Source organism: Melospiza georgiana, chromosome 8, assembly GCF_028018845.1.
Source record: "Melospiza georgiana isolate bMelGeo1 chromosome 8, bMelGeo1.pri, whole genome shotgun sequence".
Lineage (NCBI taxonomy): Eukaryota > Metazoa > Chordata > Aves > Passeriformes > Passerellidae > Melospiza > Melospiza georgiana.
Genome location: NC_080437.1, coordinates 31,225,025 through 31,297,113, shown reverse-complemented (window position 1 = coordinate 31,297,113; position 72,089 = coordinate 31,225,025). Strand labels below are relative to the sequence as shown.

Genomic DNA, 72,089 nt, shown 5'->3' with positions numbered 1-72,089 from the left:
AAAGAGCCAGGGGAGTTTTTAATTTCTGTTCATGCTTTAATTACTGAAAATGATAGGAGCACTTTGCCATTTAAAAAAAAATGGTTAAGTTTTAAAATGTCTGGGGTTGGTTGCTTGTTTGTTTCTTTTGGGAATGCCTTACAATAACCAAGAGATATAAATCAAGCCATGGTTTTGCTTTTCTTTTCTTCTGCAGCCACAGCTTAAACAACCAAACAGCAGGGCAGCTTCTCAGCAGCCTGGCTCCACCCTGAGTGCTCTGGGAAGGCAGGAGTGGGGCTGGCAGCGCTGCTCTGCTCAGCCCAGGGCCAGCTTTGCCCTGATGGAGATCTCTCACAACATTCATGCCCTCCTTGTTGGGGTGCCCGCAGAGCCTCCTAAGGACGCTGATTTCTCTTTGCTAAACTTTTGAGACCTTTCTTGCTTCGTTTCACAAAAATGAGGGGTGGAAATGGAAGGACAGCCCAGTTTTTGTGATTATTCTGGGTGAAATGCTTACTTTAACTTAACTCTCTAAGACTTAGCTAAAAAATGTATCAGGTCATGCACACAAATCTTTTTCCACTTTCATATTTCTCTGCGCCTTCCCTCTCCCACTTCTCCTATTCCATATAAGCATCAGATTTTTATCTGCTTCTCTCTCTTTTGGGGTGTGAACCCACAGGTTCCCAGGTCCCCAAGGAAGCCCATGGAGCCATCCCAAACCTTCCCAAAGCCTCGGGTGGTGCAGCTGTGCTGGGTGGGAGGCTGGTGTGGGCCAGATGCTTCAGGGACACTTAGGTGGAGTTTGGGACGAAATCCTCTAGGATTTCTCCAATTTCTAGCCTCTGCTGTTCACAGGAACTGTCTGCCTCGTTTCTCTCAAGGACCCTCAAAAATGGCTTTGCTCCAACTACCAGGCACAGAGAACCAACAAACTGTCAGGTGGGAACATCCAATCATCCCCCAAGGACCAGTGAAGAAGAGGGCCAAAGCCATGGAACCTGTCACTGGACTCTTCCTTCATTCCTTTCTTTTTAAAATATTCCCTCCATGGGCAAACAACCCCCTGGCATTGCTAGGCAGTGGCATGTGGCACTGCACGCCACAGAGCCCTGTGCTTTATGCCATGGGGCAAAGGGAAATGGCCAGAGGAAGCCAAGGCAGGAGCGGGTCACGGCTCCTGCAGGAACCTCCTGCTGTTGTGTTTGCAGGTCAGCCTGCCTGCTCTCTCCTCCAGTGCTTCAGCTCTCTGCTTTGCAGAACTGCAGATTTTCTGTAGAATGCAAAGAGTAGCTCCTCCGTGTCTCACAGGCATATTGTGAGGATAAATGTATTAAAGATGTGCAGAAGTCAGAGTCGACATCAGGGCAAAAAAAAAATCTTAGGGAAGATAAATACGCCTGTAGACACCAAGTAGTCTCTCTCTTTGATGCTTTCGTGCTTTTATGGTCAATAAAGAAACCCTGAGTTTCACAAAGGCTGTCTGACAGTTCTAATATTAGCATCCTCACCACATCCTTGACGATGCCTGTTTGTATCTCTGTGTGATGCTGATGTTGTTGGTAACATTTTCATGTACGATAAACCAAACTACAAACCTGGTTTGTGCTTGACAGTGAATTGGTTTGCAAAAATGGAGCAAAGCACAGCTCAATCATTTGAAAATGTGAGGAGAGGATGATTACATTAATATTTCTGTATTACATGAAAAGATGTCTAAGTTGTTTCTTCGTAGGAAGAATAATAACTTAGCAAAGGAGTAAATGTACTTCAGCAGAAACAGCAGTGGATATTTGCATTTCCCTTGGCTTTAGTTCAACCAAGTCAAGAGCTTTTTGTGATAAATTCACTGAAGAGAGAGAGACCAAGCTGTGCCAGTAGCTGCAGTCCCAAGGCAGCTCCTGCTGGGAGCTGCTCCCACCCCATCACACAAGGGAGCAGGAGCACAGCCCGGACCTGACAGAGGTTACACACCCTCAGCGTGGCCAAATCCATCTATACTGGAGCAGCAGAGACTGTGCCATCAATCACCTGCACCAGGGATGAAGTTAAGCTGCCTGTACAACTTCCCTTTTTTTTGCTGGTGGAGTTTTACCCACTCAATCGCAGCTGCCTCAAAGGAAGTTTTGTGTGGGTTCTTTTTTTATTTTTTTTTTTTCTTCCCTGGAACATTTGACTAAATCACATTTGCAGATATTTCAAATGTTTCATTCACGTGACACCTGAGCTTTATTTACTTTTGAAATAAGTCATCTCATTAACAGAATTCATTATCCATTATTACTGTCATGTCATTCTCCTAATAAAAGGAATGACTGTAGAAGCATTCAGTGGCTTAGCTGGTAGCATAGTGAGCTATTATGCAGCAAACCTGCATTCACGCTGTACATTGGTATGCCAAGGCTGGCAGAGACTAGGAGCATCAATGAGGTAATAGTCTTAATCTCTGAGGGGAGGATTATGTTGTGCTGCACTGCAAATACCTCCTACTGTTAGCAGGATAATACTTCAGATGGAGCTATAAATTGTTCAACAAATAAGGACAGGTGCTGGGAAGAGGGTGAAAAAAACCCTGCAATGTTCCACCATTATCTCCAGATAAGAGGTGGAAAAACTGTTGTTCTCACTGCTAAACTATTATCACTCTTTCTCCATTTAAATTACCAGCGTGGCATGGCCAGCCACTCAAAAGTGAAGTGCACTGACAGTGGTTGGGTCTCTTCTTCCCCGGAATGCTGTTTGCTTTTGTGACTGCACAAATGCTGGTTGTGGATCCGTGTGGCACGAAGTGATCACGGGCAGGGTGCCCCAGAAACACTGCCCCACTTTCCCATGTGAGTTCCCTTTTCCAGACAGTCCTACGGCACCTCTGAGCCTGGACACACCTGCTCTTCACTCTTTCCCTGCTCAGAGGAGCAGTTAGGATTCATTATTGTCCATGGCATCACAGTTTGTGGCTGTTCTCTTTATAGAACCATGGTTTATACACCTGATAGTCTGGTTTCACCTTAACTGACCCTTAACAGCAAGCCTTAGAACGAGAAAGGGATTTCTCATTTATTAGTGGCAATAAAAAAGTTGGCACAATTTTCAGACCATCTTTTGCAAGAGGAACTCAGTGAATATCACAAAGCTGGGCAAATTGTATTATTCCCACTTTACAGAGGATAGATTTGAGATAAACACCAAAAAGTATTTAACCTGTGCTTTTGCTGGGGTAAACTTGGTCCAGTGGTCCCTGGAAAATGCTGCTCTGTCACAGGATAGCACAAGAGCATTTAATGGCAATGTACAGATCAGCAGTTCAGGCTAAAATATAAGCAGAGCTTTGCCCCTAAACAAATGTTGCCTTTCACAGGTAGCAGTGATTTACCCTGGGCCCAGCACTTGTCTCTACTCTTATCCTGCTGTTCTTCCCACTGCTAGAATTTCCTCTTGATCCAAAGCCTCACCCAGCCACACAGCAAACCAGAGGAGGGTTCTGAGTGGGAAGCAATGCTTTCAGTCTCCTAGGTTAGCTCCGAGTCCAGCTGAGAAGCTTTGCTTTGGACCAAGGCAGCATTAATTTCATTTGCCTGGCTCACCTCTCAAGGAACAGAAATTGATTTCCCTGCTTACCCAGCTGTGACTCAGGGACCTGCTCTTTGCCCAGACCACATCTCATATGATGCAGTGAGGACCTTTTCACTCACCACATGAAACATTACCTTTTGATTAGAAATTCCCAGAGAAACATTTCCAGGCCCTTGAATCAATAATAATAATTTTTAAATGGTTTTGCTCATGGAAAATTTCAGCGTTTGCAAACATTGTCCTGTTTTAGGATTACAGCAAATGAGGGAATACTGACCTTGCCCACCAGCTTGAAATTACTTTAAAAATTTTATCCAAACTCAAATATGTTCAGCCCTGAGAAGGGGGAAGAGAGACCTCCTTTGGGCAAATTCTTAGCAACACCTGATTTAAAAGATGTTCAGATTGTGGGTCCAACTCATTTCCCAGCCATGCACATGGAGGTATTCAGTAATTCCCCCCATATTAGTGGTCTTTCCTGCCTGTGGAACCAGCACAGGTTAGTGGAGAATCAAGGACACAAAGTGGCTGATGATATAACTAAACAGATTTGTCATCCAGAATCAATGAAACAAATGAAAATCTCTGTGCACTTGTTTAATTTTTTAATTTTGAGTCGATCCTTCTCCTGCAGGAAGCACATGCAAGGGGCTCCTGCTTTTCCTTGCGGAAGGGCTGACCTGCTGCTCGCTGCAAAAGGACTTCATCCTCTCCATGTCTCTCAAAAAATATTAATTTTTTAGCTCTCAGTTCTTTTCACCCTTCCTCACAGAAATGCCTGGTTTCATTTGCTAGAAAGTTAACCAGTTCTCACAGTTACAAAGACTGGGGTAAAATAGTCTGTCCCCCTCTAAACTCTTCATCTGAAGCTTTGCTTTAACACCTACTCACCCAGTCACAGCAGCTTGTGTGTCACACACGACTCAAACCCAAGTGTTTTCTTCAAGAGGCAGCTTCAGCTGGAGATTTTGTGACTTTGTGCCCAAGCACAGCCACCCCAGCATGGATCTGACCCCACAATTCCTGCAGGAACTGGAGTCTTTTCTGACACAAAAGGGATTTTTCCTGGTCAGGACTGCACCCTATTTGCATTTACACCAGATTAACCACTGCTGAAAGTGGTGTAAAGGGTTTTTATGGTGATTGTAAACCCAAAGCCACCTTGGCAGAAGTGAGATTGAGATTTGTAAATATATCAGCAGAACAGCTTGTCTCTGGCTCCCCTGCAGCCAGGTATGAGAGATGCTCATGGAAAAGCATGAGACACTTCAACAATGCATTAGCACAAGAAAATCCCAATATCAAAGTGCAAACACACACTGCTTTACCAGCACTGCAACCCAGTGAATCCCAGTCTTTTCGTTGGTTTTCAGCAGTCTTTGGAAGAGTTGTTATCTTTCTGATTTAAGATACGGTGTTACTTAAAACCCCTTAACAGCAAACCAAATGTCAAAAGATGAAAAAAAAAATTTCCATCACCCTCTGCTTTTTATAAAAATATATCAATTTAATAACTTGGTTTAAAGAAAAACAGAATGATCATGTTAAAATACTGCCAAATTTATAAGCTTTGACAGTCCCACATACTGAGATGAACAGGCAAATTTATTTAATAAGAAATAAAATACATTTTCTCCCTGCGTTCACTGAAATAATAAGACAGACACATCTGTCCCAAATTTCTTTTAAGGAACAGAATGGCTGCTGCTAACTAGAAAATAGTGCCTTTCTGCTGGCTTACCTCAAGATAAATTTACAGCTTCACTGTAACAGTATCAGAATTCAAAATGTAATAAGTTCAAGTAGAATGAGATCAAACATTTCTGTCCACATTAACTCTTTGATGCCACAATTCAATATCTCACAATGAAAGATGGGGATGTAAAATGCAGGAAAGTTTATGCAACTTCTCGCTGCTCTCAAAGCCAAAATATCTGCAGGGTCTGTTCTGTGGGGTTTGCACATTCCTGTAGGAATGTGTGGTGGGCATGGTGGAAGGCTGCACTGCCACAGGAGCCACAGATTTATGTGATTTTTGGGACATGAAGATCTTTTTGTTGGCACAGACCTCAGGGCCTCATAGTCCAGCAGCTGTTTAGGGACCCAGACCATCATCTCAGAGACAAAAATTGTCCCAGGCCCACTTCAGTGCAAGATCTCTGCGCAGATAGTGTGCTAACCCATTCCAAAAGGATTTCAGAAAAAGGGATGGTTCCTCTGCCATCTGATCTCAGAGGAGGGATAGGCCATTCTCACCCCCAAACAGTGCAGAAAATGGAAAACAGTAACTGCAGCCACACAAAAGAAAAATGGTACATTTGTCAAGACAGAGAAGAGTTGTCCTTCTCTATGACAACAGGTAGAGTTATTACCCCTAAATGTGTCCCTAAATCTCCACAACAAGGGATTTATGCAATGTCCCATACCAAATGGACAGCCCTCCTTTATGAATTTCTGCTGTCCTCCCAGACCAGACATTTCTTCTTGATCTAAAGCCTTCTGTTTCCTTTGTTTCCTTCAGTTTCCTTTATTTCCTTCTGTTTCCTTTGTTTCCTTCCGTTTCCTTTGCGCTTCTCAGACGGCACCAAGAGGATACCAAGAAAAGCCAGCAAGGAACTTCTTTATTTAACTTAGAATCTGATCATGCAAGCCAAACAGCCTCTTTAGCAGCTGTTTAGTTTCATGTGGCACTCCCAATAAATTGTTGCAATATTCTGGGAAACTGAATTTTGGGAAAAGTGTTACCAGCAGAACACAGGCAAGGTGCGCCAATAACCAGCTACGATGGTGAACCTTCCCAGTGAGAACAAATAAAGGGTTTGCTGGGGGTAAATGAGAGTCAGCTACAGAGGCTGTAGCTCCCCACCAGTGCTGCCTGATGAAGTCCTTGTTTGTGGGTTGATATGACACCACTGCAGCTGTGCCCTGGCGCACACTCAGCTTGTGCTGGCCACAGAGCGCTTTCCTGGTCCAGCCTGAAACGGTTCTGCAAACAAGGCAAGCTGTATGAGCAAAAATCACTTGATGCCAGTATAAGCTGGGTTTCCCCGAAAGCTTTTGCCAGTGTGAAGTGTTCTTAAAAACTGTAAAAATAAAAAACAAAAAATGTCACACCCTTGGCTGGCATTGGCTTGTGTGCAGGCGTTTTAAAGATATGTTTGGCTCAGGTTTGCTTTTGCTGGATAAGACTGCACCAATGTAATTGAAGAATGTTATGATAATAATAATAAATGTCACGTTTATTAACATATTTAACTGCATTAATAAATGGGAAACTGTCAAACTGGTGTTACCCTGAGCAAAGACCATAATAACATTAAGTGGTAACTCTTGGGGACTATGTGAAAACATGAATATTTCTTCTGATGGAGTTGTAAAGCCTGTAACTGAAAACTAAAGCAATATCTCTCCTACCTTCTTGAAGAGCAACTTTTAGATGGGGAAGTCACTTAGCAGGGTCCAGATTACACAATGAAAGCAGGAAAGGAAAAAGAAATGAGCTTGTACTATGGCAGGTCAAGGTCTCTGGATTCCCAAAGGCCATTCCTTTGCCAACAAAAGTGTTTTGCTGTCTAAGAAACAGATTGTGAACATCCTTGTCTAGGAGTATCTAAATCTAAAGTGATTTAACCTGCCACAGTGAAATGAAACCTTCCATCAGAGGGTCCAAGAGGAAAAATTAGTTGCCCTGAATACACTTGGGACAAACCACGTGTCCTCCAAGGGACAGACAAGTCAGACCTTACATCCGCCCAAGAAGTCTGAATAAAAATCCTTGAAAACTAAAATTAAAAAGTAATTACCTCAATAAGGCTCACAGAATTCATTACTTCGTAGACAGGACTTATTAGAACAAGACAGACATGACAAGTATGACCTGCCATAAACCAACCAAACCACAACTGCATGTAAGAATGTACCATTTTGTCTGCCTGGTTTTCAGATCATTGTTAGCACTGGAGAATAGCTCTGCTCAATGGCAAACAAGTGGTGGCCACACCTTGTGCAGAGCTGGCACACAATGGGAGCTGTAAACTGGGGAGACTAAACAGCTGGGAGGTTTGACATATATTTTTGCACATTTTTTCCTATTCAATCAGCACTTTTCCCATAAATGTTTGCGGGTCAGAAGGACTTTTGGACCCTGACCAGACAAAGCTCTTGACTGCTTGCAGGTAAAGAGCTTGGAAGTCAATAGAATTACTGACCAATTTGAGAGCTCAAAGGAGCAAGAGAGGCAAGGTTTGTAGGGAGAGGTGATGTATTTCATGAGGAAAAACAGTATCACTGGAAAAAATGGACAAACTGTCATGGACACAATTTTTAAGTGCAAGCCATGTCAAAGGTTTTAGTTTCTGCTGCAGATGAATTATTTGGTTTACCCCTTCTGTTGCTTTGAAACACCTCAGGGCCAGTTTCCTCCCATTCCATTCCCAGCCACTTGGCTGCGGTGCCTTTTCCCACAGCCTCGTCCATGAGATCTGAGTTGCTCTCTAGGTGTACCTTTCTTTTTTCACAGGGCACCTGAGGCACCTCCTGAATTATATGCCTATAATTCAAGGGGATTTAGGACACCTGACGTGTCGTGTAATGCTACACAATTACATCTCAGATCCTAGCTTTCAACATCTAAAATCCAGCAAGCCTAAATGAGATGATTTCAGTCTGAGTCTCTTTGTGGTTCCATTATGGAATTTTTATTTTTTTTTCTTTTTGGACAAAGATTAGCTGTAGCATAAAGCAAATCTAAAAAGAAAAAAAAAAATAAAAAATGTGGCTCTGGATTCTTTATATACTCAATCCTCTAATCCACCCTCACATAACCTGTTCTGTCACACAGCCCTTGGTGTAGGTGTGTAATGGGATCTGATGACTGAGCCCCATTGTGTGAACACCCACTCAGCACAAGCAGACGGAGCTGTTTGCTGCAGCTCTTCCTCCAGCACAGCAGCGAGCTCCACCATCCTTCCTCCCTCTCATCCCCTCTGTGCTCCCTCCTTTACCACACCCCAGTGCCAGGGAACTGCTTTCTGCAGGCCAGACCATGGCCTGAGCTCCACTCCCTGCTCTGAATCTGCTCCAGAGATGGAAAAAGGTCCTCACGTGTCCCTGACACCACCAGAGCTGCAGGATCCCAGCTCTGCAGGTGAGAGTGGAAAATGTGATGGGATCTGCTTCTTACTGCACAAACCCATGAGCTGACAGTTATTTTGAAGATGAGCAAAAGAAGAGGATGGGGATAAAGATTTCAACTGCATGTTCCCCAAATATTCCCCTGCATTTGACATACAAGGTCTTCATTTATTTCAGCTCATGCTGGGGCTATTGAAACCCTACTGGAATATATATTATTTCTTCCAGTGCTGCAACTTTGCAATCAAATTACCCCCTATACTGATTTTATATTTCTCAGCCTTCACAATATGTGCCAGAAATGCAGAATCTCTGAAAAACAGAGGACTGGTCAACAAGGGTTACTGCCTGCTAATAAGATAAATTGTGCTACAGAAACATAACAGGTTGTGTGTTGAATGTTTGAAGAAAAAGCAACAAAACAATTTCCACCCACCCAAATACTAACTGAATAAGTTGGCCAAAAGCCCCATCTTCTTACACAAATCTACTTTATTATAAAGAAAAGATGTACAAAGAAAGATTCAACTCCTAGCAGGATGCAGCTTAAGAAATGGAGAGGTAGCAAAAGGGAGATTAGAAAAAGCAATGAGGCACAGGTCAATGCCAATATATCCCTTATATTTGTCTAAAGCAAACCTAATTGGAAATTTAACTAAAAATTGTTGCCAAATATCCCATTAGCTGATTCCAAAACCTGTTTCAACAGCTCAAACCTTTTCCATATCACTGGGACTGCACAGGTGCCTACAAAGGTATAATTTGAATTTGTTTCTTATAAAACAGCTCATAAGTAGAAAATACCCTGGTTTAGCCATTATCAGGCATATTTTTCTAGGTGCCCATAATGGCAAAAGCAGCACAAGCCATTCACATCGTTAAAGCTTTGGGAGCTGACCAGGCTCAGCACACGGGCTCTGTGAGACCATAAAGAAAATGTCTGCGAGCAAATTCCTATCAAGAATGAATCAGAACTCTGTGTAAGAGGTAATTTCAGCATCTCTGGCCCAGCAAAGTAATGCCAATTTAGGTATTTAAGATAGGCATATATACCTATATAAGATACGAGGCCAAAGTCTTTCTACTCAGACAACATTTCCAACCAGAAAAAAATAAAAAATAAAGAAATGTTGTAGGAAACCTAGGTGGGTATTAGCCCTTTTTGTGCTTTGTTTTTTAACAAAAACTAATAACACACCCTCATTCTAAAATTCACAGTCACATCATTTAATGGTTGCAGTTCATGCCAGCTCTCTGGATTAGTAAATCACAATAATGAAATTGTGAAATATCTTCCTACCATCAAGAAAAGAAAAAAAAAATTAGTTTTAGGGCTTTCCCAAGCATTTCCAGTGATGATCTTGCCAATCAATTCGTGTTGTGTTGTGAGCAGAAAAGAACTAATTATATGACTTTTTTTTTTTAATTTCAGAACAAAGAACATATAATAATTATTGGTCCTGGAAACTTAAATAGAATATGCTGTAATCCTGAGTTCATTATGACTTGAGGGACTGGTAATAATAATAAGGCATTACACAGCCCTAAGGAGCTTCATATCTAGAAGGTAAATACTTAAAAGCCTTGGTACATCAGCAATCCAGAGGCAGGAGGAGAGATTATTATGGTTTTAGGTGAGGGTGCATTATAATTCTTGTTTTTAAATCAGCTTTAAATCTGATGGCAGAAGAGCTGGATTTCAAAAAAGGGCTTTGGTGTGCAAGAACATGGGAAGGGCCTGTATTTTGCTTTCTGTCCTTGTTTGTTGGTGCTCTGGGGTAGAAAAAGGGCCTGAAAATCATTAAGAATTGAACAAACTGAAGTTAAAAGCTTTGATCATGGAGTGGAAACAGGAAGCCGGTAAGTGTGTTGAGTTTTCCTTCATTGTTTTGCCCTTAGACATGACATTTGAAATTTAAAGTCATTGTTTGCCCATTTTTTTGTTTGTTTACACTTTCCGTGGATGTTTTGATCAGCTCAGTTCACTTTGTCATACAGAAGGACTCTCGCTGCAAAACAGCAACTACAAAGCTGCCCTTGTTTTTGACAGGCTGAAACACCTGTGTGATTAAAGCTATCAAATGACCTCCCTACCCTTAAAGCACCGAACAGCACCCAAGCCATAACTCAGCAATTACAGATGATCTATATAATACTCCTCCAGTTATAGAGTCTGTAACTCTGCAACCCTGATAAATATAACATTGGTAATTAATGAAGGGTTGCGCTGGGGTGTTCTGTCTCCTGAAGGATGCCTGTGCTTTGCTTTGGCCCTGAGTAACACAAACCTTGTGGAGAGAAAGGACAGGAGAAATCACCCTTGGAGCACTCTTGGAAGTGTCAGCCATTTATTCACAGCCCTGCTCCAAATAAAACACAGGATTTCACACATGGGCTGGTTACATGTGCCAGTCACTGGACTGCAGGAGAGGGCACTGGGGGAAGAGTTGATGTCTGAAATAGAAGCTTTGGTTGGAAATGAATCTTTGAGAGCTGATGTTCCTCTGAGTTGTGCTTCTGAAGGGCTGCTCTGGCTCCTCTCACCAGGATGCCAGCTCTCCACAAACACCTGGAGGTGACAGAACCCACCAGGCAGCATAAATATTCTGTTTCCATTATTCCTAATGGACACTTCTAATCCTTGCAATCCAATCCTGCTCTTGGATTCAGCACTGACAAGTGACCAGGACTGACAGGACAGCTTACAGAAATGAGACTGCTCCTGCAGCGAGGGGCTCTTGGAGAAACACTCTGCGAAGTTAAGGGTGGAAAAGTCAAGAGGATGAGGAAAGCATCCCGAAGAAGCCCATGAATTGAGGGAAAGGTAACAGCTGGATTAATGTTCAACTGCTTCATCTTGGGGTTTGCCATGAATAATTAAGTGTAATTAATAAATAGTGCCCTGAAGATAGGATCAAACAGACTTTGGGTGTGGTGCTTAATCCTTCCTGAGTTGGAGAGCAAGGCCAGCAGCCCATAATGGATTTAACTAATTCTCTTAATTGCAGCTTCATTTGCCTGATCTTTCTAAATGGTATTAATCTAGATTTGCAGAATAAGCACTTGGAAAAGATTTACCAAAATCACGGTAGGATCTCAAAGATACATTTCTCTTCTTAGGTTTTCTTCAGTGGGAGAAGAGATTTCATTGTCAATGCAAATTCTATTAATTTGGCTAAGCATCCACAGTCTTTGTTGGCATAAAATAAGAATTTAAAATGTCATTAACAAATTCAACCCTTAGAATCAACATTGGAAATGACAAATTCTGCAAGACTGCTAATTAGTTATTTACAGATTAAATACTTCTAAAAGGCAAAACTGCAGCATTTGACTCTTGTTTCTGCACTGGGTATTGAAGCACTGCACAGATTTTTGTGTCTCACAGAAGGAAACACATCCCACGTGCTGACAACCACACTGGGAGACAAGATAATCACATTTCTTTATCACCCTTTGCCTGGACAACAACAAATCTGCATGAGAGGTCCTTAGCTCTGAGCAAATTCCAGCCAAAAGAAGTTTTTGTTATAGATCAAATCCTCAGGTTTTCCAGATCTGATCTGCACTCTGCTCCCACCACACTCCACCACTCAGGTGTTCAGCTCCCTTCTCTACAGAGCTCATTAAGGTGATTAAAACAATTAACAAAATCTAGAGATGCAAACTGCCAACAGTTTGTCTCCTTGGGCGCAACAGATTTTTTTTTTCTCTGACAGTGTTTTGTTGGAGAAAAAGGAATAAATTGCAGCTCATATGGAAAAATGTGAAGTTGTATGAATGGCTTTGACTTGCCAGAGGTGACCAGCTGTGCCAGTTTTGGCTCCTGACCCATTTTGAGTTTGATTTCCTACCTAAGTCCTGCAGAGGTAACTGCTGTCCTGCTTGCCCAAAATCAAGACCATCATTGGTCATACCAACCATGAAAATAAATGCCAAAATTCCCACTGGCTCTGTGGTGCAACATCTGCCAACTGAGTCCAGTTCTGCTCATGGCAAGGATTCTTCTATCTTTTAATTACAGACTGAATAAAATATACATATAACTAAATCAAACACGAGCAACATGGGCTGTCCAGCCACACACAACACTGCGCTGGCTTAATGCAGGTTCACACCACTCATCTTTTCCCTTCCTATGGTTTTCTGCCTCCATTGCTGTGTTTTGCCTTAAGCTGGGCTGTAAATTATTAGGAAAAATCTGTTTGTTTATTTCCCCTGTTTTTGTGCAGCATTGAACACTGAGAATCCAAGGGCCTGTCACCCCACTGTACTGCTAATAATTGAGATCAGTAATTATTTTATTCTCATTATCAAATAAAAGAAATAACGCTGCTTCAAAGCTACACATGTTGCAAGTAGCAAAGTGCATGTGATATCCATGGCCCTTTTGCTGCTCTTAGCTAGCCACTAACTCACTTAATTTTGTGTAGTTTAGCACATTACAAGATTGTTCAGGAGTGCCATAAATGATGTCAGGCACCATCAGAAACCACTTCAGAAAATCATTGCCTGTAGCCAGATCAAAAGGTGAACACCTGGAAACTTGCAGTTCTGGGAAAGCAGAATAAATCTTTTTTTCTTTCCCCCTTTTTTTCTCTTTTTTTCCTTTCTCTTCCTCTTGGAGATTTGTTTCTTTTTGCCTTAAAGAATTTGAAAGGTTTATTTACAGCTTTTCAAATGACCCCTAATCTATTTAGAAAAACACAGCACGGCAAATTCATCTCGGGTGTAACTCCATTTGTTGACTTAAGCAGAGTTGTGCCAGAAGGGAGCCTGGCCCAGGACTTTCTCTGCAGAGAAAAACAAAGCATTTGAATACAACACTTAATTGGCTCCTTGAGTCTCCCATCACAGGCTGTCCTGGAATATATTTATTAAAGGCAATTCTTTTATTGTGGTAAGATTCTATCAGTAACTGAAAGTCGTGGTATTAGTTTTAAACCTTGCCTTGCTCCTTAGGCTTCCCTGCTTGAGGCTGATAATTTTCACAGCACCTGACAATGTTTAGAGAGACATTGTATTATGCAGCTGAGTGAAATCTAAGGCCATGAATAACTGGGAAAGTTGCTTATTTTGTCAGATATCAGCAATATAATTAATTGCAATCCAGCAGGGTCAGCTTTCAGGAAGTAATATAAAAAGTTGTTTAATGGTGGAGCTGTGGAATTTAGAGATGTGCTGGGAGCCTCTTGCAAAGACACACAGAGTCCATAAGTAATATTAAAATTATGCCTGCTATATAATTAAAAGCTAATTGATTTGTTTAATCCTAAAAATTTCTAGCATTCTTCTCTCGACCAGGTTTTTATATCGATTCACTATTTTTACATGAATTTGTTATTTTTCTCAGCAAGTCCTGAAAAATTAATTCTTTTATGAACACATCAACCCCAGAAAAAGAATCTGGGGTACAAAAAGTCTATCAAAAACAGTAGCTGCTGATTTTCTTGCACTAAGGATAGAGCATGAATCTGCCTATAAGAGCTCTCTCCATATGTTGTATATAGAGCAGGGGAAAGGGGGAGAGTGGAAGGACACTAAAGGGAAAGGATTGGCAAAAAGGATAAGGAAAAGAGAGCAAGGAGAGAGCAGGGAGAACATTTGTGAGGGGCAAATATTGAAATATTCTGAAAGCAGAAATCAGAAAGTCATTGAGACAAAGCGTGAACAGACAACTGATCCTCTTCCCTGCTTGGCTGGTGACTGGATATAATGTCCATGTGGCATTAATCCTCCCTGTCCTGCCCCAAGCAGCAATCCTTAAAAGATCCAGTGATGAAGCCAGCAGAAAACTGGTGGACAATTAGTGTACATTCTGGATGAATCAGTTGCTTTGCTTTCATTTGGATGCTAATGATGTTGTGATTGTGTTAGAGTAAGCTGGGTTTGGGTTTTCTCAAGTACACAAAAAATCTGCACAGTTTTAATTAGTTTGCTATGAACAAGCTCACTTTAAAGAGTAGCATTTAGTAGACTGTAGAAGATTTTCGTCCCTTTTTTCTGACTTTAATATACCAATTAAGAGTTGTGCTTGTTGCACTGTTTTGGCCTTACACTGTGATTTTGGTCATACAGTTTAACAGTTTATAAGAAAATCCTGAGGCCACAGAGCATTTGCAAACACATACCAAGCTGAACTGATGGGGAGAGCACTGAGAGGGAAATTTGCTTCAAAAAAATATGACCTTCCATGTGCAAAAAACCTCATTTATAGGAAAAGGACTAATAAAACAGAGCCTTTTAATGAGGCACCCAAACAATATTTTTACAAACCAACTTCTTGCTAAAGAAGCTGTCTCTGGGTGTATGCATGTGCATTGCTGCTAAAACCAATTACTTTACTACATATGCTAATAATACATATGTATGATTAGCAAATACATATGCTAATAATTCAGCCAGGGTAAAAATGTTAAAGGAAAAAAAAGAAGAGTAGCATTTTGTAGAATCCTGGTTTTATTTAATCACGCAACTTGAATTTATACACCACAAGGAAGAAAATGTTTTCTTTTTCACATATGAAACAACAGCAGGTAATTTAAAAGCAACAAATATAAACAGTGCCAATCCCAAGCAATTATTTGAGATAAGAATAAATTAAATGCCCAAATTATTTCTATATACCTATATATCATCCAGCATCACTGGGATTTTTAAAATGGCTTCATGAGAGGAAGGTCAAGCTCTGTAGCAACAAGGGCATTCTAGACATTATTAAGATATAGAATTACCAAGTCAGATAACTTTTGGTTTTGCTCTCCTCTGAGAAACATGCTTACAATCCTTTCTGCAGTTCCAGGTTACAAATGGCAAACTTAATTTGAAGAGAAACATTTATATATTTGATGCTAACTGCAATAACAGATCTATTCAGTTAGAGCTTTTAAACCTTTTAATAAAGCAGATACTTGACACAAAGTTTTTATTTTATTTTTATAATAGATATATCCCCCAAAAGCTTGAAGTAATAAATCTGACTATAGAGGAATATTTCTCAGTATTTGCCACATAGTTTGTACGTATTAGTGTTGCATAATAAATAGATGTTTAAAATATTTGCTCATAGAGGTCTTTCCTTGAACTTAAGCGTAAGTTATCTAAACAGTTGAAAAAAGATTTATAGTTATGAAGAGGCCTATATGTCAAGCAAAGTTTTATGATATGCTCCATAATAAATTAGCAATAAATGGATACAGGTGACTGTGGAATTTATGGCCTTTAATGTTTTAATGCTTCACTAAAGAAAAACCTATTATTAAGGTCCTAAAGGGTAATACAGGAATACCATCTACAAATTGTCAAATTAAATAGTTGTTGCCAGGTATTTGAACAGTGGAACGTTTCTGCTTGTCCAGCAGCAGGGGTGGATAGCAAAGAAAGCAGGAAAAGACCAGATAATTTCTGAAGCACCGCTGAAGGTTTCACCCTGCAAACCCTATTCACTGGACATGATGGGTCTGATCCTAAACCACCTCACATTTGAAAAACCTGTAATTATCCAGGTAATCTAAGTCTGCTTGAAGGGCTCCAAACCACTCACACAGGTAAAGGCTGAAGGATTCATCCCAGCTTAATGGAAGGCTAAAAGGCAGTGGTAGAGACTTTTTAAAACATGAAAACTATTGCTCGAATTTAAGAAATAACACACTGTGGAAAAGAAATGGATTTCACTGTCCTAACTCTGTGACCTCAGACAATACTGGAAAGTGCCCGAAAACACAAATGCCAATTTGCTGCTGCAGTCACTTGTGAACCTCTCTTAAGTGTTTAGACCCCCATCAAAGGATAAAAATATGGGTAAAAACTGATGAGAACCCAATCAGAAAATAAACAAAACCTTTGAGTCAAAACCAGGGATGGATCTTGGTGCGGTAAAGGGAGAGAGATTTATCTTTGAAGGGAAGTCAGACCAGTAAGGAGTTAAGATCCCAAAACCACTTGGCAGTGCTGCCCACTCTCGGGAAACAGCCCCCCCAGGGATGCAGCAGAGAGCAACCCCGTCCTCAAAATTGCTTTTTAAGATTAAGCATATCCAAGCTATTAGCAGGATGTCTGCACGTTAACACATCAGCACAGAGATAGGGCCAGGGGGAGGGGGAAAGAGTTATGCAAAAGTGCTCTGCGACTGCCATTGGGGCAGTTCATCCCTAAAGGGAAACACATGTTAGACAATCCTCCGCCTAATAGGGTTGGACAGTAATTAAAAAATATCTTTTATTTGGAGAGCTGGCTCTTGAAACCACCAGCTCGCACCATTAATCTTTTTGATGTACTGCAAAGATCTGCAGCAAAGGTCAGCGGGCAGCAGCTCTGCCGTTTGTAGGGGGACGAGCTCCCTGATGGGACAGTGAACTGCAGAGCAGATAAAGCCATTACACCCGGCTATCAGTTAACTGTGGCTCACAAAGGGACCACAGGGTGACCAGGACCTGATCGCATCCCCATCTGCTCTCATACCGCCAGGCCATTGGTAAATCACCTTGAAAAATACCAGCAGCTCCTCGGAAATAAAATTCAGGTGAGGCAACTGCACAAGGAAATGATTTAAATGGAATGGAAAGCAGGAAGAGGGCTCATTGCTCTCAGGATGCCTTGGCCTGCTCCTCAGAGATGGCAGAGCCAAACCTACTGCGAAATGAGGTGTCTGAGATCCAAGTTATACCTCGCTGACTGTGCCACAGCAGTTAAAGCAGCAAACCCAAAGCTGCACTCAGCACTAACAGCGTTCTGCCCCACCAAATGTTTCCAGCAGTCCCATTCACTCCAGCTGGGGAATCTTCTGCTCTGAAGAACCTTGATGCCCTCTGCCAGCAAAACCAAATCCCCTGGTTATATTGGCAGTACACTGGCAGTATCCCCTGGTTATACAGGCACCAAATAACAGTGCCACAGCAGAGGCTGGAGGGCAGTAGCCCGCCTCTGGATATTCCTCTGTTTTAGCCAGCCTCTGACACTGTCTCCGAGCATGTGCCAGATTAAGCCCTGTTGTCATTCAAACCATCTCCAGCCAGAGCTATCCACTGCAGATAGGGACAATCGCTAATTAATCCATCAGTCTTGTTCACTTCACAGCTCCTTTCCCTTCTGTGCTCTACTGTCGTGACACCACGAGATGTTTTTCCTTATTTTGACATGGCTAAGAACCTCAGCTCGGGGCTTTTTTTAGAATTTGGGGTGCTTTAAAAGAGAATTTGATGAACACCTGTGATTTCATCTGGAAGCTGTTTTTATCCCCATGCTGTGAGGAGCTAACTTCCAGATCACCCTCCCGTCCATGTGTCTATCAGATGTGTTCATCTGGGCAGGGTGGTTGGAGGTTTTTTTCCACTATGAACTATGAGCTTATCTGACCCTTAACAACACAACACAGAGTGCTGCAGGTGGGTTGTAAAGCTATCTGCTGCTCAGATAAAACACAGATACTATCTACAGGTATAGCCTCTGTTTCCAGGAGCCTTCTGCTGTGCTCTGTCCAGAGGGCCAATAGTTATTGCTTGCCAAGGAATGCTCCTCCATCCCCAGGGTGAAGCTTCTGCAGAGTCTAATACTATGTAAACTCTCAATTGTTGCTGTTTCCTTGTGTTTTTTTTTTTTTTTTTTTTTTTTTTTTTGCCATTCATAATTTGCCCTAAAAATTCTGTATCACTGCAAAAGGCAGATTAACAAATAAAGATAACAAATAAAGATCCCATGATTATTTTTTTTTTGAATGCAGTTGTCTCCCTCAGGACAGAACAAACTGAGATGATTGTGAAGGATTAATTTAGCTTGGTAAGTGTCCCCAGATCTGGCTCTAGGGCGTAATATCACCTCTCTATTTTCTCTGTATCCTTTTCCACTCAGAAAATGGGGGAGAAGGACATCCTCTGATATGTTTTTTTCCTCCTTGGACAGCAGAAGTTAGCAAACTTAGACCTCTCTATTCCTTTTAGGTCAACAGCATATTTTATGCCATGAGCCCACATACAGAAATATTCTAGAAAGATCAGTTCACAAGAACACTCAGCTTCTGGGGACAGGACAAGTAAAACAACTCTTGTGCAGACAGATGATATCTTCTAAATAAAAAGGTAACAAAAAAATAGGACATATTTCTGATTCAAAACAATATTTATTTAATTTACATATTTAGCTGGCATATTTGTGCAAATGAGAGAAAAAACTGCACTACTATTTCACCACAGATAAGGCTCTTCATTATAACTACATGCTTCTAAATAATGATTTTCAGGTTTTTCTGCCTCTATCCACTACTGCAACACGACAAATCTTTAAACATATTATAGAGATATGTTTTTTGAGGTTTCTAATGTATGAGTATTTTAATGGTATCTACAGTAGTGTTCGAATGAGGATAAAAAAATAAAATTTATGGATTTCAGATGCCTCTTCATTTAAAGCAGACTGAAAAAACAAGGAAGTGGGGAAGCGATAGGTGTAATGCACCACAATTGCTTTGCATCTGGGATTTTCAAACATGTTTAAACCACTGGAATCTCTTCATGCATTTAGACACATTTCAAAGAGCTTTGAAGGGTCTTCCTTCATACAAATGTGGTGCATTGGGAATGGGTGTGATCCAAAGCCCCACTCTGGATATTCCTCTGCCAGTCTGTGGCTCTGCATCCCCACGTGGATTTTGCAGCTGAGCTATTGCCCTGTTATGTCCAGGACTGAATATTCTTGTAACCCTTGTAAGGGACTATATCAAGTACCAAAATTATATCAGTGAACCTCTGAGAGCTGCAGCAGGGGAAGAAGGGGCTGCCAGCCTTCAGCTTTCAGGCTGGTTCTTGGAGATTGGGCTGCAGGGGCAGATGATGCTTCCACCATCTTCCAGTGGAAACTGCAGCATTGCTTGTCATGCACCACAAAATGGGATTGCTCTTGGCTTGAGAAGTCTGTACTGAGCCAAAACCCAGCAAAAAAGCCAGAGTAGAAATGCAGGAGGCACGTGGTTTTCATGCCCAGGCTGCTGCAGCAACTGGGACCAGAGGGAAAGGGCAGCACTGTCTGTTGTAAACACAAAGGTAAAAAGAGCTGGGGGAAAGCAGGAGCTGTTCTGTCAGAGGGAATGGAGAAAGTGATGGAACGAGCACCAGACAGAACAACATTCAAGTGGAGGTGAAGAAATTCAGATGGGGATTTTTCTTCTAGGCACAAGACAGGACTGTACAAAATCAGAAAAAGCGAGAAGAGGTTAAGCTCACTGGAGGGACAGGGTTGCTGTTGACAATATGAGATCAGTGTTTGAAAGAGTAGCTACAAAAGATGGCATAGATACCATGCTGCTGAAAAATAAATAAAATAAAAAAAAGGCTTTTCAGTTATTTAGACATTTCATGGGTTGCTGTAGAGTCTGTATGGAACAAAACAAAAAAAGAAGGACACAGCTTTTAAACAAAAGAAAAAGAAACCAAGACAGAAAAGTGAATGAATAAACCTCAATCTGTGAAACTGGTGATACTTTCCACACACCCAGAAGGGGCTTTCTAAAAAATAGAATTTCTTTTGATTTTGAAAGATAAATACAAAAGAAAAGCACCAGTGGCTATGACTGTATATCCAAAAAATGTAAAGGTCCATTTGCACATACACCTTCAATATAAAGTGATAGTCTAAGACACCTGGGTACCTGTGTGATTTCCTGGGTTAATTGATTTATAGTCTTTTGTTTCACAGTAAGTATTTCCATAATGGAAATGATGGAGTGTGACATTTGGGGTTTTTTCTTCCCAAAGGTATGCAGCAAGCTGAGTTTTGTACCCAAATATATATGTCTCATTTGATATTGTCTTGATGGCTACTTTCCCAAACACAACAATGCCTGGCTCAACAGCATTTCTACTGTGATTTATGTAACAGCCAAGTTCAGGAACATTGCTTTCTTTTTCTTTTGTTTTTTCTTTCTCTGATAGTATCTTCTTTTTTTTCTTAATTTCAACTCGAGATATGCTTGTATCTTTTAAAGATACAAGCAAAATCTTTAGTTAACATGCTTATTGCAAATTCAGGCACGCAGGATCAAAATTCAAAATTATTCTCACTTTCAAAAATAAAATCAATATTTAAAAATCTCTAAATCAGAGAGCACCACACCTTGAAATCAATCGCCTAATTCATATATAAAGCTGAAATTCCACCACTAAAGGTCCTGTGTGGTGAATCTAGCCCAAGCTGTTTTCTGTAAATTCATTTTACCAAACATCCCAACCTGGGAAGTGGGAGATTGAAGCAATAGCAGAAACTCACCTCTGCAGGAACCAACCTGACTGCAACTTGTCTGGTGTTGAGTGTCTGGTTCTGGTTTTACTCCTGTAAGACTGAAGTCAAACTATATATTCTTGCCCTCTGTCATCTGACAGAGGAATGTACTCAGCCCCCTAACATTTGCACTGCTTGTCTTGCTGCCATCATTAAAAGAACCTCCTGCCTTGTAAAAATGTAACTACACGTGTTTCATAAAAATCGATATAAAAATAACAACACCGGGGTACTTACATCTTTCTGGAACAACTGAATTCTGAAACAAGCATCTTGGTTCTTCCTCCTGCAAATGGATCAAATTACATTTCACTAGGTAATAAAGTGTGGTACAATAGCCTGCCCAATCTGTTTTCATCTTGTCTGGTACAAAGTTTCAGATATACTCACTCATTATTCAACCTAATGGGCCGGGTTTGGCATATATTGAATGTTAGCGCTCTCCCTGGAAGCTGCAGAGGTTAACTGCTCCTAACAGCCCCTTTCCTTCCTTTCTGGGCATGTTTTCCCCGTGAATATTTGAAACAACAGAACTAAATCTCATAATACCCTACAACGAAGGTGCTGGTACAGACAAGAGTGATGAAATAATGGCAGCAATTTTTTTTTGTTCTAATCCTTGGTCACCCCAGCGGAACCTGGTCCATACCTGGAAATATTTTGAAATGTATCAGGGAAGCAATCTGCTCTTGCCAAAATGCTTGCAGAATTGAAGGTCCACATTATTAAGCATTATTATTGTCCTTTATTCACTTTATTGGTAGTGTTTGCTGGATTGTGGCTGTCCATGAGAAAAAATAACTGAACTGGAGATGTTACACCCTTCGTTCAATTATCATTTCAGAGGGGGAAGAAAAATCTTTCTAAACACAAATGACTTAATTTAATGTTAATTATGAGTTAAATAATGGTCATTGTAATCCTGTAAGTAGTCCTGCTGCAGGAAGTTAAAAACAAAGTTACTTCTAAAAGCAGAAGCTTGAAAAACCCATGTATATCATTTCTAGGCTCTGCAGCAAGGAATTACACAAATTGCTAATCAGGCACTAAAATGAATATACTGTTGATACAGTTGAAATGTTTTCTTTGCTCTCCTGTCGTGCTATAATATTTTTCTAGTCCCTGCACTCAAAGTAGATACATCACATTTTGATGTAGTTAGGCTCTTTTCAAGGTGTGAAATTGGTAAGTACCAACACCAAAGGAAAGAAATTCTTTTAATACTGCGCTGTGCCACTTGAAGCTGTATTACCCTTTGGCTCCGAGCCAGCAAACTCCAGTGAGAACTATTTTATAGCACATGACTATAATAAAAGATATTTAAACATGGCCTAACAATGGATTAAACTAGTAAGACATAGTTTGTGTTAGATCCCAAGGATGAATATCAAAAATAGAGGCAATAGTTTTGAAAAAACAGCCAGCAGTGAAAAGTTTACTTCTAATACAAACCAGACAGTCCCCAAAATAATTTGTGGTTTATTTAATTCTTACCGTTCATCTTGTGTTCTTTTGAGTAAGCTAAAGTAAGACACCCGCGTAAAAGCACCAGCTGGTTTAGATTTTGATTCTGGATCTCTAGTGAGCTGAAAAACTCTAATCTGCATCTGCAAGGGTGGGGAGTCATTTTTGTAAACAAGGAGAAAAAAAAAAGGATTTGCTGCAGGGGGAAGGGCAGCTTAGAAGAAGGTGCATTTTGGGAGAAGAGAGAAAAAACAACCTCGTTAATATATTATAATAAATTACTGTTTTGTCATTATCTGGTTATATTTGCACAAACATCAATTGCATGTGAGCCCTGAAAAAAGAATGTTTCATTGCCTTTAATACGCACTGCAGTGTGCACCCATACAAAATCATTACTGTAACAAAACCAGCTGCATGTAATAGAAAGCAAATGATTTACAATGTTACTATAAGAAACTACTTTATTTCATATTATCATAAAAAGAACAGCACTGAAAATTTGCATGACAAACACAAGAATCCAGGAAATTCCAAATCTAATTCATTTTTAGGTTTTAATAGGTATTAACTTACGGAGGTGAATTGTTAAGAACATTTCTTGCAGAATATTTCCAGAGAGTTTAGCTGCAATATTGGAACATATATTTAGTGAAATGTGAACTAGCCCAGCAGATGAAGGAAATGCATAAGCTTTAAATTCACTTCTGGACCTAAAAAAAGCACATTTATTTTTATCACCATGCTGTGGCAGAAGGTTTGGGTCTACCAAGGATCTCTCAAGCCAATGGGTTTTGTTCAGTCCTTGAACAAAGACTGTTGGATTTAGGGCTGTTCTAAAATTTCACTTCTGTTACCAACCTTCACAGTGACTGTTCTAAACTGCTGTGAAATTTTAACAAATAAACGTGAGCAATTTCAAACCCACATTCTGCCTGGTTGTATGGAGGGGTTGGGATACTCTGCTGATTTAGCAGATTATGAAGGACCAAATCCCAGGTCTGTCTCACACAGGTCATGAAACCAGTTCCTGTTGTGTCCTGGAAGGTAAGCCTATTGTACTCAGCCAGAAAAAGAGATAACAGCTGTTACCAAAAAGGTGGCAGGCATGTAAAACAAAAACTGAAGTCTTGAACAAATGAAGCTTTATAAGACCCAGGCAGAACTCAAACAAATGTTCAATGAAAGTCACTTTTATGGCTGTACTTTGGTTTATCGCAAGGCAGTAATAAATGTGTCTCATTAAAAGCCAGTAAAAGAACACCACCTACACCACCAATTGCTGTAACTGCAGATATAGCAGATCTGGAATAGTTACCTAAAGACCCTCATTTCCTAGCATTTAATGCTTCCCTGTCCATATAAACTAGCTTTCTATGGATTTAAAGACTGTTGGATGCTAAAAGCAGCAGCTGTTGCTGGGAAAACGACACTTTCAAAGCCCTGTTTCTTTCTCAAGGTGAAGTTAGAGGAAGGCTGAATGAACATGGAACACTCCTCAGTGAAAAAAAAATTGCCAGAGGAGAACATGCCAACAGAAAAACAAGCAATTCCCCCATCCTGGCTGGAGTGTGAGTGCTTTGCCTCAGCTTTATTGCTCAGCGGGTCAAATTCATTCCTGGTGAAATGGCAGTTCCCATGGTGAAGCTGCAGGAAAATTCTGAAACATTCTGGCACCTGTCAAGAAATGGGGATGTGAAAGTGGGGGGAGGAACTGGCATGTAGAAGCTGGGATTAAGGGTGGGAGCCACCACATAAAAGGTTATTCTTGTTCTAGTTGTAAGAACTTTTTTATTGCGTAGAATTTACATACATGCTTATTAAGTGGTTTAAAAAAGAAGCCTGACAGATATTAAACAGCATGCCACACTCTTTATGCTGCTGCCATACAGATGTGTCCAAAGCATAAACAGACTTACAGTCAGCACTTGATTGCTCTATGGGAGAGTATCTCTGCAGTAAACTTCTCCAAACTTTTCAGGACAATTAACTTGAGAATTGGAATTTTTTTTTTTCTCTCCCCGCAGATTTGATCCATTGCTTGATCTCTCACTGCTTTCCAATTATGCAGGGAAAATATATAGCAAGTGTTTTAATACCCTAGATTGAATTTCCTAAACCTAAGCTAGCAGCAGAGTTACTGGGCCAGGGATTCTGGCACAAGAAGTACAGCTGTGTGTGAGCTGGTGGGAAAACTACTGGAATATCATGACTAGTCTTGGTGTTCACACTTCAAAGAAGCCATGGAAAATTGAAAATAGATCAGAAAAGAATGATTTCAAGATCTGGAATATCTGTCTTGCAGGGATAGATGTTTGCAGCTTAATCTGTTTATCAGAAAAAAGGTTAAAAGACTTGATCAATATATTAATACCTACATGTGGAGAAAATGTGTAATGGTGTCATAATTTAAAATACAAAAATGAATCAAGACATAGAAGCTGGAAATGACCAAATTCTGATTATAGATATAACATATAGGATTATTAACAGTGAGGTTAGTTAGTTCTCAGGTTAACTTTTACAAAGGGGTTGTGAGTGTTTCACCCCAGAAGCTTTTCAGAGAGGAAGGATCTGTGACCAAGGAGAGCTGGGAAGTGGGCTGGGTGCAGGTTTCCCAGGTGAGGCATTCTGAGCAGGAGAAATATGTTAACCCTGATGGTCCCTGTGACCCAGGATGTGCTGGGGCAGGTCAGACTTCTTCAGATGAACTGGCAACGCCAACATCAGCATATGAACAAAGGTAAAACCTTCCTGAAGAGTTCCCTCTTCGCAGCAGCGCTGATGCCCTGGGAAACCATGTCACCTGTGCTTGGCTTGGTGAACTGCCCCTTCCTTCCATCCTGATTCCCTCCCTGTCTGTGCTTTCCTGCAGAAAACAGAACAAGGGACCCAGGTAATCTGCTTTGTGCAGTCCCCCTGGCGCCATGCACAAGCCAAGTGCTCTAACCTCTCTTTTACCTCTTTTTTTCTCGCACTTAAAATTTCAGGCTTGCCATTGGATAAAAGTCTTCTTTGGGAACATATGGTGGATACTTAAATGTTGAAGCAAATCTCTGTTTCTGCAATATAAGTAATTCCAGGGATGACCCTGAGAAGTCATATCTTGTCTGGGATGATATTTAAGTTAGTATTTACAACTGCCCGTGAGTTTTGCTGAGTAAAGGTTATTTGCACAGTAATATATGTGGCTCTTTACTCAGCACTGTCCAGCCTTTACCATGCTGCTCAAACTCAGCAGTTGTGCAATTATCAGCTTCTGTGACATCTTGATACTGTCACTAGCAATGGAAGGACTCAGGCAGTGGCAGGACGCTGCACAAAAGACCCTTCAATAAATAAACACCAAGAATATCTGATTGCCAAAGTGAAGCATTTAATCACAAAGGCTTTTCTATCACTGGAAATGAAGGCAGACATGATGTTACAGTAATATGGGGAGAGAAAAAATTAGATTGAGCAGCAGCAGTAAAGAAACAAAGGAGAAGCTGAAGGAAAACAAAATATGGAGATGATTTAAAATCACTTATGAGACCTGTGCCTGCTAATGCATTTTTTCAAATGATTATGACTTACAGAAAATACATTCAGACATCTTCTTCTCATTAGAAACACTGAGTTGAAAAAGATATAACCAGTATCCCAGTGTGCTCCCCTAACATGAGCTTTTGAACCACAGCTACGAAGTTGCATCCAACACTGGTATGCCTTAATATCATATGTTGCTGCATGATGAGACATCTGTGCTCTTATATGGACAATCCCACTACCCCAGCACCAGCAAGAGTGTTTCTAGAGAACAATTGCTGTTGTGTTAACATGGTTTCTATCTTTCTGTTGAGACTGGTATGCTCCATCTTTGACTTCATCATTTTCTAGCTGATGGGAATTTCAAAAGAGCTGCTGTAGAAAGCTTTTACTGTTTCTCATTGCTTTTCCAGTGATTGATAGGCAATGCTGTCAAACACCAGCAGAAAATGAGGATGCATCATTGGTTCAAACTGTGAAGAACCAGTGAAAACTCTGAGGTAATGGCAAATTTTGCTAAAACACCTTCTAAAGTGGTGGTGAAGAGGCTCAGAGTGATGTCTATGTCCTAACATAGTTAGTGGTGACTTTTTTAGTGAGAAAGAACTCTGGTTGCAAACTTTAGGAAGCAAAGACAAAGGAATATGAAGAGCAAAGCAACAAGAGATTTTAACACCGGGCAACTGTTCTCATTTTTATTTACTCAGACTCCAAAACCAGCTAACTCTGCCTGTGTCAGTTTGTTTTCACATGCAGGTACACTTTCTGAGCATAATTCTAAAGTGAGAGTGGAAAAAGTGACAAAAGAGCCTCAGTAGTTTCCTAGTGTAGGGGAAAAGCCTTCAGAGCTGCAAATAATAACCAGAGTCTAAATTCTGCTCTCTGTCACACTGGAGAAAATTCAAAGTAATTACCCCACTGACTTCAGTGTAGTGATCCTAGATTTATATTACTGTAAATGACAGCAAAAATTGGACCCAATATAGAAATAATTTATCTAAGGCCCTAAGTATAGTTAGTTGCACAATTCAATCTGTAAATAATGCCTCTAATGCACATATGGCTAATTTACATCCAGACTATGAGAACATATCCAGTGCTGATTTCCAGGATGCTTAAAGCACTAGGCAGTGCCAAAATAAATCTGCAGTATTCCCAGAGCCCTCACAATCCTTCCAACTTCTGGGGTTGGAAAGAAGATGCACTACACACATTTTGGAAAAGTGAAATTCTATCTGCTATATACTAGTTATTGGATAATTCTTACCAAAAGGGCATAGAAGGCTGTTAAGCAGCACTCCATCTCTACTTCCAAGCGCTCTGCAAGCTCTCTCCTCTCAAGAAGTTGTTTTTATCTAATTTGTCTCTTACTGGGAGCAGAATTCTAGGAGCAGCTTGAGTTTTCTAAGAATAAACCACATTTGAAAGATATAAGGGTTTTAAGTAACATTGGAGGAGAGTGCTTGGAGTACATACATTTAACATACATAAAAATTAACTACAGTAATTTAAGTTAGATTCCTTCTCTAATCACATATTTATGTTAAGACCTTGCTGAAGCAAAATTGAAATTGATATTTGTAGGAGGAAAGATGATATAAAAATCTGAATCATTCACCAGCTCGGCAAGGGAAAAAAAACTCAGCCAAAATACCAAGTATTGTTCTGGGCTTTGTATGAGCACTGCAATGTGGCGGGTGAAGAGTGAGAAAATCCATGTCCTGCTGTACCTTGGATGTCAGAGGAGATATGTTAAACCTAAGTGTAACAAACACAACCTTCCTTCCTTCCTTCCTTCCTTCCTTCCTTCCTTCCTTCCTTCCTTCCTTCCTTCCTTCCTTCCTTCCTTCCTTCCTTCCTTCCTTCCTTCCTTCCTTCCTTCCTTCCTTCCTTCCTTCCTTCCTTCCTTCCTTCCTTCCTTCCTTCCTTCCGACACTTCCTTCCGACACTTCCTTCCGACACTTCCTTCCGACACTTCCTTCCGACACTTCCTTCCGACACTTCCTTCCTTCCTTCCTTCCTTCCTTCCTTCCTTCCTTCCTTCCTTCCTTCCTTCCTTCCTTCCTTCCTTCCTTCCTTCCTTCCTTCCTTCCTTCCTTCCTTCCTTCCTTCCTTCCTTCCGACACTTCCTTCCTTCCGACACTTCCTTCCTTCCGACACTTCCTTCCTTCCGACACTTCCTTCCTTCCGACACTTCCTTCCTTCCGACACTTCCTTCCGACACTTCCTTCCTTCCTTCCTTCCTTCCTTCCTTCCTTCCTTCCTTCCTTCCTTCCTTCCTTCCTTCCTTCCTTCCTTCCTTCCTTCCTTCCTTCCTTCCTTCCTTCCTTCCTTCCTTCCTTCCTTCCTTCCGACACTTCCTTCCGACACTTCCTTCCTTCCTTCCTTCCTTCCTTCCTTCCTTCCTTCCTTCCTTCCTTCCTTCCTTCCTTCCTTCCTTCCTTCCTTCCTTCCTTCCTTCCTTCCTTCCTTCCGACACTTCCTTCCTTCCTTCCTTCCGACACTTCCTTCCGACACTTCCTTCCTTCCTTCCTTCCTTCCTTCCTTCCTTCCTTCCTTCCTTCCTTCCTTCCTTCCTTCCTTCCTTCCTTCCTTCCTTCCTTCCTTCCTTCCTTCCTTCCTTCCGACACTTCCTTCCTTCCTTCCTTCCTTCCTTCCTTCCTTCCTTCCTTCCTTCCTTCCTTCCTTCCTTCCTTCCTTCCTTCCTTCCTTCCTTCCTTCCTTCCTTCCTTCCTTCCTTCCTTCCTTCCTTCCGACACTTCCTTCCTTCCTTCCTTCCTTCCTTCCGACACTTCCTTCCGACACTTCCTTCCGACACTTCCTTCCGACACTTCCTTCCTTCCTTCCTTCCTTCCTTCCTTCCTTCCTTCCTTCCTTCCTTCCTTCCTTCCTTCCTTCCTTCCTTCCTTCCTTCCTTCCTTCCTTCCGACACTTCCTTCCGACACTTCCTTCCTTCCGACACTTCCTTCCTTCCGACACTTCCTTCCTTCCGACACTTCCTTCCGACACTTCCTTCCTTCCGACACTTCCTTCCTTCCTTCCGACACTTCCTTCCGACACTTCCTTCCGACACTTCCTTCCTTCCTTCCGACACTTCCTTCCGACACTTCCTTCCGACACTTCCTTCCTTCCTTCCTTCCATCTTATGTTATTTAATTTTTTGGTTGGTTGATTGGGGTGTGGTTTTTTAGTACCATCAGGGAGGAAGAACTCTCCTGTTATGAACTCGCAGGAAGTGTTGAGACCCTGTGGTTAAATGCAGATTAATCACGGCTGCCTCAGCGCTGCAGGGGCATTCCATTACACCCTTCAACAACAGAAGAGACACAGGATAGTCCTCTGGTAGAACAAAATCCCTGGGAAGAGATTTTGGGGGCAGCTAAGCCTGGGAAAAAGTCTTGGGGATGAGCAGGAAGTTTAAGTGTGTTTGGTTAAGACCATACTTCAATGAGCATTCATTTACTCACTCATTTAAAGGAGCACACCATGCTTGAAGGTGGGTGGGTGTTTGACACACTTGATGTGACTGCTACCTTGGTGCACAAATACATGATGTAAATATAACAATTTAATCTTTGTACAAATAATTCCATTTAGTCTGTCCTCACATGAGAGCCTAATGATGTTGAATGTGTGGGTCCTAGAAAGCCATTTGAGGTCTTAGAGAGGGAAAACAATTAGAGAAGTTCAGAACTAACCTCATAAAGGACTCTTTTTAGAAGAAAATTTTCTGGTATTTGCCAATATTTTCCTTAAGGAAGTTGATAACTTTGGAGAATTTGTGAGGTAATGGTCTCTCAGATCATTGGAGACCCATAAAGAATAAATAACCTAGAGAATAAATGCAGGAGTTATTTAAACACAGGAAAAGTACCTCTGAAGAAGCCTCATACTCAAACAATGATAAAAAATTTTCTTTTTTTTTTCCCCTGGTTCATTAAGAAACCAGAAAGGTCATAATTTTGAAGTTGTTTTTTTCTACTTTAATGTTTCTTAGGTTTAAGTCAAGCACAAAAAAATATTATTCTCTGCAAAGATTACAAAATTATCATTGATTCTCCCTGTATTACTTATTTCTATTTCCAAAGCATAAAAGTTCTTTAAGATGTTCAGTCATTAGACATGTACCAAAACCAAGAAAAAATGTTTATATTTAAGACTAAAAATAGATGCCATATAGACAATTTCCATCTCTAATTTAACTATTCGTTTTGAGCCTCAGTTTGTGTTTCTGTGATTTTTGAACAGGTACTTCTCCAATGGTCAGTTTGGAGGTTTCCATGAAGTTTAGGTGAGCCAAGTGCAAATCTGAATTTGGCATTTAGAGGTTAGTTTTGAAAGAGTTTTGTGTCCCTGGTGCTGTCCCCTGTGGAGGTATTGCTGATGACATTCTGAATTCTACCAGGTGTGGGGCAGGATGTACCCCACGGCCATGTCAGGTTGGAAGTGCTGGAGTTTGCATGACGGGGAAGCTTTGACAGAAGAGCACAATGGTTTGTGCAGAAGCTGCTGAGAACGAGGTGTTTTCATGTTTTTAAAAGGCTGAACTGAAATCTAACGCAGACAGCTGAATAACATCTTGAGACACAGGCAGTTTGGGTCAAACCTGGGTGACTGGCAAGTTTAATTATAGTATTTGATGACTGCTTTACAGCATTTAAGCCTCTTTGAACTTCACAATGGATGAGAGTGTTGAAAGGCTGTGAAACATGTTCAGCTAAAAATGAACAAAAAAGGATGACGCTTCCAACACTCTTAGTGGTACCTGGCATTTATTTGAAGTCTGATATTGCACACAGGACTTCCATATCCATGCCTCCAGATTTCCGGTGGAAAGTACTGGATTTCTATCAGAACAATGGACAATTCTGTGGTATTTGCCTGATTTCAAGCCCCCACTCCCCTTTTCAGAGACACATTTCCTTTGCTGGTTCTTGTATCATCCCATTCCTTGCATTAATGCAAGAAAGAGAGGTGAAGAGTGAGGCAGGGCAGACACAAACTGCATCCCAAGCAGATAAACCCACAGATGGCTGGAGAGAAGAAATGGCAGTGGCAGCACCTGAGAGCTGAGGACCACTGAGGTCTCTGTAGGGCTTTCAAAACCTACCAGAGAAAATTCAGCCCTAGTATTCATTCTTGTGAGATGTTCCACACGAGTGAATGTAAAAGGTAAAAGAAATCACTCAGAGCAGGACAGTGGCCAACTGACCTAGCCTCAGCAAACCTTGAACATTTTGGGTTGCAAAATTTGGGACCAGAATAGAAAATCCATTAATATTCTTCTAGATTTCAATAATTACATCAAAATACTTCCAGCATAATTAATTCTTCTCAAACCAAGGGAGCAGACAAAACCAGTAGCTTGACAAAAACTTTCCAATTCACAGCAGTTTGAGCCCAGCTATTTGATTTCTGCAGTCAATTAATTCTAGTGAATTCCTGAAGAAGTCACTAATTGAAAAAATAACGACAGCTAAGATAAAGCTAACAGGCAACAATGTTCAGTCTCAAAAATTGCACAGTCTTTCCAGAAAACATTCTGGACAGTTGCAACAGCTACTGAAAGTTATTCAGCAAGGCAGGAAGCAGAAGCTTGTCACATGTCAAGACAAAACCAGCCTGTTCCTCACAGCAATGTAACGTTCAAAGCAAACACAACGCCTGCAATCTGCCAACTAAGAATTATTCAGCAAATAATTTCAAAGAGGAGATAGCATTTTCATAAGAAAAAAACAACAAAATGTTTCCTACTTCATAAACAGAAATCAGGGAGAAATTAAATCACCAAATTACCTGCTACAGTTTACCAGTGTAAACACAACTGCTCTGATCCTCTTTAGCAAGTACACAACTGGAAATAAGAAGCAGAATATGGAATTGTCACAGTGGCACAGGCAAAAATATTTTCTTGCATTTCCTTTTGAAAGGTCAGCCAGAATATCAAGGCTCATGTTTAATCAGATGTACTGTAGGCTCAGGAGGGAGAAATGAGAGGGAATTACAAATTACTGACATAGAAAAAATCCACCATATTTCTTGGGATTCCCTCTTAAAAAAAAAAAAAAAAAAAAAAAAAAAAAAAAAACAAAAAAAAAAAAAAAACAAAAAACACCAAAAAACAACAGTGTTGATGTTAGAGATAGATGGCACAGATGAGCTTTAGGTAGGGGAGGTCTGTATTAAATATACCATGGATATCCACTGCTGTTCTGTGATTAACAATTGATTTTTAAACTCACTCTCATCGCTGTCTACAAGGAGATGGGCTGTTGGAGTATCCACCAGGAACACAGGATATCTATTTCAAATTAGAAATGCAGAAACAATTTTCTGAGGCCACATATTCCAGCTTTGATGGCTTTTTCTTCGTCAGCAAGAATTCTGGGCTTGCTTTTCTCATCTTTCTCCAAAGCTACACAGAGGGTGGCAGAAGAGGGAAAAGGGGCAGGGCACAGAACACGACAGGAACCACCTACCATCCACAGGGAGAAATCCCTTTTACCACAGTGTAGTACAAAGGAGCTACATTTGACGGCAAGCTCCAAATACAATATTTTGAGCTCAAAATCCTCTAAACTAAACGAAGGACTAGAAATTCATGATGAGACATCCTCAGAGTGAGTGGATTTGGACAGAAAGCATGATAAAGCAGTGACAGTGAGTGTAAAAGATTATTAGTACAGAATAACAGTGGATATCTATGGTGCACTGAAGGAATGGTACAGTTCTGTAACCAAAATGGTGCATAGGAAATAAAATGGATTTTCTAATGTAATGTTCACTAAATCATGGACAGTGACAAGCAAAACCTACAGTGCATACAGGCACTGAGCAGTTGAGGTGGCTCAGTGAATGAAAATCTGAGTCACTTTTGGATTAATGCTCTAACATAGTGCCAGGGGACACTGTGCTGCTGGAGATATCATTATTTCTCTGAGATATTTTGTCATTTATATCCCATGCTACATTCCAGAAGATGACAATTACCCTATTCCAAAGAGGACAAAATCAAAAGGCCAGCTTTCAGCTTGACCCCAGAGGGGTGTAAGAGGGAATAAAATATATCTGGTGCACCTTTGAGCAGAATTCTCTTCAAGCACAGGGGTGGAGGAGTTGAGGGGGCATCTCCCCAGTGCCTGCTCCACCAGCTGAGCAGAGAGGAGAAACATGAGAAAGGGGAAAGGTTCACACTCCTCTTCTCACATGCCAGATTGCACATAAGGAGTAGAGGACTAATAATCTGTTTATTTTTGAAAGCAGGAAAGGCAGATTGGGTATTGCATTGATATATGGTCTGCAGCAGTACAAAAGTTCTTCCACCTTCCCCTGTTCAGCTGTGTGCACATGTATTCCAGTCAGCTCCTGCTAAGAAAGAGACAATAACAAGAAATTAGAGAATGCCAATAAAAGGCAAGGAAAACGCACAAAACTTGCCTCTTGTAAAAACTCACTAAAGTTTTCCTAAGACGCAGCATGCAGGACATAATGTTTGACTTAAATTTCTATTAAATAAATACATTCTGCCTACCTAAAATTCATTTCTTGTTTTGATTTGATGAGTTCATCATGCTTGGTTTTTACTTACTGCAATGAAGATTATTCTACTAAAAGAGAATTTGTATGTGGTAAAATTAATTTCAGAAATATTCTGATGTACATGAGTCTCTCTGGTTTCCAAGAAGAACCCCGTGGCTTTCCCCCATGGCCTAAATCTCCTGCTGAGCACTGGCACCATAATTGCTTCTGGCTCTTCCAGCCCAAAATACTGCAACTCTCCCCAAGCACAGCAGCTCATCCTGGGAGCTTCACTGTGGAACTTTTGGGAAAGATACTGAAGGATGTGGAAGAATGACAGCTGCAGAGTAGGGGAAGGGGTTTTCAAGTGAGAGGATGGTGATTTATCCCAAATAAATATAAATAAATATAAATATATATTCTTTATAGAATATAAATATAAATATTCATATATATTCATAAATATATAAACATTTATTTATAATTAAATAAAAATAAATATTCATATATTTATATTTGACCTGCAGCCTTAATTGACCATTAGTATCTCAGCATCACAAAGCAAGGCAGACAACCATAGCATTTGTAATGCTTTCAGAAACTACTATTTAAATGATCCATTTATACATTTTTGCCTAAATATATGCTCCCAGGACATGTATTGAAGTTACCATTTCCAACTGGACCATCTATTTTCCTATCAAGAAAAATCAGATACAATGTGGAAGAGAAAAGAAGTGCCAGCACTATGTTAACTATCACAGCATGCAGACAGCTATCATTGCCAGCCAAAAACTGAGCATCAATGAAATATTTATTAAAATTGTGTATAGAGATGGCATGAGCTGGGCTCAGGCTAATGACTGGGTGTACACTGGTGATCCCGCCTTAGAAAGAGACAATAACAAGATGGAAAATAACTTGCTTGGCATTAGGTATTTTTGGGTAGCATCATACTTTACTCTCCCTAATGGCCTTAAGTGTTAAGTTTTTAATTTCCAGAAGGTCTCAGTGGTATAGGAACATCTCCCAAGGTTTCTTTGCTCAGTAACTTGTGAGCCATGGACCGGGGACTCATGAGTGAGGGATGGTGGGTGAAGTATTATCTGACCTGGCTGCTGGTTTCCCTGCTTTTTATGGCTTGCAGGGATGGGATACAACTTGCAACTCTGATTTTTTTAATTTTTTTTTTTTGGTAGAAACAACGTTAATACCCATGACTTCACTTACAGGTGCGCATGCAAACACGTACAGTCTCCAGGTGTACCATAAGCAAAATTATGTGTCCTCAAACCATCTTGTATAATATTTTTATTAATATTTTTCTATTTTGTAATATTCACTCTCTCATTTAATTCCAACAGATTTTCCAGGGCGGGTGGATGGGGCTGAAAAATAAAGACGTTTCCGAAGCGCTGGGCAGCAGGATGGGTTCCAGAGCAGCACCACTCCCGGCTGGCTCCGTGGCCACCCCCGAGCCCCTAATACTGAATAAAAATAACAACAATAGACGCCTTTAGCCAAGTACCCTCCTCTCCACAGCTCCTGCAGAGCTCTCTGCCCGCTCCAGAAACAAAAATAGCGCAGAATTAATTAACGGGCCGGGGCTCCCAGCCGGGAGGCGGCCCCGGGAGCCCAGCGCTCCGTCACGCCCGGGGCAGCCGCGGCCTCTCCGGCCCTGCCCGCGGGCAGCGGGGGTGCTCGGGGCGCCGGGCAGCGCTGCCCGGGCGGCCGGGAACGGCGGCGAGGGGAGGAGAGGGAGGGGGCGAACCCTGCCCTCTGCCCTCTGCCCGCCGCCGCCCGCAGCATGGGGAAGGCGGAAGCGGCGGAGCCGGCCCGTCAGGCCGGGCGGCGGCGGGGGGGCAGCGCGGCGAGAGGCTGAGGCGGCCGCGGCGGGGACGGGCGGACTGACGGAGGCAGGGAGGGCAGCCCGGCACCGAGCCCCCCGCCGGCACCGAACCGCCGCCGGCAGCGAGCCGGGACGGGCAGGGGGAGGCCGCCGCCGGCCTGCGGGGCCCCGCGGCGGAGCGGCCCTGCCCGGGGGATGCCCTGGGGGCGGCGCGGGGCCGGGCCGGCGGCAGCGGCGGGCAGGGCCAGGCCGGGCGCGGGAGGGCGGCGGGGCCGGGGCTGCGGCGGGACCTGCAGCCCTCGGCCATGGAGCCGCAGGTGGGGCTGCCGGGGAAGGGGGGGACCCGCGGGCTGGTGAGGGCCACCCGCGGCCAGCAGCGCTAGGGGAAGGACCAGCCGAGCCCCTGACAGGTGTCTCCGCCGTAAGTGCCCTTACGCAGTCCCTCGAGGACTGACAGACTTTGCGTTTGTTGTTATTGCTGCTGCTGCGATCCTCAGAGATGATGTTGGCGGAGCAAGCCCAAAAGTGGTTCCCAACTCACGTGCAAGTTACGGTCCTTCAAGCCAAAGGTCTGAAGCCAAAAGGTAAAAATGGCAGCAACGATGCCTACACCATCATCCAGCTGGGCAAGGAGAAGTACTCCACCTCGGTGGCTGAGAAGACTCTGGATCCCATCTGGAAAGAAGAGGCCTCCTTCGAGCTCCCTGGACTACTCATGCAGGAGAATCCCGAAAAATACATCCTGTACCTGATTGTCATGCACAGGTCGCTGGTGGGGCTGGACAGGTTTTTGGGACAGGTAGCCATAAGTCTGAATGATATATTTGAAGACAAGCAAAGGCGGAAAACAGAGTAAGTGATGGTTGGTTTTTTTCATTATTATTTGTATTCCTTGGACAGTAGTGCTTGGGGAGGGTGGGAAATAGTGGCCTTACTATGAACGTAAGTACTTCGGAATGAAATTAGTACATTTCTGTCATTGATTCTGTGTTCAAATCTCTTAACCTATACAGTTATGTCATTGTGGCCTGACCTCTTCCAGAGAAGTTTACTGTAATCAAAGTGCTTACTGTGCACAGGGAAGGACTGTCAATAACATTAACTTTTCTGACAAACTCTTGTGTGTAACATGAACTCATTACAGACTGTTTATCTAAGCATTTTTCTTTGTTGTGCACAGGGCCATACCCCCATTCATCTCCTACCTCAGTTTGAACCATGCGTGAGACTCAGATGCCCTGAAACCTGGTGTGGTTCTCTTTAAAATTGTTTTCCTTCAGTTGCTTTACCCACATGTCTTTAAATATTTTATATTTATGTTTTAGTGATCAATGAACTGTGACTTAATGAAGGCTTACCACAACAGCACAGTGCTTTGCTGGTCCTGATTAATCTTAGGCCATGATCCCACAGGCTGCACTGTACAGCAGGCCTCAGCTGAGAGGACTGAAGAGAAATTTCAGCTCTTTTGGTAGCTTCCATCACTACCTACATAAGCCTTTGTCAAATAAAATAGTGTTTGCCCAGAAGTTCAGGCACTGGAATGCAAAAAATGGAATTAAAAAAAAAAAAAGGTATCATAGCAATTTATGAAGTTGAACTGTACTTATCTAATTCTATGAGTTTTTCAATTAAATGTGTAAAGTTGTTGTAATTCCTAGGCAGGACATGGTTGCACAAAGGTGTTTGGCACCAGTGTAATTTGTCCTCCATATGTGTGTGTAACTCAGACTGTAGGTATGAGAGTGGGCATGCCTGTGACTCCATGCTTTGGGTTTGGTGTGGATATGCTTGTCCCACAGAAATTGAACCAGAACAGCTCGGAGACCTCCAAGTGAGCTCTGTGTTGGCAGTGACATGGACGCTGACAGGTCTGTCTGCAGCGGTTAAAAAGTTCCTGCTCCAGGTGCCTTTCCTCCTCTGGTGTCTCTTCAGAAGAGTACAAAGGCTCCTGTGCCCAAATCTCAGCTGTTGAAGTTAAAGTCTGGTATCCATAGTGATGGTGGCTCTGTGGTGAGGTGCTGGGCTTGGCATCCAAGCCACTAAAGACTGGTGTTGCTTGTCTGTCTGTGACTGTGCCAGGGTTGGACCTCCAGCAGCATTGGCAGTTGGAAATGGAAATCCTTAAGCAGGGCTTCTTGGTCAGACAACTGCTTCTGCTGAAACCACCTCAAAACCTGGTCCTACTTAAATGCATGGCTGAGGTTGAAGAGCACCAAAGACAAGTCCAAGTCTCTTTGCCCTGGTGTTTGTTTATGTAAACTGAATTTTTTGCAAGACAGTATGTTCACAAACCATATGACAGGAAAGAAGTCTGTGCAGAATCTTTTTGTGGGTTCATTGCCTGGAGTATTACACTTTTTAATTCCTTACCTTTTTATGGATAAACCAGTTATCTTGATGCAATACATGGTGATGCCTGTAGCCTTAGGGTCTTAATTTCTGTTAACACTTGATTCAAGAAGTTTCACTGCTCTTTAGACATGTATCTTAAAAATTCTTGACTCATTAGTTGTAATTATCTTGCAAGTCAGTAGTCAGCTGCCTTAGTTGCAACACCTAGCAACAAGGTGAAAAACAAGGTGAATGAATGAGGGAGGAACGCTACAAAAAGTAAAGACTGTAAATCTAGATAGAAATATGTGTCCAGAAGCTGGAGTAAAAGATGTAAATTATTCCATTATTACTGTGAGTAACAAAGAAGAGGAAACATAGGCTCCTGCACCAGGTTTAGCAAAAGTAGTACTGGGGTCAGTCTTGCAAAATTATTCCAGAAATTTTTAAGTGGGCTAAGTAACACAGTCCTTGTGATAGTTAAACAAACATTCAGATCTGCAGTGTTTTTATAGGAAGCTATGCTTAGCAGGGCTCCATAGGTGCTCTTTAATTTATCATTTCTTCCTCTGAAGTGGGAGAGAGGCACTCCTGCTATGTGGCTGTGGAGCAGTTCCTCCTTCAGAGCAGCGCTGAAGTCACCGGGAGCTCTGCTGCGCGAGACGGGGGCCTGTGGGGGAAGCTTTGCAAACAGCCCAAGTCCTTTCTTCACAAGTTGCTTGAGCATTTAAGATTGCAAATCTTATTAAAAGTTGATGGGTGTTAGGCTTCTAGGGCCGAGCAGCCCCACTTGTAAAAGTCTTATGTAAGTGTAAAAGCGCGGCTGGGCGGCAAGTGGGACTTTTGGCCGCATGTTCTCGCGTAACGCTGATTTAAATTCTTACAAGGAAGGAGCCACTGAAAAGTCCAGTTTTCCCTTTGGTGTCTTTACCTAAAGAAACCTCAAAAATGTCCTTTCTAAAACTCACTTCCAAAAAAAAAAGTAACTTAATTCTTAAGTTTAGATGTTTTTGAGAAGTTCTTGTGGTTGTGTGCCCTCGTGCCATGTGGGTGGATCGTGGCTGTCTGCTTGAAGCACTCACTGGAGATGTGGATGCAATATTTGTATGTGTGTGTGGGACAAGGGCAAACTTTCAAGGATAGATTTACGAATGCAATCTCAAACAAAATGCTCTTTTCCCCCCTCTTTATTAAATCCTTTTTGATAGAAAATATTCCTATTCCTGTGTTGGCAGTAAACTAAGGGTAATATATTTGGACCTGAAGACCTTCTAACTGTGAGTGTGGTGTGGGGACTGAGACACCCAGCACCTTTCAAAACCAAGTCCAATGTCTTTGTTACATTCTGATGGTTGAAAGCTATATTCATTGTTTCAGAAACACTAATCTGTTTTATTAAGCAATGTTTTTACTTTCAAATATGTTCAACAGGCTTGTGCTGTTATTAAATCCAGAGTTATTTTCTTATGTTGATGTAACCTTAACATTTCTTGCTTTGTTTGGGGATGAATGAGATCCAGTTATTTGATGAAGTGTCTATTGGTAATATTTCTACTTTTTAATATATTTAATAGCTTCCTCTTTCCAACACAGCTGTACATATGGTGCTGTAAGAGACAGACTCAAGAGTCACCAGGGTATTGCAAAAAAGATATTTAATATTCTGCACAATGCTGAACCCTGTCAGCAATTCCCTAGTGCTTTTTTCGTAAGGAGGTATGAGAAGTGAAGGCTACCAGCTGATTCTGAATTCTTAGGAAGACCATGGGGTGTGTGACATTTGGCTTTTTACATATTTTTTTAATTTAATGTTTTATAATTTGGAAGAAATAAATTTCAAAAATCATTGCAGACTCAGGAACATTATGTTAGGGAAAAATAATTTTTTTTTTTCTGTGGAGCTTTTTATGTTACTTGTCACATCTTAAGACAAATACTCCCTGCAGTAAAGTTTTCAGGCAGAGGCCTCATGATGGGATTTGTCTTGTGTTCTAAGAAACTTGCTCTGGCTCAAGAATTAATGAAACAATGTAGTCTCTTTACTACAACTTGATAGGGAAAATTTTGTACACAACATCTTAGATGTCCTTTTGCTTTCTGAAACTGACGATTTTTCAAATTCTTAAAAGTAAAAATTGCTGGAACAGTTAGGTCCAGATGCAGCTCAGATGGTCCCTCTCTAGATCTCTTCCAGAGACTTCATCCAAAGCATCTGCAGGATCCCAGTCCATTTTCTTTCTTTCCTGGTGCAGAAATGCCCATTGTACTGTGAAAGTTGGTAAATTTGTGTCTCTGCCATCTCTGCTGTAGTTGGAAATGGACTGGGACTTTTTACTTCTGCTCTTTTTTCCAGAGCTGAAAACTAGGCTGCAGATGCTGAAAGATTTTACTGAGGTTTTTTAGCACTTCAAAAAGCTTTGGAAAAACTTTAATAGAAGTGTATTTAGCATAAGTTTTCAAATGTTACATTTCTGACATGGCTTTTATTTTTTGCAATAACATCACACGGGGTTTTTTAATTCATCCTAAGAAGTACATGGCAATTGTTTCTGTCTGCTCTTGCAAAATAAATATACCTCTTCTACTCTTCCATTGAAATGTAAATTATGATCAATGAACATATTTTTAAAGCATATATGCTTTTTTGTAATAATTTCCATTCAGTTATAATTCACAGTTGCCTTAATGCTGCTCGCAATCTGATTGCATAGCATCAAAACAAATTTTTGAGTTACCATGAAATAAAAAAATACTAATTTTCTGACATGTCTTAATTTACTGAATTATTTTTCAGTTGCTTTTTTACAGTGACTCTTAACTTTCCCAGTGTTATTTATTTCCTCTGCTTTTGCTTCATCTTTGTTACTCTCTAATTCAACTCTGTTTATTGTCTATTCCTTCATGAGCTTTCCTGGACGTCTCATTTTATTGTATGTTTGTCTGATTTAAGATGTAACACTTGTTTGGAACACTATAAATTTGAGAAGGCAGGTGATGTAGAGTTGTTATTTCTTATGGACATGGTGGAGGAGACATCTTTTATTTGTGATTTAGTTCTTCTTCTCCCTGGGGTCTATCATACCTCAACATCACTCCCCTCCACTCACACACAAATTGCAGCACTGTTTAAAAAAATGCTTGCTTGAGCATAATACAGTGAAGGAATTTGGCCTTTTCCAAAGATACTTCACAACTTCTATTGATAATAAAAAAGAGTCAAAACCAGCTTCTCAGCAAGCAAACAAAAAGAGCTCATGGTTGACCATGATCAGTACCCCTGTGTGGTAGGCTCTGACATTAGTGCTGCTGAGCTTCCTGGAAGATATGCAAATGGAGTGACTTTTTCCAAATTAATGTGAATTCTTTCTTGGCAGCTTCTGTCTTGGATATAAACTCTCTTCAACTGCCTCTGCTCTGTCCTCTCTCATCTGTAGCAGCATAACAAGAGGGAGGCTTCAAATACATCTGGAATTATGAACAAGCAGACAATTAGTGAATAGATAATATATGGGCTCAGTGCTTGTTAATGAGTGGCAACCATTTTAATAATACTTCTACAAATCATAACACACTATTATTTACTCATGTTTAGTCTTAAATTTAGTTTAAACAAGAAAAATGAAGGGATGAGCTTCAGTAGTGGTGGAAATGGCAGGGTGTAACAGAAAATGGCTTTATTGGGGTTAAAGCAAGAGAAAAATCTTGTTCCACTCAAAGCAAAAGTGGGAAGAGTAGTAACTTAGAAATTTGTTAAAGGCACAGAAATAAAGAGCAGCCTGGAGATTCTGTATGGGTTGTCTTGTGGTACCACTCATGAAATGAAATAAGAACATAAGGAATGCCAGTAGTGAGGAACAAAAGAGAAAGATGGTTATGGGAGAAAACAAAGCTTTGCCCAGTTGTAGCTTTATGGACTTACAGTGATATTTTCAAATTATTTAATTATATTCCCAGCATTTACATTTTGATAATAAATCCATGCACATCCTCTCAATAAGTCATAACTCTGAGTCAGAGTGTGCCATCTGGATTGAAATGCTTCTCCATTTTCTGTGCACACATACTCAAATAACTGGCCTTAATTCTCGTACCTTCAGTTAGTTTGTTTCTAACACAGAAGTATTCACATATAGCCTTTAGCCAAAATAAAAAGTAAACTGAGACCACTTTAATGACTTTGATTCCAGTTGATGGTAGCAAACCCCATAGTGAGGGTATTGTGATAGCTGTCAGTTCCCATATGTTTTGTGGTGTTACAGTGTCACTCTGTAGTCTTTATTTTAAACTGCTTTCAATATCTCATTTCAGTTGGCTTCCAGAAAGTGTTCATCTTTGTGAGTGTCATCACTTATTTTAATAAATAATTTGTTTTCTTCTTAATTTCCCTTCATCCACAGTGTAGTCTGTGCTCAGCCCCTTGCCTTAATTTTCCTACTTGCTGAGTTTTGGGGCAGCCTCTTAGTATGGTATTGGAATGATTTATCACAAAACATACTTCTGCATTTTTCAAAGTGCATACGCTGCTAAATGGAAATGTCAGACAGTTCTGGGCTTTTGTGAAGCAAGTTTCTTCAGTGTATCTAGCTTAACAGTACACATCAACTTTGTTTTTGTGACAGCTGATGGACATGTTCTGTCATTGAGATTCTGATGGTCTTTTATAGGGGTAAACGTAGAAGTATCTGCCTGTATAGAAAATTGTCGTTAAATGTGTAGCAGATCAGGATGCTGATTTTTGCCTGTAAAATCAAGGTCAGAAGCTTTGGTGAATGCTGTGATGATTATGTGGCTTTTTGCAAAATTTCTTCAGTAATTTGTGAATTGAAATAAAGATTTTGTAAAATTCTTTGGGTTTTTCAGCAAAGCAAAACTAGATCAGCTCAACTGGTAGACTGAAGGCAGAGGGGTGGATTTGAGAAGCAGAAAGATGGGAAAATTCCTTCAATACTTTCCATCTTTGGCACTGTCCAGAAGACAGAGTTGGGAGATCATCTGTCATGCACAGGATGAATGTGCTGGCTGGAACACTTAATTCCTGTTGAAACTGGTAGATAAGTTACCCAGTGGTTTTGGAGGCTGTCAAAGTGTATAATTAAAATGTAATTGAAATTAGGTAGTGCTTTTTCTTACCCATGCTGTCAGCCCATCCTGCTCACTGTTACATGGTGAGCAGAACAGGCTGAGTGATGCTTCTTCAAAGGAGAGAGAGGGATAAGACTTGGAAGTGTCACATTCTGAGGCAGATTTGGAGGACAGATAAAATCAGAAAAGGTAAGGACAAAACCAGCTGAAAGTCTGTAAATCACTAGTTATTTAAATTAAATAGACAGGCCAGGGTTTTGTAACTTCCTCATTTATAGTAGCTTATTTCAGTTTTCTCCTTCACCCTTCCTGTGTGTCTTCCCCCAGGTGAGGGTTCATTACTGGTAGGACTGCTCCAGTTAGGAGAGTTTGCTTTTTCCACCCCTAGTTGTAGGTGTGGCCAGAATAAACTGATCTTGTCACGGGTAGAAAGTAGGCATGCTGCTTCATAGGGGTTTAGCTTTCCAGGGCTGCCTGGTCAGCAGGATTTTTCTTATTTAGCCTTGCACCTTGAGCTTCTCTTTGCACATTCAAGAAAATTGTCAGCATGCAGAGGGGCAATTTATAGAATACTTAAAAGTAAAAATTAGCAGAAATCTGTGTAAGACAGGCAAAGCCCTGAAAAACAGGTGAGAGAAAGAAGCAAGGGTTGTTCTGATGGAAGCCATCGGGAAAAAGTTGAAATTAGAGGGTGTATGGAGGACATTGCCCTACAGAACATTTGAAGGTGAGAGCAAGAAGAATGAATGTGATTCCAAAGGCAACAGGGCTTCCTTTGAAGTTGGGAAAATTTGCCAGACTTTGTACAAGGTCTGTTTAAATAAAGACTGTCTGCAAGACTGGATGTAATATTTGGTTATTAAGTAAAAGGGCATCTGCTCTCATAAAAGCCACCCTGTTTTGTTCATGTATGTTATTGGCTATTTTCCTACTTTGTACAGGCTTTCTATAGAATAAGCTCATGGCAGCCTGACAAATGGAGCATTTATTGTGGCTAAAAGTACTGTAAACAAAACCAAAATAGCAAGTTTTATTGGCTTTTATAATACATTTCAATTTTTTAAATTGGCAGTAGTATAGTGGAATTTAGTGTTTTAGGACCCAAATGTTGTTATCTGAAAACAGTGGACTTCATTTCCCCATTCTTTTTTCTCTCCTCTCTAGAGCTGTTTTTTCTATTTGCTGCTCACGCCCATGTGTTGTCGAAACAGATTCTAATAAGAAACATTTATGGTCTTAGTTGCTCATTCACGTGCAGCTCCCCATAAATGCATTGCCTGCATTTGTTCTCATCTGTTTAAAAAAGTAATTAGTTGCCTTTGAATTTTGAAGAAAATCATGATTTGAGTCTGCTTCTCATATTGTCTTGTTATGAGCTGAAGCATATGGAACCTTCATTATAAGTAAAACAAGATAAACTCTCCAAGGTAACAAAGAAACCTCCTTGAAATGCCTATGAAAATTAAATATCTGTCTTTTATACAGAGATTTGATCCAGCAATCATTATTCAAATAGAAATTCCATTGAAGACCAGAGGAAATTTGCTGGAGCAAAAGAGTTTATGATTGAATTCTGTTGGAATCAGTAGCAGTGTTGAACCTGGTTCCAGCAGGACCTGCTGTTGTCTTCCTAGGGAAAGGAGAGTTTCTTTGTTTTCCCACCTGAACTTATTTTTAATGTCAAGTTCTTCCAGATATACTTTGAGAAGAAATGTAGAAGCTATGAAGGCAAGGTCTTAGTTGTGGGCTTCTTTTTAAGAAGAGGTAAATGTCAAAATAGTTCATTTGCCCTTAGCAGGTGAGTGCTGGTAATGACACAGCATTGTTGATTGGTGATAAGAACAGCAATAATTGTTAAATAAATTTTTAAAATAAAATACCTTCTTTCCCATAGCAAAAGATTAAGAATTTATGTCATGTACTTGTTCAAAAACAAGTTAGGTGTCATGGATAAATTTAAGGTTTTGATCATTTGGAAGCAGAAGCATAGAAAAATTCACCAGTTTTATCAGAGATATAGTGTTAATGTTTGAACCCTGTGAGGAGAGGGAAAAAGGGAATGTTTTGTTACAGTGTAGGCTGGGATATTAAATTTAAATGTCCAAAAGTGAAGTCCTTTCTGCCTCCTACATTTCTCAAACCACTCATGAGCCTTATTTTTGCTGGTGTGTATATTTAGTGTGTGGCTGAGGAGCTGTGGGAGGACTCTCTCAGGTCCAGGATGGTTTTTGTTTGCGTTTTTTATCTGCACAGGAGCTGTCTGAGGCTTACTCATTATGGCTGTGTACTGTTTCTATTTTTTAAGGGAATATGTGAACATATTTACTTTTAAAGAAGAGTTTTAATGAAAGTAGGCTATCCTGTCTTCCAGTTTTTGCAACATTATGTTAGCACAAAGACAATTGACTTTTGGTTCTGTTTTTGTTTTCTGTAACAACTCTATAGAAGACTTAAAGTGTTTCTGGAATCAGTTACCAAAGAATTGAAGCATTATTAGCTAAAAGGAAAAACAATCCATCTTCTTCAGACACATATTCCAGGTTTTGTATTTCATTTAAAGTATATAAATGAAGTTACCTCACAAGAGAAGAAAAGCTATTTTCCTAATGATTTAATTATCTTTCACCTGGTTTGAGCTTCTGAGTCTACTGGTCTGGATTTATATTGTTCATTGCAAGAACAGAGGAGGTCTGATGAATTATTTTGCTTGGTATGAAGTATAAAATCTTGTGAATATCACAAAGCAACATAAAAAAGGGGCATGATAATACTCCTTATCCTTTTGTTATGTCACTTTTGGAAGTATTTTCTCAACTGAAAACATGTGATCTCTGCCTGAAAACTTGATTACAGCAGTCACCTTTAAAATATATTTATGAAATGTGAAAATAAATTGAGGGTTATTTTTCTGCTTTCCTGACCTTTTTTTTGTATATTTGACAGGATTGAATAATGTATGTATAACTGTATAATCCATTTTGTGTCTGTGTTAATAGGCAATTTAATTTCTTAGTCTCTCCAATTCAAAAGTTACTGGTGGTCAGGCACTGTTGTTGTGTTAGTCTGTGTGCATGGATTTCTCCTGAAAATGGGTTTTAAAGCACTTCTTTGGAGCTGGTGGATCTGAAATATGCCCTTGTGACCTTTTGAAATAGGGAAAGACTCTTGGTGATGGTTGTGGAGAAGGGATTGTGTGTTGGTCATTCATTTAGGTGAAGCTGTGGAGGGAAGATTGAGCCATAATTCTGCAGATGCTTCCATGGGACAATGGAGCACAATAGGGAAGGAATAAGACACTTGGATAATGATAAAGCTTTTGCTGGACCTGGCAAAGAAGCACACTTGGCTTTTTGAAACAGATGATCACACCTTTGATCTCTTTTCAAGGAGTGGGGATTTATGTCATGGTTCCAAAGGAAATATTTCTGAAGTTAATCCTGCTGGTGACCTGCAAAAGAGAGGATGCTGTTGGAGACACCTGCGTGCTCACTTGTGCCTGTGCAGTTTCTGTCAGCGTCCAGAGGGGAGGCAGTTGCAGAATTGAAATGGTGGCTGACTGCTCAAGGCTCTCAGATATTTCTTAGCCAGCATTGCTGCAGTTGTCATAAATCTTAACCAGTGCTTAGAAGGAAGGAAAGAGGGGAAAATGTTTGCTAGTGTGTAAACCTGAGCAAAATCTAAGGAGAAAAGGTTACTAGATCAAGTAGGTGCCGCGTAGAATACATTAATATACATCACTACTAAAGGACACTTGAAGGCTATAAAAAAAAAAAGAAAATGTATCTGTATTTATAATTAAGTACAAATTCTCCTTCATAAGCAGATGGAAGCCCTTAACTTTGGTGATGTTTTGTCAGCTTCCAGAGTTGATTTTGATTTTGAAACAGGTGATCACTTTAAAGACCTTCCTCTTGCTTGGTTATTTAGTTTTGAAACAAATATAAACTAAGAAGTTTTTGCTGAAAACAAATATAAGCAAAGAAGTTGTCTTTGAAAACAAATATAAACGAAGTTTTTCAGTGCAGGAATGGTTGAATCTTTGATATAGGATTTGGGTTTTCATTCTTTAAATTGTTCTAACCAGATGCATTAACCAGCTAACAGGAGTGTAATGATAGAAAAACACAAGTTAATTTGCTCTCTTTCTCCTTTAAGGTGGTTTCCCCTAGAATCCAGACAAGGGAAGAGAACAAAAGACAGAGGAGAAATCAATGTCAACATTCAGTTTATGAGGAATAACATGACAGCAAGTATGTTTGATTTGTCAGTGAAGGACAAAACCAAATCCCCATTTGCTAAACTAAAAGACAAAATGAAGGGTCGGAAGAACGATGGGACGTTTTCAGATACATCCTCTGCAATCATCCCAAGCACTCACACACCTGATGCAAATCTAGAGGTGTGTAGTGGTGAAGTGCAAATGAAATCAAAACCAAAAAAACCTTTCCTCTTGGGCCCTCAGAGGCTGTCCTCAGCTCACTCCATGTCAGACCTGACAGGACCCCAAGTCTCCTCAGAGAAGATGAAATCCAGCACCGTTGGCTACACCCATCTTTTCAGGCGTCAGCTGGAGTCCTTTGGCTCTGTTGATGAAGGGGGTAAGTAACACTCCTGACCATTAAAATTACAGCTCACTGCTGTTAGAGCATTCACAATCTGTTGCTTCAGTTTATGAAGCACTCACAAGGCCAAAATGTTAAGAAATATCGCTGGCCTATTTTTTTCTTTAATTGCTGGTAACTCATAATTTTTATTTCTGAGCATAACAAATAACTTACATCGCTCATGATGTATGAAAGTTTAGCATTGTCTCTTATTTTGTCCTCATCTGAGAGTATATTGCATTCCAGAGGGGACTCTAGGCAAAATAGCATCTCGTGAGAAATAAGTCCAATTAAAAAGTCAAAAACTATCACCAAATTTTTAACCTGATTTATACAAAGAGCTGAAAATACTTTGAATTGCTTGAAGTTATTATGCAACATCATGCTATTGTCTCTAGACTGGCACACCAGTCATAGCTGTCTTCTCTGTAGAACTTCATTTTCATGCAGGAAGCAAAAATTTCCTGCAGTGCCTATCCATAAACATTTCTGAAACATGAAATCAAGGCCACAGCTGTTATTTTTTTTAATAGCTTAGTTAATCACCAGTGTTTTGAACTGAGGCTCAATTGCAAAGCTTCTAGATCTAAGCTAAAATGGGTTTTCTGCATGTCACAAACTGTGATATAGTGTCTCATTGATAATATACTAATGACAGATTGTTTGCAGGGAGTCTAAAATCTCCACACAGAAGGACATTAAGTGTTGATACTTCTAAAATGAGCCAACTTGACAGCACAGTTGATGAAACTGCACTTGAAGCACAAAATGACCCATTTAATGTGAGTGCTTCATTACCCCAAAAATTTGCTACACTGCCAAGACAGAAGAATCCATTTGAAGAAAGCCCAGCAACGTGGGATCAAAACATAAGTCTGTTCTCCAAACCTGTCGAGATCAGAAAAGAAATTAAAAAAGAGAAAAAAGAGAAAGTTAGCCTTTTTGAAAGAGTGACTGGAAAAAAAGATAGCAAGAGGTCAGATAAACTTAGCAATGGGGGATCAGAGAGTTCTAGTGACTTGAAATCACCGAGTGCGTTTGGGGAAGCTCCTCAGGAGAGTTTTGATTATGATTCCACTAATCCGTTCATGGCAAACTTCAAGCCTACAAGCATGTTGCCATCTTCAAGGTAGGTTTTTGCTGTATTTCAATCTGATATCTTGAACATGTTATATAAATGAAAATGTGGAGTATTGAGGAACACAATCTTTGTGCTTTATACATGTTTATATCAGTGCTTTTCTGCTTCTATGTTACAAACTTTTTATATCATTTGATCGTTTCCTGCTTTGTTTGGAAGTGACTTTTATTACTAATATGTGCTGTGAAGGTTTTTGGGTGTTTGTGGAAGACCTTGTTTGTGCTTCAGAATGGGCTCTCCCTGAAGTCTTCTGCTTTGCCTGAACATTTGTTGCTAATTTATTACATTGCCCTAAGTCAGGTTTGGAGAGGGAAAGTTTTCAAGTGTAAGGGGAAGAGAAAACTGACTAAATAAAAGTGGTGCAAATGGGATTAGTGAAAAGAAATCCTGTGGATGTCACTATTTGGGGGGGAAAAACAAAGGAGTATTTAGGTTCTATATGTTAGAGTACAAGAATTAAAGAACATTCTGTTTCTAAATGGGAGCACCCACATGAACTCTTATCTCACCTGAATTCATTTGGCTCACTGCAGCTTTGCTGGGTTCTATGCATTGAAATTGCTGCACGAGGCAGCAGTTTATGTCTTGAGCAGAATGAATTAAGTTACAGGACTGATAAGGAACTTTGATTTAAATAATCCATTTTAATCTTTGTTTGTCTATCAATGCTTTACTTGTTTTCCTTAAGAAAAAGTGTAACTCACTTTTAGTTTCCTTCCTGGGTTCTGATACTAGTGAGAAAGATAATCTTGGCTGCCTGTCTCTCTTTATACATGCATAAATATATATATGTATATATTTATCTACACTGCCACCCACATACACTGTTCACAATAGATAAATGTTTAAGAAGTTAATTAACTTTCATTCCTTTGCATTCTTTATTTTTTTTGTATATAAATGACAGGAATTAGCAGTCCTTGCTTTTTCAAGGTAATCATTCATTTCTGTGTAATGACTTAAATTTGGTAGAAAATGCATTTGAAATTAAAATGCTTCAAACTGGAATCTAAAGGCTGTAAAATCAATCACTGTTTTAAATGGAAAACGTAGTTCTAGAAGATTCACCTTTTCCTGTGTATTAATTCCTTAATTAATGACATGAGTAGTTTCTTAAAAGAAAAAAAAGGTTTTTGTTGTCTTGTTCTCTTAGAAGAGAGGGATTTTATTGTGTCCCATGGGTTAGAATGCGTGCACTCCAGATTTAAACTTAGAATCATTTTCTTAACAAAACTAATCATGGATGTGAATTAGGGAAATGAACTGAGATGGAACTGCTGTAGAAAATAATTTGTTGCTAGAAGCTCATCTGAGCTCAACAAATTATCTGCTTAGAGCCTTCTATGAGTCCAGTCAGTTCCTAGTGTCTTAAATACACAGTCTTAGAATATTTTTTATTTAATGAAGTATTTCTCTGGATTAGCATAAGGTTATGTTGTAGCTTGGTTTGTCAGAAGTTAAACTTTCATTCTAGTAAGTTCCTTTAAATAGAAATAATTCAAATAACAAGTAAAATTGCATAGCATTTAATTTTTTTAAATGAAACGGTGTATTCAGGGAGATGCTAGATATAACTAGTGAAATCTTTTGAAGTTCTTGAATGCAGCAGATCTTGATAAATATAAAACTTAATGGTAATCATGATGGACTTGTTTTCTTTGTTTTGTAATTAAAAAGCTCATCACAGTGCCCATTCAGAAGGACTCTAGTCATTTGTTTCTGTCTTTGTATGACAGTCCCTTTTACTGGTTCTTGACTTTTATGTAAACATAAACTTTTGATAAGACAGATATTATTTTATTTTCAAAAAGCCAAAAACAGTAAACATTCTGACCTTTTTTTGTGAAACAGCAATTATGGCATAATATCTAGCATGCACTAAGTTAAGTTAGAAGCTCTTTTTTTTTCTATGTTCTATTATGATGTTCTGTGTGAACCTTTTAGACTTAGTTTACTTTCTTCCAAATGTATCTTATAGAATTATTTTCTTTTGAAGTAGAAACTAATACAAAATGTGCATATTTAATAAGTTTACAGTTTAAGTTTACCTTTTATCTGTGGAGGATTGCTCGGATGGAATCCATTTTTAATTTTTTGAACTAGTGATACTGAAGAAAGAATTTGTATGAATATGTGCCCAAAATAAATGAAGCTGGGTAACAAATTCAGTATGCAGAAAGTGTAGGCAGGGAATTTAGTCTTTGGGTTGTTTCTTATTTACTCACTGTGCTATTAAGCTCTTTTGGATGAATCCCATTTGTGCAAGTAAACCAGACAGTACATTTTTATTAGGGTGTGTCCAAAATTAGTGTTCTGTTGTGGACCAGGTGTCTGCTTTGCAGGTGAATCTCCCATTTAACCCCACTTGGCTAAGCCTTGGTTTGGGTGATGGAGCATCCTGAGCTGAGGAAATCCCACTGGAGGATGTATTCTAGGAGCACACTGGAGCCATAAAACACCCAGTCTGTGCGACCAGGCTGGACACAAGGAAAAATGGAAGGAAAAAACCCAACCTATAGCATTGCTCCCTCAAAAAAATCCACCAAACCCAGCTCCTTCATGTTTGTGGTGTGACTGGCACATTCTCAGTGCTGGTGCAGCCACATCTGTAACCTTAGGGGGAAGCTTTCCAGTAACTTTGGTGAACTTTGGGTCAGGCTTAAGTCCATCCTAATTAATTGTGGTTGGTAATGTTGAGTGAGCAGTAACAATGTGGAGGACAGCAGCTCATGGCATCAGCTGGGTGAGCTGCTGAGCAGCCCTTCACCAGCCCATCCTGCAGTGCTTGGCTGGCTGGCTGCATGCTCTGCCACTAATTACTCCTATTTACTAATTAAACAAATGAAGATAAGTACATCTTCCACGTGTTGCTTTGCTGCTGATCCAAGAATTATAGAAGTGGTTCAGCAACACTTGTAGGATTTTTATTTTACAAAGCAAGTATGCCAGGATTATTTGAATTATTTTAATTGCTATTATTTATTATTGTTGTTTCATGAAGGTTTTAGAAGTATTTTGCAGAAGCAAAATGGACCCCTAATTTCTATTAATCTCTGATCTGGCAAAGCTGTTCTCTGATTTTGGCTAAAACTGTAAAATAGGGATGATGCTTTGCCTCCTGCAAATGCTGAGTGGATAAATGAGTATTTTTAAAGTGTTTTTGTAGATATGATATCACAGTGTTACTAAGTGTTAAGATTGGGGTTTCCATTGTCTGTTGTAGGCATCGAGATATTTATCAGCTGATTTCTTGACTATTTAAAAATACAGGAGTCTCACAGCAAAACAAAAAATGCTGGTTTTGCAAATACTACAAAATCTGTTCATTCCAGAGGTTTTGTATCATACAGCCAACAAAGAATTTTTAAGCAAACAATGTCTAGTGCTCTTAGCCAGCATTTACCAATAATGATTTTGGTTTTGTACTTCTTAATGCTCTGTTTTGAAACTTTTACCCAATATTGCCTTAAATTGCACTCATTCTTACAATTACTGCTGTTGTGGCCCTCAGGAGGTTAATTTGCAGTCAGAAGCCACGTGGCTTTTGTGTTGAACACAGTTAAAGAAACTGAGGGTGCTCCTGGAAAACAAAGATTGTTTTGTGCCATAACCAAAGCTTGTGCATCGTTTATCTGAAATTGTTTTTGTTTAGGAAAATACATGACACCACACTACAGGCTAATAAACTGATGTGAAAATTTCTCAATTTACACCACTTGACAAGTGCTAAAAGAAAAGCATCTTTAATTTTAATGTGTTATTAGGACCTTTTTAGAGAGATTGTACAAGTTATTAACAAGGTCCTCTGAGACAGGAGACGGGTAATTAACAAGACCTACAGAAAGGGAGTTTAGGTAATTAACAAGATCTCAGCCACTGGACACAGGGAGACAAATAGTCCAATATTTAAAGCTGACAGGTTGTTACTGGTCAGATCAAATTCCAGATCTGGGAAACTGGATTGGTAAGTGTTTGGGAGCTTTCTAATGAACATTATATATTTTTAAAATATATACACATACACGAATAATGTCTGTGTCTCTATATACACATGTATAGTGTATATATAGATATCTTATGTATATGTATATATATATATACATGTATGTATATACATGTATATATATATATACACATATACACAAGTAGATATATGTATATATAGTGTATATATGTATATATAGTGTATATATAGATATATGTATAGTGTATATACATATATATCTTGTATGTATATACATGTGTATGTACATACAAGAGAGTATACATACTCTCTTGTATGTATACAAGAGAGAGGCATTAAAAAAACCCCTTCTAAAGTAGCATTTCCTTGACCTAACTATTGTTATACTTCATAGAAAAGAAGATAAAGCTTGTGTCTACATACAGTTTACACTTTATCTCAAGTTCTGGCAATAAGTGTGTTACCTTCTTAAAAATGTGGAAGATGGAATAGTGGAGGAGAAAGGAACTTGTGAGATACTAGGATTCACTGTTACAATTACACATAATGCTCATATTTATAATATTAATCACTGGTGAATTGCAGCATAAATTATGAAAATATTACTTAATTTTTTTCTGTATTTTCTTACTGCTTCAGCAATTGTTCAAATTTGCAACTCAAAAAGAAAACAGCAGCCCAATCCTTCAATTCTTTTGCATCTTTCTGCTTGTAGTTTCTGAATGTGGTGATTTTCTTGAGCCTCTCTCCCACCTTCATCATATGTGGCTGTTAGAGCTGCCTGTCTCCTCAATGTCACATGTTCCAAACAAATCAGGGACTGCAGTTTTGTTTTTCCCAGTTTTTCCCATTTTGATATGGCCATTATTAGATTTGTTAAAAAACCAGTGAGGTGCCATGAAAACAGGAGGCTTTTGATAACAGTGATGTGTTTGGATAATATTAAATTGCTAAGTCTGAAGCACAGCTGATATCTGTAACATTTTGAATGTGTGATGGTCAGGTGTTTACAGAAGCTTTTGCAACATCCTGGTGTTCCTCTGGGTTCCTGCTTCTCACTTGAGCTGTGACAGTAGAGCAGGTGCCAGTCTCGAGTGAGCTGAAGAAGTTCTAAAGTAAAACCTGTTATCCCAAACCACAGTGAGGGTGAGTTATTAGTGCAATAACTTCAGCACAATCAAAGTCACTGTTAAATGGTTTCAGTCTTGCAGAGTTACTGGCAACAGCTCCATTGGAATGAACCCCAAAAGTTGCCTGATGAGAGCAAAGGATTGTAGTGGCTGTGTATTTCTCTGCCAAATAGGAAATTCAGTGTACAATGCAATTCACTCTGCTTTTCACATGCCTTTTTCAGAAATGTTGCTCTCTAGATATTGCTGTACTTGCTAAAGCAATAACGTCTGTTAAGACATTTTAGCACATTTATTTCTTGGTTATTAAAAAAATGACATCAGGTGAACTATGGTATTTTCAAAATTTTGTTTCGTCTGTTAGTGTTAGCATGTCTTATTTTAAGAACAGTGTACTTCTGCATTGCTTTTCTTGAAATGAATATTTTTTTTCAGTTCTCTACTGAAATTTGAGTAGACTTTAGTCACCTGTGATCTTCAGTCTAGGTAAAATATTGATGGACTAGGACAGTGCTTTAATTGTACTCCAGACCATTAACATTTGTTAATTCAGTGTGTCAGTGGAACATTATTTCAACAAGAGAAATACATTGATGGTATGAGAGGTAAAGTGAATTTACAAAACAAGCAGAAGTCCTGCAGTGATTCTTAGTCTGTCCTGCCAGGACTGTTATCATCTGATTTGAAAGATCACTGCATGTGATAAGAGAATAATGAAATCTTTTGCAAAGCTCCTGCAAAGGAGTGGTCACAGCATTTGGGACATGACTAAGGTGGGCTGGAGCCATCAACTCTTTGAGGGATATTGTAGAAGTACTTGGTATTAATCTTGACTTTTGCAGGCTCCTCACCAGCAATCAGTCACTCCTAATGAGTTGACTGTTTTAGGAATACTGTTAGGAAAGTTCATCCTGCTGGCTGCATGACAAGATTTTTTCAAGCTTTCAATGTCTCTTGGTGCACATTAGGGCATGTGAAATCTTTTTTGAGAGGATGCATGAGGCATATTATCTTTCCCAAGGGAAAATGCCTGTTGTATTTCATTTTAAAAAAGAATAATTTGTTCTATTGTTCCTTTATTAATAAATGCAGAAGCTATGTAAAAGCAATGCACTTTTTTTTTTCTATTTCATTATAAGAACTAAGGATTAGTTCTACTCTTTTAATAATTCAAAAATGGATCTGTAGGTTTCAGTGTAAAATATAATTTTAGGATTGTTTGATTTGTTTGTTGTTGACTTAGAGATCTCTAATAATAGGGTCTTCCAGTGGAAATCCTGGCACAACTTTTAGTCTAACAGTTCTTTAGTGGTCTCTTGAGAAAAAAAAGTTATTTGCTGTAGCCCAACTCCTAGTAAGAGGAGAAATATTTATATACTTAGAATTCTAAGTAATCAAGAAGAGGTAGTGAGAGCCACAAAACCTGATCCTTTTTTTGTGTCCTCCTGGGGTTACCCAAACTCCAAAAGGCCACAGGACATGGCTTGACAGCAGAGCAATTTATACAGTGAAATGTGTTAAGTGATGTTCCCCAGAATCTAATTGCAAAATAGATGGTAATATGCTTTTTCTGTACTTGTTTAGCTGCCAGACAAGACAGTCATTCCTTCTCAGAATATAAAGTGAGCTCTGCATTGCCAGGCACAGCAGGCTGATATTCTATGGAAGGCTAAGTTTCTGAATTTCATTAACTGTATCTGATTTTATTCATTTCTTTTGGTTTTGGTTTTCTTTTTTTTATTTTCTTGTGCAATAGTAATAACTTAAATGGCATCCTAATATTTCAAGATTTTTATATATGTTGTGAGAATCCAAAGAAAAATGCATAAGCACTGAAATCAGAATCAGTCCAAAGACCAAGAAGTGGGATAGGAATAGGAATTTCAACTCTAGTGAAAAATGAGTATGGCAAAGCTTTGCTAATTACCTGTATGCAGACATTCCATATTAAAGGAAAGAAACTGAAAGCTCATACTTACCTCATTGGTATAATAGATGTTTTACAGAATGTTAAGTTAACATAAATTTTAATACTTTGAATAGCAATGATTAATTTAAATATCCTAATTTTAATTTCTAATAGTATACACTACTATTAGATTAGTTACTACTATCATGTAACTAATAGGAATAGCAAAAGGTAAGTGAAAATCTTTTGGTCCTTAAGAAAATACTCTTTCCATGGAGCAAATTTAGGAGTCTGATTCCCATTCATTATGTTGTCAGACTAAATGGCACTAAAATGTTTAAATCAGTTATAGGAAAGATTTGATGAAGATTGTTTTAATCTCTAGGCATTCAGAAGCTAAATATTTATGCAGCCACTAGACCTGATGTTTGAATTTTTAACTGCTATTAAATTTCAATAAAGTTCTAAGATGCAGCCATAAACCTGAGCTTGTGACACATCCTGAACTCAACTCCACTGTATTCTTCCTATACAAACTGTTAATTATCAACATGAAATGGAAGTATTTAATTACCATAAAAAAGTGTTATCAAAAAAAAGTTTCAATTAGTTCTAATGAGATGTTTTTAAACAGAGAAAATGACACTACGGTACAAAATAATATGCTTGCTATGATTATGAAATAGCAACCCAGACCACTCTACAGAATCAGCCCTGCAGTATGTCTGTCTCCATTATTAGTTTATATTATTTTTACTTCTCATCCCTTTCTCCCCTCAGGAGCAGGACAATAGAAAAGGGTTCTCAGCTCAGATGAGCTAAACCTGAAATCTAAGCCAATGAAACCCCAGAAATTCAAACAAACTTTACTGTTAGAGAAAAATGTAAAAAGAAAGTTATGTCCAAAGCTGTAAAATAATATGGAACAATAAAATAATGGATATGATTTAATCTGGTAAAAATGTCTGTTATATGAAGTAACTGTCAGGGACACTAATTGAATTCCCAGCTGGGTGAAATGGGGGACAGGACTGATTATGCTGGGTTGGAGAAATCTGTTCTGCCTAGAGAAGGGTAGAGGGGATGTGCAAGTTGGGGGCTCAGTGTCACTTCCATGATCCTACTGCAGCTGATTTATAATCTGTGCTGGCAGGATTTACCTCCCTGCTAGTAGCTCCTTGAAGGTGATCAGAGAGAATAAAAATTTGTTACTGGTAAGAGACAAACTGTTGAAAATCAGTATGAGGCATCACCTGAAGGCACATGAAAAGTCCATTTGTTAGAAAAGAAATATCTTTTTTTACTTGTAAACTGAGCAAATTTTGTTTGGGCATAATTGACAAACAATAATTATCGAATCCCACAGTGCCAGTTTTTCACTATCACTGCTCACAGTAATCCTCACTCTACAAAAATCCAAAAGATACTTTTTTTCCCCAAGCTGTGTACATGGGAACTTCTCCCATAGCAGGAGTTCCCTGCCAGTTTATCAAACTCTGGGAAAAAACCCCAGAGACTAGATTATAACTAACACTGTCACTATGAACTGTGAGTGTAACACAGGAGAAAACAATGTTATTTTTTATAATTGTTCAGATCATCGATTTCAAAACAATGTTATTTTTTTATAACTATTCAGATCAATGATTTCAGAATGCTTTTAGGCTGCCCAAAGGAAGCTTGTGCTGCTTGTACAGCATGGGCTGCAGTCCTGTAGGTTTGTTTTATACAATTATTGCCAGTAATTGAGTGAGGTGGTAACTTTAGGTGTATATTATTGTGATGAAATTTAAATTAAAAAATAAATGCTCTCGTGAATTTCAATACACCAAACAGACAACTCCACCAACTGTTTGCATTGATAATTGTATAGGATGTTCTTTTGAGGTGTTACCTGCCCCTCAGACAGTGAAATAGGGGTGCAGTGGTGGGAATCTGCATCTGCTCACACTCACCTTGGGCTGGGGCACTGGCAGGGAACTTTGCAGGGCTCAGCAAGGCTAATGAGCTCCCACCTTACTTAGCAGACACTTTGATTTAGAAAAATGTTATTATATGCAATCTCAGCACCTGCTTCTTTTCCAAAAGCAGTATATTTTCTATGAATCTCCTTAAAGTATGAGTAAGAGCCCTCATAGCATTTGGATTTTTATTGGGGAATATTTTAATAGCTTTTCATTTTTGTTTTTGCAAGTGTATTCAAATTTCTTCTTGCAAAATACGCAGATGTTCTCTTTTGAAATTGCAGTTATGATGTTCACAATTTTGCAGAAATTATTGCAGGTTTTTTACTGCTTAAAAAAACCCCAAACAACTAGTCCATATTGCCAGTGATTTATAGTTCTAATTTTGAAATGCAGCTTCTCATAGTCAGAACTGCTGCTTTCATTTTAAGCTACCACTACAAAAAAAGAGTCCCAGAACTTATTTCACAGAAACTAAAAAGTCATTGAAGGCAGTGAAAATCCTGCTTTTTTAACCTTTCAGAAAGCCCCCCAGTTGAGCAGTCAGGCTGCATTATTCTATATCTTGTCTAACACGAGGAAACAGTCCCAAAAGAAAGATATCCCAAATTAACGCCACACTTCGTTAAATAGAGACATTCTTGCTTTTCACCAAGCTAATTCGATCCAGTTCAGTTAACTCATTTTTTTTGTGCTGGGATCACGGAAGGCAGCCATGAATGGAGCGAGTTCATCATGTGTTTGACACATCAGAGTGGGGCTGAAAGGAGGCTGGGAGGGAGGGAGGGACCCTGCCTTTGGCTGGGCAGACAATGCCCTGTGAAAAAGGCTCCTCATTCCAAAGGGGTCTCAGCAAACAGGGCAGAATGCTGGGGATCGCTGCTCCACACAGGTGGAATTAGCCAGGCTTAGTGACACCTCTGGGTGTCTGCTTGGGACTGTTCCTCTAATCCAGTCTCTGTCAAGTACCCTCAGATGGTTTACAGGATCTATTTCTGAGCAAAAGTTTGCCTGCTTTAAAAAAAAAAAAATTAAAAAAAATGAGATTAAAAAAAAAAATCTTTACATAAAAATACCTTCATTTATATTTTATGTATTTTTTGTTCACAAATTTATATATGTATATATATATGTAAAATATATATATTTATGTATATATATATGTAAAATATATATATTTTACATGTTTTAGTTCACAAATTTATATAAGTATATATTACGTATTTTTAGTTCGTAAATTTTTTGCCCTTCCACTTCTACACCATGAAATACATGGCTTATAAATTCAGATAACAGTCACAAAATAGATGTTCCCTAATGCAAAAAAATCTTCACAATTAAAAAAAAAAAAAGTATATGTATATATATGTTTTTTGTAGCTCTCAGTCACACATCACCCTCAAAGCCAGTACATGCAGTCTAACTAAACAGATTCTGTGTTGTGAAAGAATGTGCCTGCTGTGGTGCTACCAAGTAAATAATATTTGTGAGCCATATCTAGATTTTGGACACATTTTTGGGGAATGTTTTATCTCCAGACCTGCTGTAGCAAGTACATAAGAACACAGCATCCCTGATTTTTGAAGATACTTGCTAATAATTACACCAGCCTGTGTGGACAGTTTCTTAAGCCTGACATTTAGACAGTGGCTGTTTTTATCAGTATCAACAACATTATGAAAGAGTTTTCCTTTCTGGTTATGCATAATAATCACTAGGTTTATAAAATAATAGATTATTTACTTAGTTTTAAGTACCAAATAAATGTAGTTTACAGAAGATATCTTTTTAGCCCTAAGCTGTTGATCTCACTGGAATTTTGTCTTCTAGGAGCTTTGTCCTCTAGGAGCTGCCATGAAAGCTGGGAATATGTGTTAGTCTGTAGGGTTTGGTTGTTGGATTTTATCAGTCTCATCCCAGGGACCTCTTTCTAGGATATTTCATTTAAAGTAGCACTCCATGCTTAGAAGCTCAAGCTAAGTCTAGAGATAAGCAGAGAGATAAGGAAGCCAAATCCATAATTGCCTTTCTTGCATTTCTTCATTAGTTATTCAAATTTGATGACAAAAAGAATACAAAAAAATACAAGAATTGTGAACAAAGAAAATATTCAAATTTCCTTTAATTTCTAATGTTTTCTTTTCCTAAGTTTAAAAAAATCAAGAAAATAAACTATATTAAATACTTTGTAGCTGTGTAAGATTATTATATATAATATATATATATCTTATATAATAAGATTATTCTTATGCATTCAAACTGTGGTGTCTAATTCAGTACTGTGTTCTAGCAGATGTTTTGGTCAAATAAGTGTGCCCTGCTAATATTTGTTTGGTATGTTTTTTTCCCCACAGTTTTAATGTGAATCCTTCTGGCTCTGAGGATCTCAGGAAAAAAACGGTGAGTTATGAAATGGAAAGCCATCAGCAAATGCCAGCTAACTGATACTTGTATAAGCTTATAAGCTTTTGTTCTTTTTTAAACTCTTATATGGAAATGTTGAGGTTTTTATTTTTCTTTTGTTGACATATCCAGAAAACCTAAGTAGAAAAGCACAGGCTTAATGTAAATTTGGAAATAAAGAAGAGTTTTGCACTCAGTGTGGGGTTTAGCTGTGACATCATGAAGAGGGCAATATTTAGTTCTTTGCACAAAAGGTAAAAAATCCCCAAAACCTGAATTTAGGAGTGGTTTAGATGACTCTAGAGAAGTAATGGTCAGGTGAGGAACTCTGCATTAGGCAGTGATTTATTAATTGACCAGACTGGAGCTTACCATCACTATAATCACAGACTTGAGGACAGTCTCTAGAAGGCAGATCAAAATTAAAATTATAGCCTGATATGTTGTAGGATAAAAATGCACATAATAAATGAACAGATGAAAACACTAAAAAATATAAATGCTAGCAGGTATAATTCAAAACGCTCTTGTTTCTAAAAGTACTGAGAATAAATTGTGTACTAAGAAAAAACAAAAAATAATCCACAGATTGCCTGGACAGTGTCTTTGTTTGAAGGAAAATGTGGTCTTACTAGAATTTGTTCTGTGAATAGATGACATCTTTAAAAGTGGGTTTGTTTTCAATCTCTAAAATATATAGAAAACAAGTTTAACAAGCAAATATGACTTTGTACTGTTTGTTTTCTGCTGGTTTATGTAAATGATTTGTAATAACATTTGATGTTATTGTAAATGCCCAAGTTTTTATAATGTAAGTAGCTGGTGGGAGATGTCAGAGTATTTGAAGGCTGCCTTTGATCAGATAGTAAACTGAATTCTACCAGGCAGTTACTTAATCTCTGACAAAAAGAGACATCAAAAAATTGATTTAACTTAGCAGCCATTGTCTGTAAAGTAACCATAATTACAGTTTCTATGTGCTTGCAAATGTACTACTGCAAATCATGTAATTTATTGCTGGTAAAAGCATTGGTTTAATTCTTTTAAGAAATAAGATGTGGATTGTTTTATTTAAAGGATTTAAAGGTGATAAAAGAAATCCTTGATGATTTTTCCTTTGGAATACCAGCCATCCTAAATGTCTGTTATAGGATTATGAGGTGGTGCTCATTTAATGCAAAATACAAATTAGGTGGGGAAGAAACTCTATCTCAACCATAATTTTGAATGAAACCATTTGAATTTCCTTTTAAATATTCAGGATTGCTTTCTAAGGTGTTTGAAGTAATTTATTATTAGATTCTGTAATATTAGCCCTCGCCAAGTTATTACATTTCTTCCTTGTGCATATTATTTAGTAATTATGTTTGTGTGTCTTCTCCTCTGATGCCAACACCTGTCTCTGAAGGCAGTGTTCAAATGGGAGCAGTAGCCAGTTGAAAGGGCAGCATGAGCTCTTTAAGGCCTAATTAAGAACTGAAAGGAAGATGAAGTAAGTAGGACAAAAGATGTGAAAGTAGCTTAGATGACATTCCCAGAGCAGAATTCCTCATTAGAACAATGAGGAGATGATCAGGGATTGCCAGGATTCATTTTATCTGTCCTTTCCTGTGGCTGGCAGTGTGTACCCCAACAGGGTTTTGTAGCTGAGACAATCATTCTTTGCATGGCTTGTTTAGAACTCTTTTTTTCCCCTTTTTTTCCCCTAAAAATTAATTATAATATTATTCTTAAGCATTAAAATGGTGGTGTCTATTTTTGTAAATAAATAAGTGTTCCTTATAAATTTAAATATTACCTACTGTCTCAAGCTGAACATACCAAATCTTAATTTTACCAATATTAATTTCTAAATGCTAGCATAGTTCTGCTAGAATTTTCTTGCATAATTAAGACATGTATGGAGCCTGTGCATGATAAACATCTCTAAAGCAAATATATTACACACAATTTTCCAGTAAACTTGATTGCATAATTAAAGTCATCATTGCACTACTTTATTCCTGTTCCTTTGCCAAATCAGAAAATTAGGCAAACCCTGTATTTCAGGCATATAAGTTTTAATGCTGTTTTCTCGAGTATGGAGAAAAATTTAGTAAAGAGAATAAAATTTAATAAAGAGAAAGTTTTACTTCCTTCTTGTAGAAGATAATGTGCCAAGAATATGACAACAAAGTGAAGTTACTTTCTCTTCTATACTTGTTGAAAATGGATTGCGAACCAATTTATAAATTTCATCAGGTTAGCCATTTTAATAAAGTGGCAGTTACTGATTACTTACAATCCCTTAACTTGGTGCATTTAAAATACTGAATATGCATCCATAAATGTGACATTTAATGTCTCAAGTGCAGAGAGAAACCCTTAAAAGCATATTTTTGAGGGCTACTGTTAGAGTATAATTGATGGAGAGAGCTGATCTGTCACACTTCAGCCTATTTGCAGGGCACCATCACTTTTAATTAGGCTCCTTTGAAAACTTTGCCCAGCTGCATATTTTAATGGGTCGACATGTGCCAATGTGCAAATATGGAGCTGTATGGAAAGAAAAGAATGGGGCATGGAAACGGAATGAGTATGACTATTATGTGGTGTGCTTCTTAGCTGTGCAAGCTTTGTAATTTTTAAGGACATGCTTCTACTGTAAACAAAATCTGCCTTGTGTGCCCTGTTAGAAGTGCTGGACTTTGTAGGTTCCATATCTTCTAAATGTTTTCATTTCTGAATGAGATGAAGCATACTGCTTAACATGTCTAACAGTGCTGATACTTCTGTAAACCAACACACAAGAAGACATTCACGTTTACAGTCTTTAGGATTACATGTTGTCCTTTTTAAGATGACTAATTTTTCAATCTTTAATATCTGCACTTACTGAGTCATCAGAAATCATTGCAGAAACAATTCTGTTTTCCCTACTGCTTAATTCTGGGCCTCTCCTGCTTTAAACAAAGCAAGGTCTTTTATAGGTACACATATATTTCTGCCTTAAGTGCTCTAGTGCAAGTAAGATGTAACCTTTTGCCTTCACCTGCAATTTAAAATTGAAAGTTTTATTATGTGATTCAGAAGCCAAGGCCTGGAGAACCACTGGTGACTACAAATATTTATGTGAAAGACAGATGAGGGCTGATGTCATGTGGAGCTGAGTAAATGCTTTGCTGTGATGCTCTCCAGAGGAAAATACTCAGAGAAGTTACAGTAGGAGTTGAATTCTCAGGGCTCTTCTCTTGTTATTCCATAGTTAAGGGGGTTGGTTTCCCTAAATGAACCTGCCAGCTGTTGTGCTCACTGCTCATACAGTCACTAACTCTGTGTGTCCACCTCACTGAGATTTTTCTCTGAGATGACAGAGTGGGAAATGTTCAACCAGCTGGGCAGCCCATCTCCAGTTGTCTGGAGGGAAAAGCACTGCAGCAAACAGGTGTTGCTGAAAAAATTGCTTTTCACATCAAGAGATGCACACGAGAAACACAAAAAGCAATAACCAATTAATTTTCTGGAGACTCTGAACTGCCTAATGAAATCTGGTGTTTTCCCCCCACTTACCTGCAGGAAGGAAATCCTTTTGATGCCACTGCAGGATACCGAAACCTCACTTACGAGGAGGTCCTGCAGGAGCTGGTGAAACACAAGGAGCAACTGAAGAAGAAGGACAGCCACATCCGAGAGCTGGAGGATTACATTGACAATCTGCTGGTGCGAGTGATGGAGGAGACCCCCAGCATTCTCAGAGTGCCATACGAACCCTCTCGCAAAGCTGGCAAATTCTCCAAAAGCTGAGACAGTGCTGCTTTCTGCTGAATGCATTAGTGGAAGGAGATCACACTTTAATATTTGTCTTCTCTTCATTCCTTTTCTCCTAAGAAATTCCAGCAAAATGGGGAGGAGGGACAATGGCGTGGGTTTTTCCTTTTTTTTTAAAAATCCAAACACTAGCAGGGGCTGCCAAAAGTTGTTTTATGTTAGATTACTTAAGTACTTTTTTTTTCTTTTTGAAATTACATTAAGGTACAGAATACTTAAAATAGAGTTAATGATACATAATAAATATGTCCATGCAGTTTATATAATAGCTTAGTGTTCACCATGTGGCAGTTTCAACAGAGAAGCCTGTGCTGTTATGAATGTTTTCTTGAATGATTATTGGTATTAGGCAAATATATTGTTCTTTTTTTTACAGCATGCCATCAAGACCACTGTTTTCAATCCAGTGTAGTACTCTACCAAACCTGAGTGTGGTTTGTTGCAATGGAATGTAGTCCTGCACATATTAGAGGAAAACAGTGATGCACAATCGATCCTTGCAGAGTAAATGCTGTATTCTATACAATGTGCTTTTTTATATAACAATGTCAAAAAAACCCCCGTGCCATTTCTGTCTTGGCACACTGGAACCAGTTATTTTACACTTAAATGCTGAATTTTGTGTATAATGAGTGAGCTTTGGTAGTGAGCTCATGACATAAAGTTGTTTTGAGGATCTTTTTGTATGAAGTTACTGCATGCCTTTTCATGTGTTAAAAGTACTTTGAACAGTGTTCACAGAGTCAGAGGTACTGGAGCACTCAAGTATGGAAAAAAGAAATGAATACTTCTGTTCAGTCAAAGTCTACTGCCATGAAAATGTAGCAGAAATGGAGATGCTGACTTAAATAGACACGATAAATCAATTTAAGGTTGAGTTTTACATTATATATGTGTCTTAACTTTTTAAATCTTATGACAATGAAGTATATGCCTTTAGAAATAGGCCCTGTTGCTTAAACACATCTAGAGTACTTAGGCTTTTCATTTAAAATGTCTGTATTCCATGTAAATAGTTCTAAAAGTCAGTTCTCACTGAGAAAAATGAAAGAAGAATGTAGTAAATATCTTCCTGATCATTTAATAATTGTTTGTAAAATGATGTATGAAAAGGTACCTGTTATACAGTGAATTGGAAAAATATAGTGATGAAGGTATAATGGGAAAATACTGTAGGGGAACCCTCAAAATATTAAGATGAATATATTTTAACTTTAATTTCCTTAATAAGAGTCTTACTTGGATTTTCTGTTGCTGTGAAACAGTAAAATGTTATTTAAAACATGTACAGAGAATATTTTAGATTTGGATTTAAGATAATTGTCTTCTCCTTTCTTTCTGCACCTGATCTGTTGGGTTTTTTTACAGCACCATGGCATGGCTGCTGCTGAGATGACCAAAAAAGCTTGAAATTAAATTCCAATTTGTTGTTGTTGTTGTTGTAAAAGATTTTAATACATTTTCATTTTTTAAACTGCAGAAAATGGTAGTATCTTGAATACTTATATATGGAAGGGTTGAGAAAGTTCTGTCTGCTTTTGATGTCCTTAGTATTGTAGGACAGCACAGAAGTATTCTAGTTACAAAAAAACCTTCTTTGTACAAATCCTCTCAGATTTCATTTACTTATTTTTGGCTTTTTCTCCTTTGTTTTCTTCTTTTATTTAGCAACTACCTCCCAATCCCCATTTAGCACTGTCCCTAAAATGTGTGCAGCCAGAGTTCCCAGCCCAGGCGTGGGATCCCTTGGTGTGGATCCCTGTGCCTGGATGGATCCTGAGAGGTGCCAGCCCTGCCCAGCTGTAGAGCTCTGCATTTGTGTTCTGCAGTGCAGAAATCCATCCCACACCAGGCAATCTCTCTTTGGTCAGCCTGAGGATGTGTCAAGTTTGGTACCTCAGAAACCACGTGAATGTTCTTTTCACCCACTTAGGATCTCGATGACTGTAAATTTGTTGTAATATATTCAAAGTGCCAAAGGTCATGTACTAGTTCATGGTATGCTTGCTGGTAGAAGTTGAGGTTTACACTCAATTAGATTTTCATTTTCTAATTACACCAGGATGTGTTTCAGTTACTCAGTATTTCCATAAAAGTTCTTAAACATTTTCAAATGCTTGGCTGCAGCCAGTGGTTTTCTCCTGTTGTTGGTGGGGAATTGTTCTGCAATAGTTTTGAATTCCACACTCATTTTCAGCTAACTGGTATGAGACCATCTCTAGTATCCACAGTGCTTAAACCATCCCCACCAGTGAGGATTAACAACTGCACTAACCAGAGAATGTGCTCCAGTGACTTCTCACATGCAAGCCAACTTATAATTATTAAAATGAAACTCTACTATATTTAGCACCTCTGAAATCACTTCTTTTAGAATGTAAATGTAGAATATCAAACTGCATAATTGACTAAAAGCAGATCATTTGACATATTTGCATACCAAGAACGATAAGCAGATTAAAGGTAGCGAAAAGATCAATTTTTGTGCATTAGTGAAGAAATTTAGTGAAGCTTTGAATGTGCTATCTAGTCTTTATCTGATCTCTGAGTGAATAAAAGCACCTTTTGTTTCTAACAATTTGTCAAGAAAGAGGAGAGAACAACAAATGCAATTTAGAAAAAGGTAAAGTTACTGAGAGGCAGAATGGGACATTAAAATTATGAAGATATTTTTATAGAGTTTATAGGTAAAAATACAGGCTACTTTTGGAGCAATTCTTGAAAGATTACATACACTTCATTTTCTGCTTAGAAGGAAAATATTAACATTTTCCTGTATTCTGAGATTATTTTTTAAAAGCATCTTTACCCTACATGTATTTTTGATCCATGCAGCTTTCAAATGAAAACTTCTCATACAGAGTAATTTGTATGTGGAAAACAAAGGAAGTTCTGTTTTTCCCATAGGATAAAATTGTAGACTTTCTTGCAGATCATTTTAAACCCATAAAAACTTGCCACTTGTGGTCAGTCTTTCTTGCCCTTTAAAATATAGGGATGAAAATTTTGAACATCTCCACATTACTTTGATATTTTCTCTCCTAAATTAGCATAATATTTCATCCATGCATGCACTATATTTTGAAATTATCCTTTGAAACAGCTCTGCCATGTATTTTGCTTACTTAAAAGGACAAATATGAAGGCCATACTTTAATGTTGTAAGTCAGAAATGTAAACTTTCAGCCATTCAAGAAAGATGTTTAATATTTATGTATGTTACCTCTTGCTTCTGTATTTTAAGTTTAGCTTGGTTTTCCACCTCCTAATGAATGTAGCATTCTCTCTAGATTATAACTGCATTTATTGCTGTTGGCTCTGTGTCAAGAACTATTTGTAATTTTCCAGCTGTGGAAATGCTGCCTTGTATTTAGAAAGGTTTCATGGTTTGGGGACCTGATGAAAATCATGCTCATTAGATACTAGCCTGCATTTCTTTCTGTACAGGATGCCCTTTCTTGGATGCATCTTAAAACAAACAGAACTGCTGTCTTAATGTGTTTACTGCTGCACTGGGGGTTTATTTATGCTTCCAGCTTTAAAGAAAGATTATTGTCCTACATCAAGTATGTAAAGTGAGCTGATGCTTTTCTGCTCTTTGTACCCTTGCTGTTGTAGATATGATAGAGGTGTTAGCTGGGCTTTTACAATGGTGAATTTAGAGCATGTTGACTAACTTGCCCTTCTTTGAAGTACTTGCTGAAGGATTATAGCTCTGCTGTGTTCATGATGCTACATTTAAGGGTCTGTCAGCACTTTCAGTAGGAAACCCTATTTTCAGGGATTTGTAACTTTAAAATTTCAATACAGTCACTGGAAGTATTTAATATGCAATAGGTAGCACTTTAATCTGTTTATGAAGGGGTTTAAGATTTGTTTCTGTTGAAAAGGTCACAGTCTCCTAAAGCATAGTGGGCATTTGCTTTATCTTTTATAATTTCTACATTGAGGAAACCACTGTATGTTACAAGTGGTTGAGCCATTCCTATTCATCTTAGAAGCTTCCAGATGTATTACAGTGTATTATAAAAAGCTGAAGATCCAGGTTATATAGTAAGTCTGTAAAGGATAGGATCTCTACTTATAACTTAAGGGTTTTATTTTGTCTTGTGCATCAATGGTAGTTTGTCTACATTTAATAATGGTACAGAATCATAACTATATGCACTTGTGAGAACTATAAACTTAGAATGCATGAAAAACTTTATTTTTGTTCCATTATTGCAACTTCAGATCCTTTAATTTGATGAAAATGTTATCTTAATATTTTAATTTCTGTTCATTAAATAAATATTGCATGTCTAACACTAATAAAGCACCACAATGCACTACTGCAGTATTTATTGAATTGTGACATTAATCTGTGTTATGCAAAGCATGTGGCTCCTAAACTCCATGGTGTTAAGGCTCTCAGACCACAGAGGGATATTTCCTTAGGGACAGCTCTGAATGAATATCCCAGATGTTTGCAGGGTAGCCATTAAGGGAAATCTCTTCAGTAGTATCCAGAACTTTGAATTAGTGGGGAAAATTGTGTATTCTTAAATTGTGTATGTCTTTTTTCATATGGTATCTGCAATTCCTTTAAATGCACTATTCCTCTGATGCCATGGCTGTGTAAGTATTACCAGGAGATCTTTGGCTCTGCAGGCCAGAGCAGCATTTAGCATGAGAACAAACACTGTGCAAATTCTGATATGGAGAACATGACACATATTTCTCTCAATACTTGACAGAATAAAAACCCAGCCAAAATAACAGAAAACTGGAGCATCCTTCCCCATCACCCACAAGTATTTTCTCCTTTTCCATGAAGCAGCAAAACAGCAAAGTGTGTGCCCTAACAACAGCAGGTTTCTGGATGGTGAAGAGGTATGGAGAAGGTCCTGGTATGGGAGAGGAACCTTGTGAATCTTCCACCCAGTTTCTTGGAGCTTTGAATTCCACAGGAATGTGATTCCTCCCAGGTAATTTGCCATGTGAGCAGGACCTTTGTCAATACATCTGTGGACTTAGAAAGGGTTCTTCTCTTAGAGGTGTCCATGAGATTTGGTGGTAGTGGGAAATCACAGCCTGTTTGTGAGCTGTCCATTGACTTCCACAGATCCCATCAGTTGTGTCTGCCCGTGGCTCACAGGATTTGAACTGCCCTGGTGTGTGAGGACTGAGGACAGGAGGGGAAGGCACCACACTGCCTGTAAAATACCAGTTTCCATCTGTAATTCACATCTGGTAACTAATCTCAGCTCCTGTGCCCCTTTGGAAAGGGAGCCACACCATTTCCCTCCCTCAGAGGCATAATGTTTGTTAGCTGACACCAGCCACAATCCTATTGATGATATGGGAGCCCAGCTGGATTAAACAGCTTCCAGTTTCCCCAGCATGAAGCTGTCTTTGCAGTTGTCCTTACTAACTATCTCAACCCTCTAATAAAGGTTTTCAAGGTTATTTTAAATATAGTTTAGCAGTTAAAGAATTACTGAAATTAGATACTAGAAGTATCATTAAGGACAATTCTCTCTCCAGTTGTACTTATTGAAGTTATTTTTTTATGGAACCACAGAATAAAAATCAGGATTTCATTTCCCTATTTTGATTTGTTTTTATGGGAGTGTTGTGCAAGTTCTGGCTGCAGCTCACTTGGGATATTTTGCCCTTTTGTGTAACACTGGGCATGTTGTAAAGTTATAAATAATGATGATTAAAAAACACATCTCTTTTTCTGGATTAATTAATTAGAATTTTGATTGTTTTGTTGGATTGTTTTGTAATAGTACCATTTTATAAGAGATAGAAATAAGACTATCTGCTAATGGAAGCTGTTTTTTCTGTACTACTTATTGAGTAATTATGAGAGAAGGCTACCACACTGAGTGCAGCCCAGCCTGGAAACTGTGTGGCATTGATTGTGTAATGTTTATATAAATATCAGTATTTTCAGTGCTGGGAGCCAGTGGCTATTACATGGGGATTATTGCAATGTATTTATAATGTGTTTTTACAGCATTTAGTAATGTAGATCAGTCTTTGATAAATGGATGATGATTTAGGACAGAAAAATACCCTCCGTGGCTAAACACTGACATGTTTATACTTTAAAAGTAAGCAGCTTAAAAAGGTTTTAGGGCCATGCAACGTTTAAATGAAGCTGAATACTAAAAAGGGGAGAAACTTTGTGGGATGTGTTTTGTTTGTTTCAGCCCAAACAGTGTCTGCTGTGTGACATGCAGGGAATGAGTCGAAGAAACACTGGGGAGGTTCCATTGCTGGGATCCAAAAAACCCAACACCAATAAAAGGTTGGTAGGGCTGGGTGTCTGATTTTAAGGGATCATTTGCCCAGCATGGGTCAGGTTATGTTGATAGGAAGAGGTAACACAGCATCCCTTACTAACAAGATTATTGACAGGGTGAAAACCTCCAAAAAAGTGGGAGTTTATCAGAGGGATGAATTCTCAAGGTTTTAGGTGTGGCACAGGTGTTGGGCAGGAGCAGTGCTGTCACTTCTGCTTTTTCAGCCCTGCTGACACTTGGTGTTAAACTCAGGGATTGAACAAACCACATTCCTAGGAAAGTTAGGAAGTGTCTGAGGAAACTTGGGCTATGCAGCATGTGGCTGGCCAGGTTTCCTCTGCTGCTGCTTGAGGTGGGTGTCTGGCTCAGGGTGCTGTGGAGTGGCCAAAATGTGTCACATCACCTGCTCTAAATCATTCATCTGGGGCCTGCCGAGGTGCTGAGTGTCTCCTTCTCCGATAACTTGCTGCTCACATTATGAATTCCCTGAAAATTGACTCCCTGGGACATCTTTACAGGAGACATCAAGGGTCTCCATTTAAATTTAATGAATACTGTGTAATTTGCCAAGGACTTCTACAATGCATTAGGAAAATCTGCCTCTTTGAGACCAGAGCTTTGCCAAAATAATGGCAGCTTAATTGCATCCTTTAAAAGCAACTGCTGACTCTCCAGCTATGAGTATTTTCCATTTCCTAATAAAATGTTTTCCCATTAAAGCAGCTTATTTCATTAACTTATAATTCATAGCTTAAATATGCTTATATTTTGCTAATTGTAGATTACTTAGTTCTTATTTTTAAGGAACACTGGAGCACAAAATACAAAATGTCAGGGCTTTTTATAAAGAAAAGTCTTGCCTTGTGCATAGCAATTGCATTTGGATAAGCATTTTAAATATGCTATTTTAAGGAGTTTTTACATGCTATTTTAAACTAAATAATTAAACTTCTATAACAAGAAACAATTTGAAGGGTTCATGCAATTTATAGTTTTAATTCCTTTATAGATATGGGCTCCAGTATTTTATAGTTATGATTCAAAAGAGACCACAGTTACCTATTTTAAATTGTAAGGATATATTGTGAGACTTCAAATTATTCTTTTCCAAAGTACATGAAGCCAAAGTATCTGATAGACTCTTTTGTGTTGTGTAAAAGTTCAAAGTGAGCTCTGGGAGAAGTAAGGTTTTCCTTAAAAATTTGTGGAAACCTTTATGTTGAACTGCAGTGCATCTCAATTTGGGTACATAGCTTCAGGCACTCCTTCATCCAACAGGATAACATCAAATTTACTTTTTTTTCCTTTATAACTCAAGGACAAGAGAGTAGGAATCTGTCTGCAGCAGGCTCTGGGTACTACTTGTAAGGACCAAGTTACAAAATGTGGATGCTTTGTGAGCTGTGGTCTTGGCTTTCTTGGTGTTTGTGAAGTAGATGGCAGGTGAATACCAGGCTTGTTCCTATTTCCAGGATCCAGATAGAAAACTTGGTATTTTCTGATACTTTCAGATTTAAAAACTTTTATGAATGTTTTTTCTTAGTGGCCAGATTATATTTGGCTACAATGCATGTAACATTTCATCTGATTAATGTGACTGCTGTTTGAGACCCTCTTGTAATTGGCCTCATAATCCACACACAGAGTACAGTGAAATAGTGTGAATTTGAACTTGAGAGACTGATGAAAGGAACATCCATCAATAGTGGGGAGAAATGAACTAATCCTAATTAAAAGCAAAAGAATTTTGTGATCTGAGTTGAGATTCAGTTGGTGGATACTGAATAGTAGTTTTCCTGGTAAGTATTTTTATTATAACTGTCCAATATAGTTGTTTTGGAAAAAGACTCCTCTGTTCTGGTTAATGGTATAAACTTTATTAGCTCTTTATGAACCAAATATTCAGTAAGGCTCTTTTGCTTAACCTTTGTTTCATTGGATATGATTTCAGAGCATTTGAGCAGAATTTTATTGCTGGAGTTGATCAGCACAGCTCTGTTTGCTGACAGGCTCATGGTTATTCTTTTATCTGTTTCAGGATTTTCTGTTTAGTTTTAAGTGCTGAACATTTCACCACAGTCTATTTAGAGCTTTATTTAAAACTCGTTCCAGTTCTGCTCATTCTTACGCACGCCCATGTGTTA

General features: G+C 39.1%; 1 protein-coding gene across 1 annotated transcript; it reads left to right on the top strand.

Annotated features, from left to right (window-relative positions):
* The first annotated feature begins 35,638 nt into the window (after positions 1-35,638).
* Positions 35,639-67,991, top strand: RAB11FIP2 (RAB11 family interacting protein 2). The gene is made up of 5 exons (XM_058029208.1): positions 35,639-36,166; positions 46,886-47,328; positions 48,004-48,463; positions 59,797-59,842; positions 63,401-67,991. Exons 1-5 carry the CDS (start codon positions 35,814-35,816, stop codon positions 63,626-63,628), a joined length of 1,530 nt encoding a protein of 509 aa, XP_057885191.1. The 5' UTR covers positions 35,639-35,813; the 3' UTR covers positions 63,629-67,991.
* Positions 67,992-72,089: the final 4,098 nt, after the last annotated feature.

What these genes read in the sequence shown, in the direction of transcription:
- RAB11FIP2 (XM_058029208.1), top strand. Translation starts at nt 35,814, where the DNA reads ATGATGTTGGCGGAGCAAGCCCAAAAGTGGTTCCCAACTCACGTGCAA. An exon ending in AGCATGTTGCCATCTTCAAG is followed by an intron (nt 48,464 to 59,796) that starts GTAGGTTTTTGC and finishes TTTTCCCCACAG; the next exon opens with TTTTAATGTGAATCCTTCTG. An exon ending in AGGATCTCAGGAAAAAAACG is followed by an intron (nt 59,843 to 63,400) that starts GTGAGTTATGAA and finishes ACTTACCTGCAG; the next exon opens with GAAGGAAATCCTTTTGATGC.